The sequence below is a fragment of the Agelaius tricolor genome, unplaced genomic scaffold, assembly GCF_023055355.1.
Source record: "Agelaius tricolor isolate 1412-34295 unplaced genomic scaffold, bAgeTri1.0.p SCAF_44, whole genome shotgun sequence".
Lineage (NCBI taxonomy): Eukaryota > Metazoa > Chordata > Aves > Passeriformes > Icteridae > Agelaius > Agelaius tricolor.
The window spans coordinates 3,988,527-4,060,615 of record NW_027269304.1 but is presented as its reverse complement, the minus strand read 5'-3'; the positions used below and the strand labels follow the sequence as shown (position 1 = coordinate 4,060,615).

General features: G+C 44.4%; 1 protein-coding gene across 1 annotated transcript; it reads left to right on the top strand.

Moving 5' to 3' along the window:
• Nucleotides 1–28,469: 28,469 nt before the first annotated feature.
• On the top strand, nucleotides 28,470–53,256 carry MELK (maternal embryonic leucine zipper kinase). Its single transcript, XM_071455111.1, is given in 19 exon segments — nucleotides 28,470–28,651; nucleotides 30,613–31,121; nucleotides 31,375–31,398; nucleotides 31,401–31,475; nucleotides 31,761–31,846; nucleotides 32,275–32,391; nucleotides 32,909–33,052; nucleotides 34,564–34,632; nucleotides 35,726–35,818; nucleotides 36,863–36,961; nucleotides 39,859–39,927; nucleotides 40,511–40,609; nucleotides 41,639–41,725; nucleotides 43,081–43,209; nucleotides 46,553–46,778; nucleotides 48,514–48,607; nucleotides 49,042–49,210; nucleotides 51,728–51,831; nucleotides 52,937–53,256. Coding segments are annotated over 19 exon segments (2,553 nt in total). The 3' UTR covers nucleotides 53,115–53,256.
• Nucleotides 53,257–72,089: the final 18,833 nt, after the last annotated feature.

Here is a 72,089-nt window from a genome sequence, read left to right as displayed (position 1 = left end):
CCTAACCCTAACCCTAACCCTAACCCTAACCCTAACCCTAACCCTAACCCTAACCCTAACCCTAACCCTAACCCTAACCCTAACCCTAACCCTAACCCTAACCCTAACCCTAACCCTAACCCTAACCCTAACCCTAACCCTAACCCTAACCCTAACCCTAACCCTAACCCTAACCCTAACCCTAACCCTAACCCTAACCCTAACCCTAACCCTAACCCTAACCCTAACCCTAACCCTAACCCTAACCCTAACCCTAACCCTAACCCTAACCCTAACCCTAACCCTAACCCTAACCCTAACCCTAACCCTAACCCTAACCCTAACCCTAACCCTAACCCTAACCCTAACCCTAACCCTAACCCTAACCCTAACCCTAACCCTAACCCTAACCCTAACCCTAACCCTAACCCTAACCCTAACCCTAACCCTAACCCTAACCCTAACCCTAACCCTAACCCTAACCCTAACCCTAACCCTAACCCTAACCCTAACCCTAACCCTAACCCTAACCCTAACCCTAACCCTAACCCTAACCCTAACCCTAACCCTAACCCTAACCCTAACCCTAACCCTAACCCTAACCCTAACCCTAACCCTAACCCTAACCCTAACCCTAACCCTAACCCTAACCCTAACCCTAACCCTAACCCTAACCCTAACCCTAACCCTAACCCTAACCCTAACCCTAACCCTAACCCTAACCCTAACCCTAACCCTAACCCTAACCCTAACCCTAACCCTAACCCTAACCCTAACCCTAACCCTAACCCTAACCCTAACCCTAACCCTAACCCTAACCCTAACCCTAACCCTAACCCTAACCCTAACCCTAACCCTAACCCTAACCCTAACCCTAACCCTAACCCTAACCCTAACCCTAACCCTAACCCTAACCCTAACCCTAACCCTAACCCTAACCCTAACCCTAACCCTAACCCTAACCCTAACCCTAACCCTAACCCTAACCCTAACCCTAACCCTAACCCTAACCCTAACCCTAACCCTAACCCTAACCCTAACCCTAACCCTAACCCTAACCCTAACCCTAACCCTAACCCTAACCCTAACCCTAACCCTAACCCTAACCCTAACCCTAACCCTAACCCTAACCCTAACCCTAACCCTAACCCTAACCCTAACCCTAACCCTAACCCTAACCCTAACCCTAACCCTAACCCTAACCCTAACCCTAACCCTAACCCTAACCCTAACCCTAACCCTAACCCTAACCCTAACCCTAACCCTAACCCTAACCCTAACCCTAACCCTAACCCTAACCCTAACCCTAACCCTAACCCTAACCCTAACCCTAACCCTAACCCTAACCCTAACCCTAACCCTAACCCTAACCCTAACCCTAACCCTAACCCTAACCCTAACCCTAACCCTAACCCTAACCCTAACCCTAACCCTAACCCTAACCCTAACCCTAACCCTAACCCTAACCCTAACCCTAACCCTAACCCTAACCCTAACCCTAACCCTAACCCTAACCCTAACCCTAACCCTAACCCTAACCCTAACCCTAACCCTAACCCTAACCCTAACCCTAACCCTAACCCTAACCCTAACCCTAACCCTAACCCTAACCCTAACCCTAACCCTAACCCTAACCCTAACCCTAACCCTAACCCTAACCCTAACCCTAACCCTAACCCTAACCCTAACCCTAACCCTAACCCTAACCCTAACCCTAACCCTAACCCTAACCCTAACCCTAACCCTAACCCTAACCCTAACCCTAACCCTAACCCTAACCCTAACCCTAACCCTAACCCTAACCCTAACCCTAACCCTAACCCTAACCCTAACCCTAACCCTAACCCTAACCCTAACCCAACCCTAACCCTAACCCTAACCCTAACCCAACCCTAACCCTAACCCTAACCCTAACCCTAACCCTAACCCTAACCCTAACCCTAACCCTAACCCTAACCCTAACCCTAACCCTAACCCTAACCCTAACCCTAACCCTAACCCTAACCCTAACCCTAACCCTAACCCTAACCCTAACCCTAACCCTAACCCTAACCCTAACCCTAACCCTAACCCTAACCCTAACCCTAACCCTAACCCTAACCCTAACCCTAACCCTAACCCTAACCCTAACCCTAACCCTAACCCTAACCCTAACCCTAACCCTAACCCTAACCCTAACCCTAACCCTAACCCTAACCCTAACCCTAACCCTAACCCTAACCCTAACCCTAACCCTAACCCTAACCCTAACCCTAACCCTAACCCTAACCCTAACCCTAACCCTAACCCTAACCCTAACCCTAACCCTAACCCTAACCCTAACCCTAACCCTAACCCTAACCCTAACCCTAACCCTAACCCTAACCCTAACCCTAACCCTAACCCTAACCCTAACCCTAACCCTAACCCTAACCCTAACCCTAACCCTAACCCTAACCCTAACCCTAACCCTAACCCTAACCCTAACCCTAACCCTAACCCTAACCCTAACCCTAACCCTAACCCTAACCCTAACCCTAACCCTAACCCTAACCCTAACCCTAACCCTAACCCTAACCCTAACCCTAACCCTAACCCTAACCCTAACCCTAACCCTAACCCTAACCCTAACCCTAACCCTAACCCTAACCCTAACCCTAACCCTAACCCTAACCCTAACCCTAACCCTAACCCTAACCCTAACCCTAACCCTAACCCTAACCCTAACCCTAACCCTAACCCTAACCCTAACCCTAACCCTAACCCTAACCCTAACCCTAACCCTAACCCTAACCCTAACCCTAACCCTAACCCTAACCCTAACCCTAACCCTAACCCTAACCCTAACCCTAACCCTAACCCTAACCCTAACCCTAACCCTAACCCTAACCCTAACCCTAACCCTAACCCTAACCCTAACCCTAACCCTAACCCTAACCCTAACCCTAACCCTAACCCTAACCCTAACCCTAACCCTAACCCTAACCCTAACCCTAACCCTAACCCTAACCCTAACCCTAACCCTAACCCTAACCCTAACCCTAACCCTAACCCTAACCCTAACCCTAACCCTAACCCTAACCCTAACCCTAACCCTAACCCTAACCCTAACCCTAACCCTAACCCTAACCCTAACCCTAACCCTAACCCTAACCCTAACCCTAACCCTAACCCTAACCCTAACCCTAACCCTAACCCTAACCCTAACCCTAACCCTAACCCTAACCCTAACCCTAACCCTAACCCTAACCCTAACCCTAACCCTAACCCTAACCCTAACCCTAACCCTAACCCTAACCCTAACCCTAACCCTAACCCTAACCCTAACCCTAACCCTAACCCTAACCCTAACCCTAACCCTAACCCTAACCCTAACCCTAACCCTAACCCTAACCCTAACCCTAACCCTAACCCTAACCCTAACCCTAACCCTAACCCTAACCCTAACCCTAACCCTAACCCTAACCCTAACCCTAACCCTAACCCTAACCCTAACCCTAACCCTAACCCTAACCCTAACCCTAACCCTAACCCTAACCCTAACCCTAACCCTAACCCTAACCCTAACCCTAACCCTAACCCTAACCCTAACCCTAACCCTAACCCTAACCCTAACCCTAACCCTAACCCTAACCCTAACCCTAACCCTAACCCTAACCCTAACCCTAACCCTAACCCTAACCCTAACCCTAACCCTAACCCTAACCCTAACCCTAACCCTAACCCTAACCCTAACCCTAACCCTAACCCTAACCCTAACCCTAACCCTAACCCTAACCCTAACCCTAACCCTAACCCTAACCCTAACCCTAACCCTAACCCTAACCCTAACCCTAACCCTAACCCTAACCCTAACCCTAACCCTAACCCTAACCCTAACCCTAACCCTAACCCTAACCCTAACCCTAACCCTAACCCTAACCCTAACCCTAACCCTAACCCTAACCCTAACCCTAACCCTAACCCTAACCCTAACCCTAACCCTAACCCTAACCCTAACCCTAACCCTAACCCTAACCCTAACCCTAACCCTAACCCTAACCCTAACCCTAACCCTAACCCTAACCCTAACCCTAACCCTAACCCTAACCCTAACCCTAACCCTAACCCTAACCCTAACCCTAACCCTAACCCTAACCCTAACCCTAACCCTAACCCTAACCCTAACCCTAACCCTAACCCTAACCCTAACCCTAACCCTAACCCTAACCCTAACCCTAACCCTAACCCTAACCCTAACCCTAACCCTAACCCTAACCCTAACCCTAACCCTAACCCTAACCCTAACCCTAACCCTAACCCTAACCCTAACCCTAACCCTAACCCTAACCCTAACCCTAACCCTAACCCTAACCCTAACCCTAACCCTAACCCTAACCCTAACCCTAACCCTAACCCTAACCCTAACCCTAACCCTAACCCTAACCCTAACCCTAACCCTAACCCTAACCCTAACCCTAACCCTAACCCTAACCCTAACCCTAACCCTAACCCTAACCCTAACCCTAACCCTAACCCTAACCCTAACCCTAACCCTAACCCTAACCCTAACCCTAACCCTAACCCTAACCCTAACCCTAACCCTAACCCTAACCCTAACCCTAACCCTAACCCTAACCCTAACCCTAACCCTAACCCTAACCCTAACCCTAACCCTAACCCTAACCCTAACCCTAACCCTAACCCTAACCCTAACCCTAACCCTAACCCTAACCCTAACCCTAACCCTAACCCTAACCCTAACCCTAACCCTAACCCTAACCCTAACCCTAACCCTAACCCTAACCCTAACCCTAACCCTAACCCTAACCCTAACCCTAACCCTAACCCTAACCCTAACCCTAACCCTAACCCTAACCCTAACCCTAACCCTAACCCTAACCCTAACCCTAACCCTAACCCTAACCCTAACCCTAACCCTAACCCTAACCCTAACCCTAACCCTAACCCTAACCCTAACCCTAACCCTAACCCTAACCCTAACCCTAACCCTAACCCTAACCCTAACCCTAACCCTAACCCTAACCCTAACCCTAACCCTAACCCTAACCCTAACCCTAACCCTAACCCTAACCCTAACCCTAACCCTAACCCTAACCCTAACCCTAACCCTAACCCTAACCCTAACCCTAACCCTAACCCTAACCCTAACCCTAACCCTAACCCTAACCCTAACCCTAACCCTAACCCTAACCCTAACCCTAACCCTAACCCTAACCCTAACCCTAACCCTAACCCTAACCCTAACCCTAACCCTAACCCTAACCCTAACCCTAACCCTAACCCTAACCCTAACCCTAACCCTAACCCTAACCCTAACCCTAACCCTAACCCTAACCCTAACCCTAACCCTAACCCTAACCCTAACCCTAACCCTAACCCTAACCCTAACCCTAACCCTAACCCTAACCCTAACCCTAACCCTAACCCTAACCCTAACCCTAACCCTAACCCTAACCCTAACCCTAACCCTAACCCTAACCCTAACCCTAACCCTAACCCTAACCCTAACCCTAACCCTAACCCTAACCCTAACCCTAACCCTAACCCTAACCCTAACCCTAACCCTAACCCTAACCCTAACCCTAACCCTAACCCTAACCCTAACCCTAACCCTAACCCTAACCCTAACCCTAACCCTAACCCTAACCCTAACCCTAACCCTAACCCTAACCCTAACCCTAACCCTAACCCTAACCCTAACCCTAACCCTAACCCTAACCCTAACCCTAACCCTAACCCTAACCCTAACCCTAACCCTAACCCTAACCCTAACCCTAACCCTAACCCTAACCCTAACCCTAACCCTAACCCTAACCCTAACCCTAACCCTAACCCTAACCCTAACCCTAACCCTAACCCTAACCCTAACCCTAACCCTAACCCTAACCCTAACCCTAACCCTAACCCTAACCCTAACCCTAACCCTAACCCTAACCCTAACCCTAACCCTAACCCTAACCCTAACCCTAACCCTAACCCTAACCCTAACCCTAACCCTAACCCTAACCCTAACCCTAACCCTAACCCTAACCCTAACCCTAACCCTAACCCTAACCCTAACCCTAACCCTAACCCTAACCCTAACCCTAACCCTAACCCTAACCCTAACCCTAACCCTAACCCTAACCCTAACCCTAACCCTAACCCTAACCCTAACCCTAACCCTAACCCTAACCCTAACCCTAACCCTAACCCTAACCCTAACCCTAACCCTAACCCTAACCCTAACCCTAACCCTAACCCTAACCCTAACCCTAACCCTAACCCTAACCCTAACCCTAACCCTAACCCTAACCCTAACCCTAACCCTAACCCTAACCCTAACCCTAACCCTAACCCTAACCCTAACCCTAACCCTAACCCTAACCCTAACCCTAACCCTAACCCTAACCCTAACCCTAACCCTAACCCTAACCCTAACCCTAACCCTAACCCTAACCCTAACCCTAACCCTAACCCTAACCCTAACCCTAACCCTAACCCTAACCCTAACCCTAACCCTAACCCTAACCCTAACCCTAACCCTAACCCTAACCCTAACCCTAACCCTAACCCTAACCCTAACCCTAACCCTAACCCTAACCCTAACCCTAACCCTAACCCTAACCCTAACCCTAACCCTAACCCTAACCCTAACCCTAACCCTAACCCTAACCCTAACCCTAACCCTAACCCTAACCCTAACCCTAACCCTAACCCTAACCCTAACCCTAACCCTAACCCTAACCCTAACCCTAACCCTAACCCTAACCCTAACCCTAACCCTAACCCTAACCCTAACCCTAACCCTAACCCTAACCCTAACCCTAACCCTAACCCTAACCCTAACCCTAACCCTAACCCTAACCCTAACCCTAACCCTAACCCTAACCCTAACCCTAACCCTAACCCTAACCCTAACCCTAACCCTAACCCTAACCCTAACCCTAACCCTAACCCTAACCCTAACCCTAACCCTAACCCTAACCCTAACCCTAACCCTAACCCTAACCCTAACCCTAACCCTAACCCTAACCCTAACCCTAACCCTAACCCTAACCCTAACCCTAACCCTAACCCTAACCCTAACCCTAACCCTAACCCTAACCCTAACCCTAACCCTAACCCTAACCCTAACCCTAACCCTAACCCTAACCCTAACCCTAACCCTAACCCTAACCCTAACCCTAACCCTAACCCTAACCCTAACCCTAACCCTAACCCTAACCCTAACCCTAACCCTAACCCTAACCCTAACCCTAACCCTAACCCTAACCCTAACCCTAACCCTAACCCTAACCCTAACCCTAACCCTAACCCTAACCCTAACCCTAACCCTAACCCTAACCCTAACCCTAACCCTAACCCTAACCCTAACCCTAACCCTAACCCTAACCCTAACCCTAACCCTAACCCTAACCCTAACCCTAACCCTAACCCTAACCCTAACCCTAACCCTAACCCTAACCCTAACCCTAACCCTAACCCTAACCCTAACCCTAACCCTAACCCTAACCCTAACCCTAACCCTAACCCTAACCCTAACCCTAACCCTAACCCTAACCCTAACCCTAACCCTAACCCTAACCCTAACCCTAACCCTAACCCTAACCCTAACCCTAACCCTAACCCTAACCCTAACCCTAACCCTAACCCTAACCCTAACCCTAACCCTAACCCTAACCCTAACCCTAACCCTAACCCTAACCCTAACCCTAACCCTAACCCTAACCCTAACCCTAACCCTAACCCTAACCCTAACCCTAACCCTAACCCTAACCCTAACCCTAACCCTAACCCTAACCCTAACCCTAACCCTAACCCTAACCCTAACCCTAACCCTAACCCTAACCCTAACCCTAACCCTAACCCTAACCCTAACCCTAACCCTAACCCTAACCCTAACCCTAACCCTAACCCTAACCCTAACCCTAACCCTAACCCTAACCCTAACCCTAACCCTAACCCTAACCCTAACCCTAACCCTAACCCTAACCCTAACCCTAACCCTAACCCTAACCCTAACCCTAACCCTAACCCTAACCCTAACCCTAACCCTAACCCTAACCCTAACCCTAACCCTAACCCTAACCCTAACCCTAACCCTAACCCTAACCCTAACCCTAACCCTAACCCTAACCCTAACCCTAACCCTAACCCTAACCCTAACCCTAACCCTAACCCTAACCCTAACCCTAACCCTAACCCTAACCCTAACCCTAACCCTAACCCTAACCCTAACCCTAACCCTAACCCTAACCCTAACCCTAACCCTAACCCTAACCCTAACCCTAACCCTAACCCTAACCCTAACCCTAACCCTAACCCTAACCCTAACCCTAACCCTAACCCTAACCCTAACCCTAACCCTAACCCTAACCCTAACCCTAACCCTAACCCTAACCCTAACCCTAACCCTAACCCTAACCCTAACCCTAACCCTAACCCTAACCCTAACCCTAACCCTAACCCTAACCCTAACCCTAACCCTAACCCTAACCCTAACCCTAACCCTAACCCTAACCCTAACCCTAACCCTAACCCTAACCCTAACCCTAACCCTAACCCTAACCCTAACCCTAACCCTAACCCTAACCCTAACCCTAACCCTAACCCTAACCCTAACCCTAACCCTAACCCTAACCCTAACCCTAACCCTAACCCTAACCCTAACCCTAACCCTAACCCTAACCCTAACCCTAACCCTAACCCTAACCCTAACCCTAACCCTAACCCTAACCCTAACCCTAACCCTAACCCTAACCCTAACCCTAACCCTAACCCTAACCCTAACCCTAAACCCTAACCCTAACCCTAACCCTAACCCTAACCCTAACCCGTACCCTAACCCTAACCCTAACCCTAACCCTAACCCGTACCCTAACCCTAACCCTAACCCTAACCCTAACCCTAACCCTAACCCTAACCCTAACCCTAACCCTAACCCTAACCCTAAACCCTAACCCTAACCCGTACCCTAACCCGTACCCTAACCCTAACCCTAACCCGTACCCTAACCCTAACCCTAACCCTAACCCGTACCCTAACCCGTACCCTAACCCGTACCCTAACCCCTAACCCTAACCCGTACCCTAACCCGTACCCTAACCCTAACCCGTACCCTAACCCGTACCCTAACCCGTACCCTAACCCTAACCCGTACCCTAACCCGTACCCTAACCCTAACCCCTAACCCCTAACCCTAACCCTAACCCTAACCCGTACCCTAACCCGTACCCTAACCCCTAACCCTAACCCGTACCCTAACCCGTACCCTAACCCGTACCCTAACCCGTACCCTAACCCGTACCCTAACCCTAACCCGTACCCTAACCCGTACCCTAACCCGTACCCTAACCCGTACCCTAACCCTAACCCTAAACCCTAACCCTAACCCTAACCCTAACCCTAACCCGTACCCTAACCCTAACCCGTACCCTAACCCGTACCCTAACCCGTACCCTAACCCTAACCCGTACCCTAACCCGTACCCTAACCCTAAACCCTAACCCTAAACCCTAACCCTAACCCTAACCCTAAACCCTAACCCTAACCCTAACCCTAACCCGTACCCTAACCCGTACCCTAACCCTAACCCGTACCCTAACCCTAAACCCTAAACCCTAAACCCTAACCCTAACCCTAACCCTAACCCGTACCCTAACCCGTACCCTAACCCGTACCCTAACCCGTACCCTAACCCTAACCCGTACCCTAACCCCTAACCCTAACCCCTAACCCTAACCCGTACCCTAACCCTAACCCGTACCCTAACCCGTACCCTAACCCTAACCCGTACCCTAACCCGTACCCTAACCCGTACCCTAACCCGTACCCTAACCCTAACCCGTACCCTAACCCGTACCCTAACCCGTACCCTAACCCTAACCCCTAACCCGTACCCCTAACCCGTACCCTAACCCCTAACCCGTACCCTAACCCGTACCCTAACCCGTACCCTAACCCGTACCCGTACCCTAACCCGTACCCTAACCCGTACCCTAACCCGTACCCTAACCCGTACCCTAACCCTAACCCGTACCGTAACCCGTACCCTAACCCGTACCCATACCGTAACCCGTACCCTAACCCGTACCCTAACCCGTACCCTAACCCTCACCCGTACCCTAACCCTAACCCCTAACCCGTACCCTAACCCGTACCCTAACCCGTACCCTAACCCGTACCCTAACCCGTACCCTAACCCTAACCCTTGTAATTTTATAATTATTTATACTTTCAGGCCTAGAGGTTTGGTGTAAACCACTGGAGTTTTCCATGTTTTTAAAATACAATTGGAGTGTCTATCATCCTCGGCAGGTCCCTTGCAGACAAGTTGACAGACACAGCTTTGTGTAAAAACCTCAATGTAGGCCTTTAATAACGCCTTCAACTCAATTTAACAGGCTCAGGCCTCTTTTTATTTTTTGATGCATCCCATATATTCTTGAATTTTTTACACTCTCTCTAGGGAACTATCAGCTGGGACTACTCACAATACAAGTTATCAATATAAACCTGGCTTTCTCAAGGCTTATAGCTAAACTGTTACAAACTTACAACTTAACTCTAACAACAGGAAACAGCTCAAAAGTTACAAAATTACAACTTAGCTCTGAAAACAAGAAACAACTGAATGGTTACAAATTTACAACTTAACTCTAAAATAAGAAACAGCTTAATCTAGAAACAGGGAATATTTAAATTCTCAGAACAATGGGAAAAACAACCAACAAGAAAAACAATCTTAGCTCAGGCCTGTTATCTATAGTCTCAAATAAATAAATTCCTTAGTCTTCATTTCTTTAAATATATAAGATCCTTTTAATAGTGTCACCTGTTTTAGGGTATACACAGCACTAGGCATTCCCTTTTCTGTTTAAAAAGCATATTTTAAAGTGCTATGTAGAGGATATTAGTGGTGTAACACACCTTATGGCTGTAAGAATTCTATTTAGTGAGGTATACAACTGCTTCTGAAAGCACTATTTACAAGACAAATTCAAAATTATCAAAGGAAACATCTTTTGTCTTAGGTTTCATAGGCCACATCTTGGCACATAAGCAAAAAGGACACATTTTCCTGTTTGTAAAGTCTTTAAAATATTTGATTCTTGAAGTATTTGAGTAAGGTTACAAGAGAGTTGTCATTCTAAGGGTCCCATTGATGGCCCAAGGTATATTTTTCTTTGAAGGATTATGAATTATCATTACACTGAAAGTGACAAAGTTAATCATTATGTTGCCATTATTTAGAGTTATCACAAGGTATATCCAGTTAGATATAAGGTGATAAAGTCTAGGTAAATATTATCACGAATATTGTTCGAGAATAATGTATGGAGGGCTTTCTTTTACGAGTATATTGAGTAGGTTAACTTTTGGTGTTTTCTTAATAACCCTATAAGCTTTAGAATTTTCTTTGTACCTTTGGCTGGTTAGTTATAAATTTGTCTAACAGCTTTTTATCCTTAAATAATGTGTCTGCACAATTCTGGATAACTGAGAACAAAACTTAATTTTAAGCTTAGCACAGGGGGACCTGCCAGGGTGGAAAGGGAATGTTCTACACTGTCATGACTCAGAAGTGGCAGAGGCATCTTCTCTGGTGTACAGTATGTTCTTACCTGGTGTATAATCTAGAGCAGTTCTACTGCCTCTTACCACAGGGAAAACTGCTAATCTCCTGTCCTCTGGCTCTCAGCCCCCAAACATAGGCACATCAATGGGTTCTGCTCCTTCAAAGCCCCTATCTGCAATAGCAGCTTGTTTTACCTTCTGCCAAACAGACACAGGATCAAACAAGGTTTTTAGCAGTAAGGCAAGGGCAGTGTTACTGCAGTGCCCCACAGAGGAACAGCGGTTCTGTGTGTCTTTGCCAGTGTCCCTTGTTGGTACACATTCAAGGACCAGATCCAGCTCCAGTGAACTCTTGGCAGCAGCAGTGACAATTTGGGGATTCCCAGACTCTGCTGCTTCTGGGCATGATGTTTGGCTGGGACTTGGGTCGGGGAGGAAGTGTTTCTGGTGCACTCAGGGTCTTTGCAGGCATTGTTGGAACTGTGAAGTTCTCCATTGCCATGGGAACCATGCAATCAGCGCAACTAAACACTGTCTCAGAATACCTGCTGGTCTCAGCTGCAGAGCTTGGCTCAGCCACAGGTAGGGCTTGGTGGCAGTTGCACACGTGGCAGCAGGCTTGTGCAGCTCAATATCAGCCAGGAATAGTTCTGCAGCCAGGTACCCCCCAGCACAGGTGGGGCCCCATCGTGCCAGGGCTGGGCATGGTCTTGCTGCACCTAGGTACAGATGTAGGGGTGTTTTCAGGCATGGCAAAGCACAGAGAGGTAGAGTGCTTCCAGCAGAGACAGATACAGGGATTTCAACCAGTGCTTCATGGCACATAGGAGCTGGAATCTTTGAGGGGCTGGGCACTGCTTCTGTTAGCCAGGGTGGCAGGGCATGGTGGAGCGGTAGCAACCCCTACTTTAAGGCCATGCACCATCCCACAGGTGCAAGACATCTTGCAGCAGTGGCACTTAGGTGCCTTGCAGTGGCTACAGCAGCAACACACCTTCCTATCGCTACGAAGCACCACTTCTGGGGTCTCAGCAGGTTCAGCAGGGCATGGCGGAATCACAGAGCGCCTGTTTGATGCAGCTCTCCAGCATGGCATCTCTCTGCCCTCTGAATTGATGGCAGCACGCTCTGCTGGCAACGCACACTGCTCTTGGGCAGTTATGGAGGTTTCTGCCAGCATGACAGAACTAGGGGCATTAGCGTGTGGAGCAGGAAAGTGGTCAGTTGTTTCAGAGGTCTCAGCAGCCGTGGCAGAGCATGGATGTAGGGTGCCCATTTAACACAGCACAGCTGCTTGGGGTGGTTTCGCTGACAGCCTCAGGGATGGGGCGATCTGCTAACAGATCCTGGTCCTGGAAGGTGTCAGGGTGCTCCCCAGGTAGGTCACCCTTGCTTGGGGAGGCCCCATGACTCTACCCATAGGCCTCCTGGTGTGTTGTACTCTCTGTACCCATCCTTTTTCTTCTTGCACCCAGAAGAGCGTCTGGCCGCCCCCACTCGGTGCCCTCTTTCACTGTTTGCCTCGGCAGACAGTGCCAGTTGTGATCTCTCTGCTGTTCTCATCACCCGCTCACTTTGCAACATTTTTATCATGTTCATTATGAGTCTCCGTGGTTTGATAACATAAATGGCAGAATCATCTCCTGTGGAGGCAGCTGTAAGGATATGTCAGCCAGCCCACTCCTAAGTTTTTATATCAAGGGCAACCCCTTCTGATACATCCAGTCTGTGGCTCTCATACCACCCTATGAGAGCTAATAAACCCGTTCCTCATATTTTTCAAAACTTTTCTTTAAAATGGGATTCCATAACTTCAGGAGGGGGTCGTCTGATGTTGAAGCCATGCTGGTGGTGTCTTCCAGTTACAAAAAGAAAAAAAAGAAATAAAAAAAAAAATAAAGGGGGTCTGGACCAATCATGGCTTTATATGCCATTCTTTGCAGTTCAAAGACTCCAGACAACTCCTCCTGGTTGCCCCACGGCGGTGTGAATTCTGGTCTTTGCACCTCAAAGGCTGCAGGTAACTCTTCCTGGTTGCCACATCTGTCTCCCTGCTTGATTGGCGACAGCTATTGTGATCACATTGGGGTCCACCAATTGTCACAGTTTAGGAGACAGACCAATGACAAGACACACTGTGTTCATGCAGCAACAACTCACTTTATTCAGATATTACTTCCTTATATACCTTGGCAGCCTAAGAGGTTAATCCTCATTGGCTGAGCCAGTTACTTCCTGGTTAGTCAGCCAATAGAACCCTGAGTCTCCAATGGCCTGGACCTGCTCTTACTGGTCGAATTACATAAGTAAGGCAATTATGTAACTGATCACATATTTCTATTATAATTTTATAATTATTTATATTTTGAGGCCTACAGGTCAGCTGTAGGCCACCACAAATCTTCCCCAGTTTTTCCCTGTTAAATATGTTTATTGATGATTATGAGAGGTCTGAGTAACCCCGGTTTATTTTGTTCTTTAGAAGAAGAGCCATCCATGCCATGACATCTATCCTGCGGGTACGCTATGTCGCCGTCATTGTGTGGTCAGCCTCAGAGGCATGGATCGTCCCACAACCCCGAAAGAACATGTGGGTTGCCTTGGTAGAGACCCTTTAATAGAGTCACATCTGCCTGTTGACAGCAGCAGCAGAAGACCCAATGTCCACCTGCCTGGTGGGAATCCCTTTTAAATCATAAGTATATGCCCCAAATTTGGTACAAATTTGAGACAAGTCTGACCAAGGGATACCCCCCTCTCAGACTGCATGCCAGTCTCTCCTGGAATCCGACCCACTGCCACCAACCCATTACTCTTCTGGAGAGACCACACTATCCTGAGCTAACACTAAGAGTTACACCTTTTAGGTTCCTCCCCCGCTCCTTTTTGTGTTCATTTTGAATACTACCCCCATGATAGAAGTTTCTATACAGAAATTAAACAAGCCAGGAAAAGATTCCAGAGAAATCCGTGCTGCAGTATCATCAGCCATGTCTACATGGCCTCCATCACTGATGGACACCTACACAAATTGGATAGAGGCATTCTTAATTTGCCTCCTGGAGCCTGGGCTGAGATCCCCTCTCACCTGCTCGGAGGCCCACATACTCTTGGCCAATTAACACTGTTGACAACCAACAAAACCCAAATTAATAACTGAAGAATAATTTGGCTATCCAAAAGAGAAGTATCAAGGATTTAGATGAAAATTGCAATTCCAAAATTATCCATTGGTCTAAATCCAAAAGAACTGTGGTATCCATCTTTTTACCATGGGTATCTGCAGAGAAGTCTCTAGGTGAATTGGGCCACCTAGTGTTGGGTGGTGAAGCAAGCAAATTCAACATCGAATGCCATAAGTGACCTCTTAGCAGACAAGAAGATTACTAGGCAGGCCACCCTCCAAAATCAGGCAGCCATTGACTTCCTGCTGCTGCTACACAATCATGAGTGCAATGAATTAGAGGGTCTCGGCTGTTTAAAATTGACATCTAACAGCGTGGACATCCGTGTCACCCTGAAACAAATCAAAGGACATTCAACAAGAATCCAAGGAGTGGCTCAACAGCATTTTCCAAGGATTGGGACTCTCCAGATGGCTGTCTTCCATAATAAGGACTATTCTTCTGCTCATCTTAGCTATCACTATAGTTTTGGCCATGGTCTCCATTCTGAAAGATCTTTCCTTATCCTCAGTTATGAAGATCACCTCTCCTGAAATCAATGTGACTGAAACCCACGCCTCCCAACTCCCTCCATACTGGTTTCATGATGTTTACCCTGACTACAAGCACCACCCTGATCCCTGTTTTTGAAAAAAAAAGAGGAGATCTTGCAGTTCATATTTTGTTATGTTATTGTTAAATGGTTTGTTTGATAGTTTCCCTGTGTTCTCCCCAAAGTTGGTTTATCCCTAAGTTGTACCCTCCCTCAAAACTGTCCCTCAAGCCATTACCCTCCCTTTGTTCCAGCCCCTTCCCTGCCTGTCAAGGCAACTTTGCCCCTATTTCATGAACTTCCCTGCTACTCTCTCCCTGGGCCAGTCCCTGAATGAAACACCCACTTGCAAATCCCCTAATCTAAGATGTGCCACTGGCTCATGTGACCTTTCCCTCTCCTCCCCCTACCCTGACTGGTCCCACATTACTGATGTAATCCCTTTGCTCCATCTGTGAAGTTTCCCTATTGGTTGGTTTTTTGTATCCACCCCCTGGTTTATGACAGTATTTAATCCTGTGCACTGAGGTGCTTGGGGGTCTCTGCTTCTGAACCCTTCACCCGGAATAAACCTTTCCCTGTGGAACCTCACAACTGAACAGTCTCCTCCTTCTCCTTCGCCTAATCCCTGACATCGCTGATTCTGCACCATAGAGCAACTGGCTCTTTAGGTTCAGATGTGGGCAGAACCCAGTCCACGCCTGTTCCCCACTCCTGGCACAGCAACAGAGTGCCAACAGAGCTAGCCAGGGCTTCAGTAGGCTGTGTCACTACCCTTTTTGGCCGCATATGTCCTAGTTGTGGAAAGTTCCCAGTTCCCCGTTTGCCTATTGGCCCTTGTTCCTCTGCATTTCCACTCTGGCATTCCTTATTGGTTGTTGTCCTTTTCCCCATCTCTGTACCACTCCTGTGCCCTCATCCCATTGGCCTTGATGCTCTGTTCAGCCCTCGCTTGCCCTGTACTTACTCCTGGACCCTTCTATTCTGTAGCAGACAGAGCAGAGGTAAGGGTGCCACAAGCTTCCTGAAGAAGCGTCCTGAGAAGGAAGGCTGAGGGGCACAGGCATGTCCTTCACTCAGCCTGGCAAGTGAAGCCTGGTGAGTCCTTCAGCTCTTCTAGGCAACGTGGAGGAAGAAAGAAGAGCCTTGTATGGTGTTTCACAGTGGTCAAGCCTTTATTATGAGCAGGGGCACTCTGTGAAGGATGGACAAGGGCTCCAGAGAGTAAGAGGGAAAGCAGGGGTTTAGATAGGAATAGCAAGGGGTGGGGCAGAAAACTGGAATGAATAGGGTGAGGGCACAGGGGTGGAGCAAAGGAGACGGGCCAATGGGGTAAAAAGGATTAACATAATACAACAAAGGATTCTGGGGTGATTTTTTTTTTTACTCATTACAAACGAAGGGGTTGTGACTTAGGGGTTGGTCCTCCAAGGGAGAGCAACAAGCTCCTCCCCTGGTTCTCTGGCCCCCACACTCCTGTATCCCTTGTCTTTTATCCCTCGACCCCTTTGGCATGAGGATGAAATAAACCCTTTTAGAACTCCATATAGAAGACCCTTCCTGCCTCTTTTTAGCCAAGATATCCATGGTGGGTGTGTGTGTGTGTGGAATGTGTGACTGTTTGTATGCCTGCCCAAATGCCTTTTGGTGGAGATGCTTTCGGGAAGGTAGCAGCAATTCACCATCTACTCACGCCACTACAGCTTGTCACAGTTTCAGAGACAGACAAGTGACAAGATACACTGTGTTCATGCAGCAACAGCTCACTTTATTCAGATATTACTTCCTTATACGCCTAAGAAGCCCATGAGGTTAGTCCTCATTGGCTAAGCCACTTACCTCCTGGTCAACCAGCCAATAGAACCCTGAGTCCTTAACGGCCTGGACCTGCTCTTACCACTTGAATTATATAAGTAAAGTAATTATGTAATTGATGACATATTTCCATATGTGATCAATTTCCATAAATAATTTGTAATTATTTATACTTTGGTTGGCCTGTAGGCCACCACAACAGCTAGCTGATCAAAATACAGAGAAGGAGTAAAAGAGAAATCTTCTGTCCTTGGAGAACCAGTCAATCATACATCCAGGTCACAGGTCTGTTAATTTTCTTTCACTGCTTGGCCTGTCACGCAGGGGATCATCAAGCGTGGACTCTGAGTGTCAAAGTTGTGGATGACTTTGGTGTTGTTCATCTCATAAAAGAAGAGCTGACTCTCGGAATTGAAACCCTTTAAGGAGCAGTCAGAATAGTGTACAAATTAAACACCCGGTGTGTGGGCATCGATATGGTTTGCCTGAACATCAGGAATTATCAAGTGAGCATTGGTTTGCTGTTGTTAATAAGTTTTGTAGTGTTAGTTCTAATTTCTCATGTAGTAAAGGGGAGCCTTCTATCATCATTGCCTCAAAGTAATATTCAGCTTACACTAGCAAAGGCTTTTTTAGTATTAGTTCTTCCTATTGTTGCTTCTACTTGGCCTGTTAATCAGCCAAAAAAAAAGTATGTATAACTTTAGGCAATTTAAAAGGACAAGATACTTTATGCTTGGCTATGGCCTCTCCGGAAAACCCATTTTCTACTTGTCTCATTGGGTTACCTTTAGATACACACTCCTATGTATCTACATACTCCTTCAGCTCGTGTTCTTCATTTTAAAAATCATGCCAATGTTTGGGATCAATGGGTTCCATATCTCCCTCATGCAACCCCTGAGCCCCAAGAATCAGAATTTTTGGGATCTGTAAAAATGGACTTCTCTATTAAATTTAATTATTCAGGAGCCAACCAATCTAAAGCATGGGATGTTTCTTTGAGCCAAGCCCTATTCAGAAATGAAACTAACTGGTGTAATTACACTTCCACCAATATCTCTCGCTCTACGAATGCTCCATTATCATTACCAGCAGCAGTGGTTTTTACTTGCAGAGATAGAGCTTGGTCTGCTATTCTGTTGCATATTAAGGGAGGCCCCTGCAGTCTAGGATGACTCTTACTGTTAGTACCCAACACATCTGCAGTCTCGCTTCTGCGGCCACTGGAGCTGACGGGTCTGGTTAGCCACTCCCAGAGTGACCGGTGGAGACTACGAATTCTGCCACTCCCAGGTTCTCGGCGAGAACCACTGAGTAGTGGCTCCGTCTGCTGTGTGGCGATGCAGGTGAGAGCAGGACTGCCAAGTGCTGAGGCAAAGGAAGGAAGGAATGGACACGTGTTTGGATGCCAAGGTGCTTTATTTGACCCAGGTGGGCCCAGTGACGGTGTTGGGTAAAAACCACTAGGTAGGCACTTATAAAGGGGAAAGGTGTAATGGACGGGGACACGAGGGACCAACTGAACCAATAGGAAGGGCCCAGGGGAGGGAAAAGGCTCAGGGGACAAATCATACGTTAGGTGAGGGATGATTGACATAGAAGATTCTCGACCTGAGAGGGGACGGTTACAATGGTTGACAGGTAACAGGTGGAAGGAATGAACCATTACAAGGGAGAACATGGGGGGAACCAAGGGTCAAACCAAATTCTTAAGTTATAAAATTAACCAACTTTACAATAAACCTATATATAAAACATACAATGCTACACACATCCATGATTTCACAACATAGATTTCCACAGAGAGGGAAACACAGTATTCATGTGTTTATCCCTGATTTCAAAAATAACCTCTGACTTTTGTCAGTGACTTCTGGTCTCTAACATGGTGTTGGGCTGCCTCCTTCTTTGTTCCAGTAGTGTCCAGAAAGCCACTGGGATTGTTAAACAGACTAGGCTGCTGGTTAGCATGCCAATCTAATGCTACTTCGCTTGCTTTAACAGGATTGTTAACTGATGTTAATTCAACTAGACATGCTACACTGCAAAATCGAGCTGCTGTTGTGGTTTGTTTTTATCCCCAATGGTTTGTTTCTTTCCCCCTGCACTGTTGGTTGAGTCTGAGTTGCACCCTCTTACCTAGTTGTCAATCTTACCCTAAGGCTTGCCCCTTGTTTTGGAATGTTCCATGTCCCTCCTCCTACTCAGTTGTCAATCTCTCCTTGTACCTGCCCCCAGCTCTGGAAATCCCCTTGGAATACACCTAATATTCGAATCCCTACTGGTTTGTTTAAACTGTTCCCCTCCCCCTGTGTTACTCTATTGATTTGAGTGTTAAACCTTGCCTGCTGCTCCTCCCCGATCCTTTCCCTATTGGTTGAAAATTTGTACCCTCCCCTGGGTCCTCCCCTGTATAAAAGTCCCTGCAAACCAGAGCTCATGGTCTTTTGTCCCTGGATCCTCCATAGAATAAGCCTCTTTGGAACCTATAAAAAAGACCTCTCCCTCATTCTTCCCCCTGCCTTTGACGCTGAACCATCAATGCCATAGAGCTTAAGCCCTACAGCTGTATCCTAGACTGCACTGTTTTCTGGGAACAGCCCACTCTTGGCTCGGTGCCAGGAGCTGGATGGGGAAAATCTGGCACTGCGTCAAGCCGCTATTGATTTTTTGCTTTTAGCATGTGGACATGGATGTGAAGATTTTGATGGAATGTGTTGTATGAATCTTTCAAATAATTCACAATCTATTCATGCAAGTAATAAAGCTTCACAAGACAATGTAGCCAAATTAGAAATAGAAGACAGAACTGAATGGTGTAACAGCCTTTTTAGAAACTGGGGGATAACTGGATAGGTCAAGAATTTAAGATGGGAATGTTTGGGTTAAGGATGTTGTAAGTTATAGTGATATGCCTGCCTTGCTTGATTCAATGTATTCAGAGATTGATTAATAATTCAATAAAGAAAATAATGATTGTGGAACAGAAAGGGGGAGATGTGGAAGATTAGACAGATACAGAAGATGAGCTGGGTAGCACCACCAACCTCTTGGCCCTGGTACAGTGGAAGCCGTGGGAAAGATAAACTCAAGACAAGAACAAAGGTGAAGACATCATGTCTGGTCACTCTGACCGGTCTGACAAGAGAAGATGTAATAAGGACATTGCTAGCGCAAAAGAATGTAACAGGGACTTGATAACCAAAAAGATTGCTTTACCGAGGGAACAGGGGCAAAGGGGTCTGAATGACTAATGTAATAAACTGGCTTTGCTTGCATAGCATGGTTGGTGTTTCTCAATCCTTGCAGGTACCTGGGTGACCAGAACTGGTCAGGTCCAGGTCTAGTTACGGGCACGGGTGACGTGGAGGTGGGTGATGGATGCAGGGGTGTCTGGGACTAGGTGACAAGAGTTGATTGGCTCCAGGTCAAGCAACTGAAGGACGGTGTCACTTCATGTTTCCTGCCCTTTTTTCCTGCGTTTCCAACACTTCTCCCTTAATCATCCTCAGATTAACAGCCTGGTACTGCCCCATTTGTACCAGGAAGAGCCAGCCCATATGCCAGCAATACAGGCAGCAGCACTCCTGGACACACAAGGGGCCAATGTACCTGCAAGCTGCCTCCTCTGACAGGAGTAGCCAGAAGCTGACTGCTTCTGCCAGGGCCAAGAGAATGGCCATCACCGCAGCAGCAACAGCCACCTATTGCTTGTTCCCACTGCTCAGGGCATCCACAGTGAGCAGGGTACAGCCACAAATGTTCAGAGCTTGAGGACTGCACCACACCACCACGAAGCCTGTGTTGCAGGTACAAAGGACAAGAACCAGATCCCTATGCATGACATCCCTCACAAGAACTACATATGGAGCCAGAGACATGGCCAGCAGCCAGCAGAACGGTGGGACTGGGCACACAGCATGGCTTCATCAGCTTCCCTGGGCAGAGATGCAGGAACATGGCACCGGACAGAGCAACATTGTTAAATGCAACCTCAGCAGCAGGTCTCTGCTGGCACACCAAAAGACTGCAAAGGATCTGAGCATTGTGTCTAAGACAGAGCCTTCACAGGACATTTTTCACACTTTCCCCTTCACATTTTCCCCTTAGTGTTTCTCATGCCTTCCCTTTACTTTTTTCACACCTTCCCTCTCACATTTCTTGCATGTCCCCCATCAGATTTCGTTGCCCTTTTCTCTCCTCAGCCTGCCACTCTTCCCTCTCTCACATTTCCAACACTTTTCTCTCACATTTGTCTCACTTTGCCCCTCACATCAGCAGCCCTTTTTCTCCCTTCACATTTCCTACACTTTCTCCTTACATTTCTCACACCTTTTCTTTCCCTCATCTTTCTTTCCTGTGACACTTTCCATGTCACATTTCTTGCCCTTTTCTCTCCTAAGGTTTCCTGCCCTTCCCCCACTCCCCACATTGTCCACTCTTTCCCTTCACCCTTCTCCCACTCTGCCCCTCGCACTTCTCTTTTTCCCTTATGTTTCCTGGCCTCTTGCCCTCACACTTCCCACCCTTCCCCCATGTTTCCCACTTTTGTCCCCTCACACTTCTCAAAATTTTCCCCTCAAGTTTCTCACACTTTTTTCATCATGTTTCATGTCCTTTCCCTCTCCCATTTCCTGGCCTTCTACTCACACATTTCTTACTCTTTCCTCCTCATGTTTCTTGCCCTTTTCCCCCCTCATGCTTTCTTCCCTTTTTTCACTCCTGTGTCCTGCCCTGTCCCCCTCCCATTTCCTGCTTTTTAAATAACTGGCAGATGAGGTTACAAATTGCCTTGTGTTTCGCTGCATATACAGAAAAAAGCTGCAATACTGCATTAATGAACCTGTTGCAGTGTGTCGCCATTTCCTGTCTCACCTATCCCATCCCCCTCAAGGATGCCAACCTTTCCCCCTCCCCCTTTTGCCCTCCTGCCTGGCACCTTCCAGCAAGGTGTCGAGTGATTGGCAGATCCCCCCCAGGTCTGGGCTCATTGGTTTGTCCTAGCGTCCACATCCCCTGACCCTTCCCCTGCTCACACCTGGTTGGCCCTCACCTGTCCGTCCCCTCCCCCTGTCCCCGGGGCTTAAAAAGGACACGAGACCATGCGGTCAGGGTCTCTGCCGTGGTCTCTGCCGTGGTTCGCTCTCTGCCTGTCTGGCTGGAGCTGATACCACATTCAGAGGTCTACCATGCTACAATAAACTCTGGATCTAAGCTACACGGCAGAACCCGCTCCTTTTCTCTTCACCGTCTGAACCTTTTCCACCAAAGGTAAACTGAGCTCCTATTTTGCCTGGACTTGTTCTGAGTGCCCAGCTGCAGCACCTAGCCAGCCAAAGGCATCTCTGGGGTGAAAAACGCCACAGCTGCCACCTTTGGTCCAGCAGCGAAGCCAGACGAAGCCAGGCAGGACACACCCCCGAAACATTCGGGGCTTAATATTTAATATGAACCTATTGTCTATTCGTCATCTAAACATATACCCACACTGCTCCAGGGCAGAGAGACACAGGGTCTAGAGCAGGATGGCCCCATGGAGCCCTAGGGTAGTTCTGGGGACAGCAACCCCAGGAGAGGAGCAGCTGCGGGGAGTGCTGGGAGGCACCTCCTCCTTTAGACAGCATCCAAGCCACTATCTTGTGTACAGCACCTGCATGACAGGTCTCACACTGGTCCCAGTGGCTGCAGGTGGGAATGCCCTTCCTGGGTGGGGCTGACATAAATACTCCAAAGTCATACTGCTTACAGTATCTCAACTGGATCAAGAAAAACTGAGTTGGGTTGTTTAAAGTTTTAAAAACCATAAAAAAGTTACCTAACCAAGGCAAGAAGTTGCTCAACCAAGCCAGCAGGGCAGGAGACAATGCTTGAGTCCTGTTCTCAGGTGACATGTGATGATGAATGGAGAAAGTAAGGCAGAGACAATTCCCCAAACCAGACCATTTCCCAAACTGCATGTGCACGCTCCACTTCAAGGTGTACACCTCTGCGTATGTAAATGTAGCAGCAGCTCTCTGGCCACAGAGAGCAGGTACAGGCCTTCCTAGGCATTTTTACCCGGGGAAGGCTGCAAGAAGCTGTGAGAAAGCTCAGAGAAAGAATTAAAACAATGCTTATCTCCACTTGCTGCACCTGTTCCTAAGCAAATGTGGAATGTGTTATGGAGATTTGTTTACCAAAGGGTGGTGGTGTTTTGGTTGGTTGACCAATGAGGTCAAAGCTGTATTGGACAGGCTAGAAGGGGTTATGAGTTTCTTAAGAATACTGTATGAATAAAGTATTCAAGAATAAAACAATGGTTCAGCCTTCTGCATCATGTGCATCACTGCTAATTACACCTGCGTCAGGGGGACCTCTGCTCTGACATGTAAATTGCATCTGAGAAGCAGAGGAGAATTCTGGGAATTTAGATATTATGTATGCTTTTGTGGTGGTTTGACAGGAAATGTGTTTTTTGGGATGCTGTGTTTTGGGCCAATGGATATTCAGGCTTTAATATTGGCATTTAGGACATGGGTCCGCCTCTGAGAACATGGGGTTAAAAGCAGAGCTCTCCCCTGGGAGGGTCCTTTTTGGGTTTCCGGCTGGAAAGAGTTCGGGTCTCTCCCCCGGCCCAGCTGCTGGCTGGGCAGGGAGAGGGGAAAAGCCATGTGGCCGGGAGAGGTAGGCCTGACCCCAGGGGTGGAAGGGTGGAAGAGAGAGAGAGAGACACCGGGAGCCATCGGTCAGCCCCCCGGGAGACAGAGAGAGAGAGAAAGCTGGTGCCTGGGACTGTGACCTTGAACCTTGATAAACATGGGCCTGTGCCGGCAGCACGGCTGGGAAGGAGAAGAAGGGGGGGGTGCAGCCGGCTGCTTGTAGGAGCTTTTAACCCCTTTTTGGAGAATGAGAACTTTATAGATCATTGACCTCTCCTGGAAGATAGAGTGGAAGATGAGGAAGGAAATGTGCAAGTGTGAGAGAGGTCTGGGCGAGTGAGAAATAGTGGAAGAATAGAGAAGAATCCTAGTGGGAAGAGATGATGGAGTGGCTTTTGCTGGACTCTTTTTGTACAGCCATGGACAGAACCATGTTCCTTGTGACACAGAAACTGCATTGTAGGGGGAGGCAATGGCCACAGAACCAAGAGGGTTCAGTGTTGGTGCCCCTCGGCCCCAGGGGGTGAAAAAATATGGGGGGGACAGGTGTCCCAAAGGAGAGACTGTGCCTTTTTTTGGATCAGGACAGAGCATCCTTAAAAAGACAACCCTAGAAGCAGCTCTGGTCCATGTTCAGTGGTGAGAGCACTGGACATGAAAGGAAGAGGTCACGACAGCAGATGCACTCCAGGCAGTGCCACGAGTGACATGGAAACACACGAGGCTTCAGCTGTGTTTCCAGGGGAAGCCCATGGTACAAGAAGGACTCCTCTCCTCTTGATGAACTGAGGATTGATTGTCTGAAGTGATTCTGGACTAAGAGTTGGTGATTTGAAGAATAGATATATTGTGTTGGGAATTTGGTGGGGGGAGGAGGAAATGTATTTGTAAGGTTTTCATTTTCCCTGTGTGTGTGTTCCTTTTTATTTGTAGTTGTAGTGTAGTTAATAAAGTTTTGTTTTTTTCTTTCCTAAGTAGGAGCCTGCTTTGCTTATTCCTGGTCACATCTCACAGCAGAAACCAGGGAGAAGGTATCTTCATGGGGGCACTGGCATTGTCCCAGTGTCAAACCATGACAGTTTTGTATACAAGTGATAACTTTGGAACTTCGCATGTGTTGCATACATCAGGAGGAGCAGTGTCCCCCACAACTGACACCAAAATAATGTCTGCTTCCTAATACTGAAATTACAGTGTTAGAATTATATTCTTCCTGACATTTCAGTGACATGACAGTCACTGTTTCTCATGTTTCACTTTCCCAGACTAGGATTTGGAAATGTTTCTTCTTTGCTGTGTTACACTGCTTCTTCCTTGTACATAACATGACTTGCCATCTCACTCATTTTATTCTAAGAAATGGGAATAAGAGGATTCGGATGAACACTCAAATGTTCTCTTGGTATCATCCTGCAGAGATTCCAAGCCTCAGGCAGCAGACACACTGAAGTGGGGAAGGCCTGTTTGTTGGGGGGCTCCAAGGTGAGAAGCTGACACTATGGCAGGACCTGGCTCCTGAATGGTTGCCATGACCTTTGGCAGCCTGTCCACCTGATCCAGCCTGGGGATGCCTGAAGAAAACTGGCCAGTCAGGGCTGCCACTGCATCTGGCACAGACCGGGCATCTCCTGGACAAGGTCACAAGGGTTGTGGAGCTATGGGGCCACCATGGGCAGCCCCTCAGGAGCTTCCCAACCAGAGCCTGTACTGTGGTAAAGTAAGATGGAAAACACCTCATGGGTCAAGACGGTGGCAGTTTTGTAAAAGAAATGCAAAGGTCACATGTACAAAAGAGAAGAAAAGCACTGCAAAAAGGGCTGAGAGGCCACATGTGTGACTGGGAGGAATGACCGATGTCCCTGTGGGTCGCAATACTCCCTCCAATGCCACAAGGGATACTGGAGGCATGGGAGACAAGGAGGATGTCTGGAACATGGGGATTGGTAGTCCTGGTGGGTCCCCTATGAGGACACAGGGACAAAGGGAGCTGGTGGATCCCCTTGGAGACATAGAACATGGGGGGCTGGTGGGTCCCTCATGAGGATGGCTGGGACAAGGATGGCTGGTAGATCCCCATGGGGACAGGAACTGGGGGCAGAAGGGCAGGATGCCTGGGTAAGGAACAGTGCCCCTAGCCATTGGGAGGCCTCACCACAGAGATTCTTCTGTAATGTCACATTCATGGCTACATCCCTGTTCTGAGGCATGAAGAAACAGAAGAGCAGGATGCCTGGGTGATGGGCACATGTATCTTGGTCTTTGAGCTGAATAGGGGTGTTTCTGAGCTCAGGAACACCTGAGCATCAGCTCCAAGACTCATCAGGACTTGGCAGCCTTTAGCAGGCACCAGATGAGATGCAAGGAGCATCTGAGGGCGATTTAAACAGCTCTAGACAGTCTGAGTGACCTCGAGTGAGGCAAACAGGAGTGCATAACCCAGGGCATGGCATGGACTAGCAGTGAGGGCCTGTCACGGCGGCTTGCACAGTGGTTCATCCAGACAGGGCAGGCAGTGGGGCAAGTAGGAAGGAGTCCTCTCTGATCATCTGAGAGCAGCCAATAGAGTCAGCAAACAGACTCAGTACCTGGTAAGAAAGAGCATGAAGAGATCCTTTCATCCCCAATCTTACTAGCATACCAGTTATGGTACTGACAGACCAATCCTCTGTAGATTCCTTCCAACTCAGAATATTTTGATTCTGCATGTCATAGGCACCACAAGGGGATGGATGGCATCAGGGGCTGCAACAGGCCGGGGGAAGAACTGATGGTGTACAAAGGGGACCCTACGGGGCTGACAGTGGCTATAAGAGGCTTGAAAGTCAGTATGTGGCTGAAATGTGGGGTGCCAGCTGAGTTTGGGGGGACTTAGGGGACCAGGGGAGCCATATAATAGGAAGGGCACATATGGGCGAGCTAGCACTGACCTTCAGGTTCAATGTGTCCCCTGGTGTCACCATGTCTTCCATGTATCTGACCCCATCAAGGCCATTCCCTTGTTTACCTTCATTTTCAGGACTGTGACTCCACAGCAATCCATCATCAACTGATGGGAGCTTAGCCACCAGTCTAGGTATCCCCCCAGTGCCCCCCTCCCCCCAGTAGCTGTCACCCCAAATCTGTTTAGGTGCTATGGAGAAGGATTAAAGTTCAGAAGGAACAGGCAGGGAAGAGCACAGGGAGTGTCCCAAAATGGGCATTGTGGAGATCCTAGGGTAGGTACGACTCAATGGGTGACAGGAGCGCTGGACTGGGGGTGTACCCAGGTTGAGCAGCAGGTGTGTTTGTAGATTCCTTCCAACTTCCAGCATGTGTGTCTGTGTTTCTCCCTCAATGCATGCAGTGTGGGGTGCATAAAATGCCACTCCATGGACTGTGGAGTGGGGCATCATTCTGCCCATGAAGACTGAGGCATGATTCAGAACACTGCATGTGTGAGATTTCTGGCGCTGAGGATGCTGGGACATTTGGAGTGCCTGGGAGCCAAGGGCTGGGGTCTGCGGACTTGCAGGGTCCAGAGCTGGGAGATGGAACCTGACTGGGTCCTGATGAGAGCTGAAGGGAGCTGAAAGAAGCACCAGGGTCCAGGGCTGGGTGACAGAAGCTGGGCAGGTCCAGGACTGTTGGTAGATGCTGGCAATATCCAAGGCTGAGTGATAGCTGGAGGGTCTGGGGCTGCAGTGGGGTCCAGAGCTGATGTGACCTGGAGGTTCACATTTCATGCCCCTTCTTCAGTCATATTTTCACTTTTCTCTTCATATTCCCCACAATTTTCCCCTATGTTTCTCACAGTTTTCCTCTCACATGTCCCAAACTTTTCCCCCTACATTTGCTAGGCCTTTTTCTTTCTTCATGTTTCTCACAATTTACTCCTCCTGTTTCCCACCCTTTTCCTCCTTCACATTTCCCTCCCTTTTTTACCTCATGTTTCCTGTCCTTTTCCTCTCACATTTCCTACCTTTTAAATACCTTGACAGATGGTAGAAGCAGTGGCCTGCTTGGGCCATCCTGACCTTGATTAACAGCTCTTCTCCCATGGGACACAGAACACCGAGGGATCAAATACAGCTATAAATACCTGTGCTTTGATGTACAGCCCTGAAATCTGGTCTGTGAATGTCTGTGGGATGAATTTTAAGAGCTAGAAACATCAGCTCTACTCTCCTTTATTTTGTATGGTTACTTTCTCTCTCCTACTGGCTATATAATTGATCCTAAATTTGGACACGGAAGAAACATACAAACACTCAAGTGTGTTTAATAAAGACAATCCTACTTGACAAAGTGGCGGTCTGTTATTTTCAGTTGCTACACAGACAAGGTTAAAAACTGGCTTCTATGTCTTTGTACAGACTGGGCATCATGAAGCTGTCTCAGGGCTCTGCCTCTAGCCAAAGAAGCCACCTCCATCCCATGCTTCCACTTTCCCACAGGTGGACCTGAAGCAGATGCAGGTGAATGGCAGGCAGATATATGCAGCACTGCAAGGCAGCCAGTCAGGTTTTAACATCTTCCCACCCCAAGGAACTGCTGACAGGCAGGCAGGAGGAACAGACAGGGGGCAGGAGCAAGGGCCACAGTCAGGCAGCCTCTCTCCTCAGCTTCTCTCGCAGATGAACAGCCTGGTGCAGTGTGTCACTGCCTCGTCCACACCAGAGTGACACCAAAGAGAGAGCCCATCTGACAACAATACAGGTGGCAGCATTCCTACACACATAAGCTGCCTCCTCTGACAGCAGAATCCAGCAGCTGACTGTTTCGGCCAGGGGCAGGAGAATGGCCATCACCACAGCCAACAACAGGCCCATTGCTCAGGGCACCCACAGTGAGCAGGGTACAGATGTTCAGAGCATGAGGGCTGCACCACACCATCACGAAGCCTATGTTGCAGGTGCAAAGGACAAGAACCAGATCCCTATGCATGACATTCCTCACAAGAACTACATGTGGAGCCAGAGGCACAGCAGAGTGCTGAGACTGGGCACACAGCATGGCTACATCAGCTTCCCTGGGCAAAGATGCAGGGACATGGCACTGGACAGAGCAGCATCATTAAATGCAACCTCAGCAGCAGGTCTCTGCTGGTGCACCACAAGACTGCAAAGGATCTGAGCATTGTGTCCAAGACAGAGCCTTCACAGGAAGTGAAGATGAAAAGTCCAGCCTGTGCAGAGCATAGACTGCCCCTGCTCAAGAAAGCCAGACAAATTTTCCAGGATTTTGAAAAAATCATGAGTCATCAGAGGGTGCTAGAGCTTCTGGAACCAAATTTTCCAATCATGCCACATTATCTGAGGAAGAGAAAGAGTGGGAAGACGATGGATAGCAAAAGCTCTGCCAAGGGAAGACAAAGAGCTGTCCCAAAATGAAGGCAAGAGACCAAGAACTGGCTGAAAGCCAAGACAACAATGAGAAAGATCTGTCTCAAGGTGAATGCAGGAGATGAAGAGTTGGCACAGTGAGAAAAATACAGTGATAAAGAGTTGTCATAATGGGAATACAACAATGTCATGTTGTACAACAAAGACATGTCCCAAGAGGAACATGGGAATGACAGAGAGATGTCCCAAGGCAAATACAGGAGAGACAAAGACCTCTCCAAAGGGGAAGAGGACAATGACAAAAAATTTGCCCAGCAGGAAGACAACAAAGACATGTCCCAAGATGAATATCATTTTGACAAAGGCATGTCCTACTAGGAAAATGACAAATACAAAGAGGTCTCCCATGGGAAAGACAATGTCCCAACAGGAACAGGAGAAAGACCAAGACCTGTCCCAAGGGGAAGGCAGCAACAACAAAGAGCTCTCTCAAAGGGAAGATGACAATGAAAAAAAAAACTGTCTCATTGACAAGACAAAAAAGACCAAGGTCTGTCCCCCACCAGAAGATGATGTCAGCTACAGCACCTGGGACAATTCCTTGGGCCCAGTGAACAATGAGGACCCTCACACTGCTACCCAGCTAACCCTAGCTGTCTCAGCAGCATGGTCACAGAGGTAGCAGAAGAGGCAGCTAGTGACCTGAGCACTTCTTGCCCCAGTGGGTGCCACAGCCTCTGAGCCAGCTTTGGCCAGAGCTCCTGAAGAAGGGAAGCACCAGGCATCTCTTGCTTCTGAGGAACAAGAGGCAGCAAAAACAGCTTCTCTGGCCTTCAGTTGGCAGGTGACAGGTGCAGGGGCAGAGAGCCAGGCAGCTGCACTGCACAGCCCCTGCTGCTCACCCAGTCCTTCACCTCGCTTGTTAGAAGCCCATGCCCACAGCAGGCAGTGGGCAGGAACAGGTGGAGGTTTCAGTCCTGTTAGTGCCAAAGTCCAAGGATAGAGCCTTTGCCAAGGAGGAGGAAGAGTGGAAAGACTACATCAACTAAGATCTGTCCCTAGAGGAAATCTGCAGTGTCTAGGGCCTGTCCCAAGTGACAAAAAGCTATCCCAAGAGAACAAGATCATGTACATCTACAGAAAAGGGACTCTCTAATCCTGCCCGCCCCCGCATTTTGCCTGCACAGCCACATACCAGTCCAAGCCTTGCCTTGCCAGATGGAAGCCTATGCCCTCAGCAAGCAGTGGGCTCTTTGCTGGCAACAGCCATCCTGCTTCAGGAGGGCATTCCAGACTCTGCACAGACTGTTTGGTGGCTCTGCATGGTAGCACAAGGATGGGACAGAGGACTAGCACCTTGCTGCCAAGGCCAGGCTAATCTCTGGAGGTATGGCTGGCCCTGAGCCTGTGCAGCATCCTGAGGGAGCCACACAGTCTAGTTCTGCTGTGGACATTTTGATAAAAGATGATTTTGCAACCTTATTTTCCCCCATGTTTCCTGCCCATTTCCCCTCACATTTGCCATACTTCTTGTGTTTCTTCGCGTGCACAGAGCAAAGCTGCAATTCTGCATTAATGAGCCTATTGTCTATTAATAGTCATCTAAACATATACCTCACAACGGAGACTCCCACCTGCCCCGCGCTGCTCTGGCCCGGAGAGACTCGGACCGTGGCTCGGATACGCCAGCCCCAGGATGCCCAGGAGCGGTGCTGGGAACGGCAGCCACGGCCGGCCGGGGCTTTGGCGGAAAAGTCCGCGGGGAGCGGCGGGAGACACCACCTCCTCGGAGCAACGGCCTCGGCCGCCATCTTGTGCCTGGCGCCAGTCCCTGCGGCGTGGACCCCGCTCCAGTCCCGACCGCTGCTCCGGGGTACGCGCTTTCTTGGGAGAAGCAGACGTTTCTATCTCCGTAGGGATTGGTCTCGGCTGAAGCTGCGCCCGTTAGCAGCCAGCGGGCCGGCAGCACGCACCTTCCCACGCTGGCAGCCCCCACTCCCGGTCTCCCTCCCACCCTGTATACCGTGCCTTCCACGCCCGTTCCGGTTTGGCGGCGCGCGGAGATTGGCTTTTCGATCCCGGAGGCCGGAAGCGGGACATTTGAACGGTAACGGACTCTCTAGGCTGCTCCGCTGTGGGGTCGCTGCCTCGGGACGGAATAACACTCGGGACGGCTCCTGCCGGCAGCGCCCCAAGAAACGGGGGAGGACTCGAGGGTCTTCTGGCCGCTGCGACTCGGGTCGTTGGGGAGCCGTGACAGGTCTGTGGGAACAGCAGCCGCTCCGCCTTCCCCGGGGGCTGCTGGTGAGTCGGTTCCTCTGCCCGAAAGCATGAGCGCAATCTGCGGTCTCCCCTTGCAGGTGCTGAGAAGAGCTGCCCGCGTCCTGCGGTCGCAGAATGGCCGGAGATGACTATGAGGAAATTCTCAAGTACTATGAATTACACGGAACAATCGGCACAGGTGGGCTCAGTCTGTGAATGCTAGCAAGTGTGTGTGATGTGTCCACTCACCTCGATGTTTATCTGAGAGATTAACTGTTACTTCAGAGTCTGTGGGTCATGTTTCTCGGTGTATTTTGCGGGTCACAACTGTGGAAGTGTAACTGGAAGGTAGTGGCAGCAATTGCTTCCTCCTCTAGCAATGGTGCCACATGCTGTGCATCATATTTGCTTCAGGGCAACTGAGATCAGGATGAGAAAGCTTGTCACCATGTAGAGCTTTATACATTTCTTTTTTAAATTCCAGGTGGGTTTGCAAAAGTAAAACTTGCACGACATCGTCTCACTGGTGAAAAAGTTGCAATAAAAATCATGGACAAGCTCGCTTTACAGGTAATCCAAAAGATACTTCAGAGGTGGTAATGTGCTGTTCCTGTGGACCTCTCAGGAGCACGGATGCAACCTGTCACTGTGGGATAGTGGTAGATGCTGTAAACTTGAAAGGATTTTAATGATACCACAAATCCTGTGCCCTCATGTGGAGAGGGCAATATTCCCTGGCTGTAAAACTGAGGCAGTTACAGCTTTAAATATTAAGTAACTAAATAAACTACTGTAAGTCAAACAGAGTGCTGATGAGAATAGTAGCATTGTATATCTGCCCCTTTGGGTTTTACTGACCAGTGTGTGAGGAGGGCAGGTAAGCAGTGACAGAACTGGTGCTGGTTTGAGTTTGAGCAGTTCTGATGTGCAGGCTTACTTTGAGGTACAGGCTGTCAAACTACTTGGCAATTTCATACCTTGCTGTTGTGATCTTTTAGGATGACTTGCCTCGTGTTAAATTAGAAATCGATGCCATGAAGGACTTGAGTCACCAGCACATTTGCCGGTTGTATCATGTGATTGAGACACCCAAGAAAATATTCATGGTTTTAGAGGTAAGGAATTGTGTTTCTGCTATGGCAAAAATCTCTGGGTTTAGCCGTAGCAGTAGATGGTAGTAGAGTCCAAATGAAACAAGTCTTAGAAAATCATCTCAATGATGAGTGCGTCCAAGGTGTTCTAGTTTAAAAATGAAGCTGATAATGTGTTCTGTCTCATTGTAAAAGCCACTTTTCACTGTTTGCAATAAACAAACTGACTTTAATTCCCACCTCACACTCCAAAAAACAGCGCCAGCAGGATATGTGGGACCTGAGAAGTGCCACCAAATTGTCATGTCTTAGGCAGTTTCTGTCACCTGTGCTGGTTGTGTGATATGGCTGTGGGAAGCATCAGGCAAGAGTTGGGCTCTTGGTCTTGTTGGATCTCTTGCACACTGGCTGGGTCCTGCTGGGATTAAGTAGAGGGAGAGAAAGAGAAGAGTGCCTTCCTGCTGTCCAGTGCCCTTGTTCATGTTTACATTTCATGACTGTATCCCAAATGTATTCTTTTTTTTTCTTTGCTTTCATGCAGTACTGTCCTGGAGGAGAGCTGTTTGATTACATAATTTCTAAGGACCACCTTTCTGAGGAGGAAGCTCGCATATTTTTTCGTCAGATTGTTTCAGCAATTGCTTATGTGCACAGTCAGGGATATGCCCACAGGGATCTCAAACCAGTAAGTCTGAACAGTAGTCAAATTTGCACAAATAATAATGAACACCCACTTTTATTTCTCTGAGTGGAGCTGGTGTGAGTTGTCTTCTCTGTTCTCCTGTGCTTAGAGCTGTTTAGTTAACATTTGCTGAAAAGCATTATTTCTACTTATTGCTTTGTTCCTCAACTGAGCTGGATGTAGCTGTATCTGAGGAAGGCTCTTCCTCTGGAAGAGGAACAAAATAGTGCACTTCAGCTGAGAGTGGAGCAGGCACAGATTTGATTTTGACTGTTAGGTGTTTTTGCTATCCCCTTTATTCCAGCACGTACCCAGGGAGAGTTGTTATGGTTCCTCTCTATTGTGCAAACTGTTCTGTTCTGACATTCAAAGGAAAATGTGACTCCCACACTGTAAACAAGTAAGGACAGAGGAGGGATGAGCCACAAGACTGATCCTGTGGCTTTGCTGTGACCACAAGATTTAAGCGTGGGTTTAGGGAATGGAAGCCTTGAGACTATTTCTCCTAGAAGGGGTTAGAAGTTTGCATGTTCAGAGACACTGATAACTGAGAAAAGCAAATTCTTTGGGTACAAGCATTTTACTTGACAGCTCAGGAAATCCTTGTCTCCAAAGAGCTTTTCTCCAAGCAAAGCCTTCTGTGTCCCTCTTGGAAAGATTTGGTTTGTAGCTGGAGACCTGAGTATTCATAGGATTGTGAGATAACTTGGTTGGGAATTGACTTCTAGTGGCTTCTGCTTTTATCTCCTGTTTAAAACAATGTCAGACCAAACTTCTTCATCCAGGCACATCTTGGGCCTTTCCCTAGGACGAGGCACCATAATTTGCTGGGAAACCTGTTAGGCTCTTAACTTCTTTCTCATAAAAAAGGAACTGTTTTTAGCACCAGTCTGAATGTCTCTTGAAGCTTGTTGACTGTCATCATCCCACCTTCTGCTTCTCTGGAGGGGCTGGTGCTGTCTTTATGCCCCCTTTGTAGGAATGAAAAGGCTGCCAAGTAGTCTCCACTGAAACTTTGTCACCTACAGGCTGAAAAACCATCTCTCCCTCAGTGTCCTCATGGAAAAAGTGCTCCAGCACCTTAGACAGGCTGGTTTCCATCCACAGAGTTGACCTTGGTTTGCTGTCTTTCCTGTGCTAGAGGGTGGGCAGAAACTGAATGTGCTGTTCTCAGTGTGGTGAACAGAGGGCAAGTGGCTTTCCCCATTTTGCCAGCTCTGCTTCTTTTCACACCATCCGTGATATCACTGGCTGCATTTTCTGCTAGGGCAGGCTGCTGCATCACAGTTTTTGCTTTCTGTGTAGCAGCTCCCTAGGCCTCTCTGAGCAGGTAGGAGCTTGTATTCCCTGTCTGAAATGTAGGATATATTCATCAGCAACAGACCAAAATCTCCAGAGGAGAGCTTCAAGTAATTATGGCTGGTAATGGCAAGAAGAAATAGGGTGAACGAAAATGTGGTTTCTTGGATACCTGGCATTATGTAAGAATTCATTACCACTTTCTCTTTTACTAGGAAAATTTGCTGATTGACGAAGAACATAACCTGAAGCTGATAGACTTTGGACTTTGTGCAAAACCAAAGGTAAGGATGTCAGTTGCTATCATAGCAGAGCTTAATTAGCTACAGCGCGCATATAAAAATTGCAGGCGTGCCTTCAGGGTGCAGTGCAGAGCCTTGCCCTGAATTTGAGCGGTTGGTGTAGTTGTCCCACTGCTAATTGCTTAGTAGGGCCATACCAGAATGAAACAGTTTTTGTGCACAGAATATCAGTTTTTCTCCTCCTGCACTTCATCTTTCATCCCAATATAAGGCACATATTGCCTTGTGTGTAGAGTATCTACTACCACAAAGACTTGCACTGTAAAGCTTATGTTGGTGTCCATTTGCCTCCAATAATTTTCAATAGCATGTGTCATTTTCATAGGATTTCTCTATGTGTGGAGATTGTGGATCAAATCAAATAGATTCCCCTTACCTTTACAAAGTCTCTGCATCCACATGGTGGTACTGAGTTGTTTATCAAGTTTAAAGTTTGTTTCTATGTTGCTGCTCTGTTTGTCATCTTCACATATGAGATGGGTGCTGGGAAGAAGAAATTTAATGGAAATAAGATCTTACAGATCCAAAGTCCACAGATTGCTTTAGCTGAGTCAAGTTAAAGCACCTTGCAGGAAATCAGGAGTATTATACCACAGTCTTGGTGATACAATGTCATCTCAATCTTACCTGCTTAAAACAAAGCCCAGGCTAAGAAATAACACGTTTTTAATAAGGAAGTATTTTAGTGGCTCTTCATGAAGTTATTGCCTTAAATATTGATATAAATATCCAACCAGCCTCCTGCCCGGTAGCTCCTGGATTACTAATGCCCAAATTCATCTGTTTTCTTTCTGGTCGTAAAGGGAAGTATTCCTATCACAGGAGGAGCTGCAGAAAAGGCTGCTGGGAGAACATGTGAAGGAGCAGCTTGGGATCTGAACATTTATATGAGTCTCCTGGTCTTGGACAGTTTTTGCCTGGTGAAGCCATATATTATACCAAAGCAAAATGTTAGGTGACTATATATAGACAGCATTAGAAAATGAAGCTTCTGAGGCCTTTAATATGTTGTTGCTAGAAGACACCATTTGTGCTATAGAAATGTTTCTTTGTCATCAGTTTTATCTTATTCTAGGGTGGCCTTGATTACCATCTGAACACCTGCTGTGGAAGCCCAGCTTATGCGGCACCAGAGCTGATTCAGGGCAAAGCATACATTGGCTCAGAGGTAGGTGATAAAATTGTAGGTTTTTCCATGCGCACCATGTATTTAAAGCTGGTGAGATTCAGATAAACTCCCCTGGTGTCTTTCTTCACTGTCATGTTGCCTCAGTGGCCCTCAAAAGCTGTGTGACTGAGAGTAGTGACAGCCTGGAATGGCTCCTGACCAAAGATTATGCACCTGGCTGCTTCATCTCTGACTAATCCTTCACTGTTCCCAGGTGTTGCTCTACAAAAAATAACTGTCATCTACCACATTATTCCAAAGAGCAATTTGTTCTGTTAATTTTCCAAGTCTTGTTGCAAATTTCTATGCCATCTCAGTATCTTGTGTACTTTGCCTTTGAAATCTTCTATGAAAACTTGCTCTTTTTACTGTGCAGTGTACTAAAATTAAAGAGAACAAAAACTGTAGCATTTATTCAGCTTTGATTCCATGTCTAGAACATTGGGGTCTGCTACATGCCCTTGTCAATCCATTCAAAATGCTGCAATTTCAATCTCCTCAAACTTCCTTACTGTCTGTGCTGTTGGATGGAGTCAGTCTTTTTTCCTTTATCTCCTTTGTACTACTGTCCCTGACCTCTAAGTCTTGCTTTCTTTTAGTTTTTCACAAAATTGGTGCTTCTCAAACCTCCTTTGTGACTGAAGTGAGAGTTGAAGTATGAGGCACGTAGACCTTGTCATGTTCATACAGAAAAGAAACAGTGTGACTTTAAAGCTGATTGTTACTGTACTGACAGCTGTCATAATCACAAGCACTTTCGAGTACAAAATCCCTTCAGATGAGTTTGATTTCCTTTTTGTCACTGAATTCCTTGTAGTTTGAAGGTAATGCAGCAATTTGGTGACCTAAGAAAAAGGGTGATGGTTTTACTAGTGCTCTAGTTTCAGTGGATTGAAAATTGTGTGCTTTCACGAGTTCTGTCCAGAGTTAAGGAACCTACTTTCCACAGGTTTCATGTGGGCTTTGCCAAAAGGACACAATGTGATCAATCTCTAAGCTATTTTAAGCAGAGGAGGTTTGTGAACTCTCACTTTTATTTTTTAGGCAGATATTTGGAGTATGGGAGTACTGCTGTATGCTCTGCTGTGTGGCTTTCTTCCCTTTGATGATGATAATGTCATGGCTGTCTACAGGAAGATCATGGTAGGTATTGATGATACTAGAATACATGAGGAATAGGAATCACTAAGCATTATGGGAAATTTTTACTTTCTGATTTGAGCAAAAAAATTTTATCTGCTGAATTTTGTTATATTTTGCTTCTCTTTGGATCAGTACTTTGTGGATTTGTTTCTGTTTTCCCTCAGCCTGTGCAGTACTCTAGCTTGGTTCTATGATACAGTAGAAAAGTGAGTTTCCGGAAAAGCATTTTCTTGCTAGTGAGCTGGACTTTTATATCTAAGTGTTTATCTGTCTTCTCCCTAAAAATTACTAAAAAATACTCTTCTTGAATGTCAGCCACTCTCATGTGTAGGAAAAGCAGGATTCTGCATCTGCTATTATACTTTCCTCTTCCAAAAGGAGTTGAATAAATAGTAAATAATACGATTAAGTCATTGATTCTTTCCCTCTAAACTCCTCTTGATGTGGCTAAACAGCTGTTGTTCCTCATCACATATGCATCTCTGCCAGCCACTTCTGAGCTGCCATAAAAATCTGTGTTAATGAAGCTTGGTCTGAGTTGGATGATGAAGAGCAGTGTAGAGTAATGGCTTTGTATTCCTCTACCTCATTCTCCTCTCACCAAGAGTCTGATCTGTCTTTAAAAAGACAAAAAACCCTTCTTGAGAGTATTCAAGGACTACTTTGGCAGGGGACAACTGATGCTGGTTTGCACAGGAAATGTTTTCAGGGGGCAGAAGAGTCTGAGCTCTATGAAGCACCTGATTATTTCAAGAGAGTGGATTTTTAATCTGGAATTGGAGTACACTTGAGTACCTTGACAGAAGGAAGTACCTTGACTAGGAAGCTTTGTTTGAGTTATTGAAGAGAACTTTAAAAAGTAAAAAAAAAGGAAAAAAAGCAAAGACTATCTAATACAAAGAGATTGTGTAAAGGTGCTAATGTTCAGATGAGATGCCAGTATTTTACATGACTTCCCAACTCATATAGTACTAGAATATCTTGAGTTGGAAGACAGCAAAAAGGATCGTTAAGTCCAGCTCCCTGCTCTTTGCTAGACTACCTAAACCACGTGATTAGGACTCTTGTCCAAATAATGCTAGCAAGCACTTAGTTTCTCAGTGAAATTGCCATTAAGTAACAGGGTTGTTGAGCTGCTTTTCCCTCTCTGCTTGTGGTGTGAACTGTGTTGTCTACCCAGAAGGTCGGAGCACATTGAGAACGTGTCCACTTGTAAGCATGCTGTCATAGGATGACAAAACCCTTTTTGGTGCTCATTACACCATAATGCAGAACCTGGTAAATGAACCAACTGCTTAAGGCATTCATTGAGCTGAGAACTCAGATGTGAAATGGAGATCTTAATTAAGAGTATCAAAAATTATTCTGTGTAGTTACCATAGTCCAGACTGGACAGGAACTATGAACTGAGTTGTTTGTAGCAACACAGTGTCTGGCAGTGGAATGAGTTGAAATGAGCTGAAACAACAAATGAGGTTTTAAAGCTTGGTCTGGGAGCAGTCAAAAACTAATCATGTTAAGATGCATACTTGCTATTTCCACTCTGAAATTGTTTTCATTAAATGTGGTTGGGAATTGAAAATTGTTTCAAATGAGGACACCCACTATTATGGAATTAGTTTCACACATTTTAAATCCTGAAATTTATTGTAATCTCATCTCAAACCTGTTGCTCCAAGTCAAATCTGCTGCTTGAATTTAAATAAAATCATATGCCTTACATGCAGTGTTAATTCCCTGGAATTAACTCTTCATTTGTGAATCAGTGGCTTGACTTTTTGACTGAAAAATTAAGCTGTGGTACAACTACTGTAAAAAAAGATTTACTTCTGGTATGACCTTAGGTGCTTGGCAGATATCATAACCTATTTACTATTCAGTATTGTCCACAATACAATAGATGAGAATTGCTCTTTGTTATGTTGGTGTTCTGTAGCATTATACTAAACCCAAAATGTAGATTACCTGTGTTACTTAGTTTCATAGTAAAGCTATGTTCTAAAACAGCCTACAGAACTATTAGTAAATAACTTACTAGTAGTGTCTGTAAAGATGTAACTGAAAGTTGTTAATCTGTGATGTCAACACAATGCATACTGTACTTAGAAATGTGGCTGCATATGGTACCAACTGTTTTGTTTTTAAGGCATTTCTCTGTAGAAAGAAAAATGCCATTACAAAGTTATGTTACTTGACAATGACTTTGTATTGATTTTTTCTTTTTATCTCAGTTTTCATTCAGAAATAAGTGATTCTTGGTGGTGAATTTGGTTTCGTTTCAAGCTACTGTTATGCCTCACTTCTGGGAGTCATTTCTTTCAATTTTCTTCTAATCAAAAATTAAAGAAAAACAACTGTAAATTATTATCTTGAAAAAATCTCACTTGCTAGATCTGTAACCCTTCTCCTGTCTGCTATATGAGATTGAAAGTTTAGCATTAGATGTAACCTATTCAAAAAAGAGTATCTTAATACCGAGGATGGTGTAATTTTAGTGTCTGAAAAGTAGTGAATTCAGGGAATCTTCACATTGCAAAGTGCTAATATCAGTCATTCAGAATCCAGTATGTTTGCACTTCTAGAACTTCAGTATGAAGTTGATAGCATGAACCAAGGCAATGGAGAAAGGAGCAGGTTAACTGCAAAAGTGAGTGGAAATGGAAGTATCACACAAGCAGAGTGGACAAAAACCACAGCTGGTGATTCAAGCATTTTCCTTACTAATGCTGCTGGGTTTTAGTACTGCCATGACATCTATGCAAGTCATTCTTTAAGCAAAGTTCACATCTTCCTACTGTTCTATTTTTTACAAAGTACAGATGTCACTATTGTCCAAGTAACTTAGTAGTTCCTTTTGAGGTTCAGCGTTAGTTCTAAATCCTCTTCTTTCCTTGCAGAGAGGAAAATACAGTACTCCAAAGTGGCTCTCTCCTAGCAGTACACTCCTCCTTGACCAAATGCTGCAGGTAAAGGTTATTGTTTCTGTTCAATAGATGTATAAAGTACTGTGTAATTTGTTCAAAACGTTACATCAATGAAATATTTAAAAATATTCTGTGTTTAAATAAGAAGTTTAATTCTTGCAATTTTTAAAGAAAATATTACCATTGCCTTCAGCAAAAAAATTCACCCACGCATAATTCTTTGGGAAATATGTTTGATTTCAAAAATAATTACCAAAGTTTACATGATTTAACAAAGTCTTCAAACAGCATGCATTTGGTTTTTCATCATGTGCTATAAAAACAAGAGTTGTTTTGTAGTCCAAATGTATGTTTGGACTATATACGTATACATATATATGGACATATACACCTAAGGAATAAAGCCAATGCTGCATATCCCTGGGAGATCTGCTGTAGCTGTAGGTTCCATAACTGCTCTTCACAGCTAAGATCTTTGGGTGTGAGCTTCCTTTTGTGAAGCTCTGAAAAAGTACTCGTTTCTGGTTTTGTCCCTAACCACCCTAACATTCTGGGTGGAAGATAAATTGTTTCTTCACTTTTTCTCCACAATTTAAGTATCACTTTGATTTTTATGGCACACCAGGTCGATCCAAAGAAGCGGATTACAGTCCAACACCTGTTAAGTCATCCTTGGCTCATGCAAGGTTTTTCTGATGCTGTTCAGTGGCAAAGTAAATACCCAGTAAGTACTTTGGTCAGATAGATACTAAAGCATTTCATGTAATATTTGCTGGCTTACTACCATCCTCATAGTGCGTGGTATGAAATTGTTAGAAGCTGAACTTTGAGATGGTTGTGGTTCTTTTCTGATTCTTTTAGCTGTCAAAATATTTTTACTTGGTCTTGATTTCTCTTGAGGAGAAATTTCAAAAGTATTCCTTATATTCTTTAGCTGAATATGCAGAATAACTGAATTCTCATCAAAAAGTGAAGTCCTTCCACATATGAATGACCAGCTCCTTCCCTAGGCTGCTTGATCAGTACTTTCTTTAATTTGTAAAACACAAATATTCAGAAGGTCATGCTAGATATGGTTATAGTTTATCTTGTATGTAGTCCTCAATGAAAATTGGAATTTTCAAAAATTCCAATGAAAATAAAAGAAATTTAAAATTTTCCAATTTTTAATTGGAAAATTTAAAATTTCATTGAAAGAATATTCATCCTGTCTCTCTGTCACTTGTTTTACTTATGTGAGAGATGAACGCAATATGGAGAGGAAAAAAAACAATAATAAAATAATCTGGCTGTCAGCAGAATGTGCCAAGTTCCTGCATGTTGACAGTCAATGCTTCCTATTGCCACTAGATGCCACTGTTACCCCAAATAAAGACAGTTTGACTGCGCTCACACCATCAGCGCAACCTGGCTCTGGTAAAGATGGGCATGGCTCATAGCTTTGGATATTTATAGGCAGATGAAAGCATACCTTCCATTCTAGTAAAAATCTTACTGGCTTTTGGGTAGCTTATTTGAATTTATAAGCTCTCACCTGTGAGGATTGTGGCTGTGAAGTTGTTGAAGTTGTATGACTTTTTCAGTGTGTTTTCTACAATGTTTAGCTGTGATACTAAACATTTGAAATACAAGGTCTAAAGTCATCATTGACTATTAACTCAGCCCACTGGGTTTCACAACAGTGTCACTGTCAGATATGGATTAGGGGGTAAATTGAAAACCTCACATTTCAATATCCATTGTGTTGTTGCAGCTGGGGCATCTTGATGAGGACTGTGTAACAGAGCTTTCTGTGTTTCATGAGCAGAGCAGGGAGACTATATTGCAATTAATAAATGAGGTAAGAAGTTTGTCAGTGATTTACAGTAATTAAATACAATAATAGAGTAAATAAATTTACTGTGTTACCAGATCAATACTAACATATTCCAAAGTATGATATTTTACATACATTTCAGATTTAAGGAGGCCCTGCAGAACTCTAGAATCCGGCTGTAGCTTATAACTACAAGCCACTATTTCAGAAGATCAAATTTATTTATTTCTTTTTCTCTTTTAATTGTGATCTTCATGTTCTCTGAATCTTACTATTTGCTCTATCCTACCACAATGGTAGAATCCTTCTGAATCTCTGAAAGTCAGAATAGACTTGTATAAATTTATAGTTGAACAACAGATACCATTTGCTGGGTTAACTCTTTTTGCTTTGAAATTGTTCAATAAAGAGTAGGAAAAGAAAAAAAAAATAGAAATATCAACAACACCCACGCAGTCTAAAAAATATGGGGCTTTTTCAGTTGCTATTCACAGATTTCTAAAAACAGTGAGTATATTTAATCATTTTTGATGACAAATTACAAAAGTTGAACTGAATACTTCTGGAAGAATTGTGCAAATGTTAGCACTAACATGGCAGGCTGTTGAAAAGACTTAAAACATGATGTGTACTCCAGCTTTTACCTGAATCTGAAAATTCTTCATTAAAACTCAATTATCTGCTTCTTTGTACTTCTTAGCAGTGACAATAATTTTGGGTTTCTGAAAATACTTGGGTTTTCCACATAACTGTAGCAGAAACAGACTTTTTAAATGTGTGTGATACTTAAAACAGACTTGTGGAGTTAATGCTTTTTGTTCTTTAGTTATAGCAAATAATCAGAATAACCTGTTTACAGAGGCAAAAGTCCTTCCAAATAAGTTTATGATGTTTACATAGTCCTTTCCTGGAAGACTTCTAATCCCTTATAACTTATTCGAACTAACTACATTTGATGGGCTGCAAACCCATCAAAAGTGGTGTGTTCCTCACACAGAGTTGCTGAAAATCATGCAAAAAGTTGGCAGTTATGAAAGAATGAGCAGGAGTTACTTCCAAAAAATTTATACTTTTCCTGAAGTCAACTGAATTACTAGCTTTGCATTCACTTCAGTAGATCTTCACTCCAGCATTTCCATGCTACTTCATGAACTACAAACTTGCAAACAACCAACATAGTGCCTTTTTCTTGATTTCAGGCACGTAATGCAAATCACTTGAAGTCTGAAATTACAGTTATGTGTAATTAGGGTTGCATATCAGGTAGAAAAACTTGTAGAGACATAGAAATACTCAGAAGGCTGTGCTTGACTTGTACTTGCAATGTTTCCAAATAGGAGATTAAAATACTTTTTCTTTCCTTCTCCCTGACCCCACAGTGGAAATATGACCACATGTCAGCAACATACCTCTTGCTTCTATCCAAGAAGGCTCGTGGCAAGCGTGTTCGTTTAAGGTTTCCATGTCCAACAGAGCATGCCAGTACCGTGATGTCGACAGTCCTTGAGGTAAATATGAGTTCAGTAGGACAGCGTCTTGCTTAAAATCCTGCTCTGCATTGGCAAAGCTCTGCCTGGAGAGACATTCTGGTGCTCTAAACATCAGGAAGAGAGCATGAGCCTGAGTTTAGCTCAACTGGTTAGAGCATGGTGGTAATAACACCACAGGGATTTTGATTTTGTACAGCCCATTCACTTAAGAGTTGGATTTGATGATCTTTGAGGGTCCCTTCTAACTCAGAATATTCTGTTAAGTACACAGCCAAAGTCTTGGGCATTAAAGAGTTCAGTGGTCTCATTAACATGATTTAGCAAGCTAGGCTGCTTCTCTGGATTGACTTCACTGGAATAGCCATCTATGAGGATTTGATGCATCAGGTGTTGCACAGAATCCCTCCTTGTTAATGGGCTCAAATCCCCTCTTTTGTGGCCTGGATAATTCCAGATCTTGTTCTGTGATGACTAACTGCACTCTGTTTGCCTCTGTTTTTTTCTGCCTTGATGGTTGCATTTGGTAAGGAAAATCTTTTGATACCTCATGATATGTCACCTGGGGAGTGTTCTCTGAGATGACATAAGCACTATGGGAACTGGTGATCAAATCAGAGGGAGTCATCCCTTTCTCATCTGTTTCACTTGAGAACATAATCCTAGAGAGGAAGCTGTTTACTTTGAGTAAAGGAAATGTGTTGCTGCTGTTTTTCTAATGATTGGGTTTCTGAAGTAGGGGGGGAATTTAGGGGAATTTCTATTCCTGTAGTTTGGCAGTGATAGGGCCTTTCAGAACATGGCTAGAGTTGCTAAACTCCTTGTAACATTGTATATAATATGCAAATGGATGTGACGTCAGCAATATTAGTCTATTTGACAAATTCCAAAGCATTCAGTAGAGTTGCAGACTTGTATAAGCTGTTTCCCCTTGAGACAAAGTATCTGTGAAATGGTCTGAGTGTGCTGCTTTCTGTGTTAGAGGTAAGCACTCAGAATAAGTACCTTATGTATCTGATTCAGTTGCGTGTAAATCATTTCAGTTCACCCATACAGCTTTTTTGGTATGAGAATTCTAGGACTACTAGAGCTGCATAATAGATCATGAATCGTAAGTGTTCCTGATTATACATAATGTGATTTCTGTGATCATGGTGGGTTAGCCTTCTACACTCTTGATGATTAAGGTGGAGTTTCACTAGGTTCAGTTTTTCTCAACTGTTAAGCTACTTCATCTCTAGTGATGTCCAAGGTAAACTGGCAAATGCTGCTAATTTACATATGCATTATGCCTTCCCAGATGATGGTGAAATTCATGCCTACACAATACAGCAATCTGTTAGTCCTCTAGCAGTGCTCAGAGCACATTTAACTTGCCTGTGTGTAGCATCTGGGTGAATATCAACTGAATTTGCTGGAACACCCAGCTAGCAAAGCTCTCTAGCTGGACCCGCTCTAATGTGAAAACAACAAGGCAAACAGAAGCTGTTACTTAGCCATTTCTGAATTTGGTGGCACAAGCTTGTACATAACACTGCTTGACTTCAAGATGTTTGATATAGAAGCATATTGCAAAAATAGTCACCGTGCCATGAATTACATTTAGAACACAGCAGCTGACGTATCCTAATCATGCATTCATGTTTAATGGAATGTGATTTCAACTACAGTATCAGCTTCTTGTAGTTAGCAACCTTCTGGTAAGGGCTTTTGAGTAAGGTATCATACAAGCTCTAGAGCTTATCAGACAGCTCTCTATTCCAGTAGTAATGAGAGATCTGCTCATTGTGATATCCTTGATCATGGGACAACAGAAAGTTACCTACCAGCAGAACATAAGTTACTAAAATGTCATCCATTCCAGCTTTTTATAATGGTGTCCATTTCAGCCAAACACTGACAATTTTAAATTACTCTGTAGAGTTTTGCTGTAAGGGTATGAAGTAAATCCTTGGGGAGAGTTTCCTGTAAGTAGCAAAAAGGTCTTAGAGACTAAGGATGCTTTGATATATACCTGCTTGTATGTGGTGTGAACCATGAAGGTTTGCAACCTTGGCTGAAGTTACAAATCCCTTGATTTAATAACTGACAATTTTTTGGGGAGAGCAGAGCTAGCCATCAGATGAAGGGCTCCAAATGCTAGTTCCAATTAGTGTTGTGGATTCAGCAGTCATATGTTTTGGATATATGTGTTTACCTTTATCCAGCCCCTTTGAAATGTTACTTCATTCTTCTCTTGGATTCTTTCCAAATTATTACTAGGACTTTTGGTAAAAGGAGGTTGTGGTCCAAGCCTTGAATTCAAAGGTGGCTATTTTTGTGAGCTGCTTCTCTTCATGACACTGGTCAAGAAAGATGATTTGGCAATAGTTGTTTGAGACGAGTTTCACATCTGCTTTTGATACAAATGACAAATCTATAACACAACATTAAAGTCATGTTATAACACCTAGGTCACCATCATGGGAACTTTCATTATTAGGAACTTAGAAATTAGATTTATACTTTAATGGCAGTCTTTTCTGATGAAATCTTACTTTTAAGTGTACAGTGGAATCTCAACTGAATTTTTCTTTCCAGTCTGAAAAAACTGTGAAGATATACCAGAGTGCAGGGAAGTGCCATGGGCATTTATATTCATGGAATTTACAGATAGAGCCTCACTGTTTGAAGAATCTCCATCTGAAAAATTTGATATAAATACTCATGGAATGCAGCAGGTGTTTGATATGGTGTTCTTAATCCAAAAGTTCTTTTCATTATACATAAAAATTACTGGATATGCAAGTGTTTGGTAGAATCTAGCCTAGTGGAGTTACAAGTGGAGTAAAGTGTTCTAAATATATAGCTGAACATACATTGTGCCTTCTTCTAGCTCTAGGTAATTTGACTAAAACCTAAACTTTGATCATCTAGAAAATGAGTAAATAAGGATTTTAAAACCAACAGGAAAAAAATAAGGTGCAACAAACAAGGTCTCAGACCTAGGCTAGAGCTGGAGAAGTCTCTGAAAAAGTGCAGCCTCTCTATATTGGACAAGAAAATCAAATGAAGCAATTAAAATTTTACAATTAAGCCAAAGGGAAATTCCTACCTGTGCGTAGATGAGCTGGTGAGGAATAGCCTTAAATGTGCAAGCTAAAGAATTTAGAAGAGCTGGTAAAAAAGCAGCAAATTACTTGCAAACCTTATAAGCGAGTTGTTGAAGGAATCAGAAGTATTGAGGAGTATTTAACTATTGCTCTATAGTCAAGCATTGTATGATATTTTTACCCTGCTTCAGAATTTTCATGTCTGTAATGTTCCTGAATGTGATCAGAATATAGCAAGGATGGCTTTTTTCTTTTTGTTACATCTCTTGTAGCATTCGAGGCCTCATGCCCAACTGGAGGATACGGAATTCACACTGTCAACTCCAGTGACAAGAAAAGTGGCATCAAAGAAGCATAAAAATAAAGAGAATGTTGAGACAGTGTCAGCTTTAAGAAATGAAATGCCCTTTGCGCTTCCTACTCCTAAGACTCCTCTTGCAAAGAGTCAGATTGAGACACAGGTACAAGCTGTTCCCCTTAAGGCAGCTGCTTTCAAAGGTATGTAGAATGTAACTAATGAAAGGTTAGAACATATATGTTGCTTGGGAATTACTGAAACTCAAATATAAGCACAATGTTTCTTCATCCAATACATCTATTCTGGAGCACTTAAATTTTTTTTCTCTGTGTACCACCCAGTTTCTTCTAGTACATCTGGTAGGGTGCTGCAATAGTTTTAACCATCCATCAGGGCATGTTACTTGTATTGCTGCTCACAATTATCATGTGTGAGCCCCTTTTGGTATACCCAAACAAGGAGCCAAGCATTCTGTTGTTAAAGCTTGCACCTGGTTCCACTTTTCTATGAAAGTTGAGATTGCAGTTTCCTCAACACTGTTTTTCCTTTGTGATTACCTTGAATGAAAATAAAAGCATACTTTTAAAAATTAAAGCATACTGCTTTAATTGCTGGTTCTAAGAGAAATATAGCTTTTGGATTTCTTATGGTTGCATATCAGTATTTTCATAGGGGCCATCCAGTATAGCAGTGAAAATGCTTCTGTTAACAATGTGTAGGTCTTGCAGCTATGCAATAGACCACAGAAATCTGTATAAATTATGTCAGCTTTTCTGAGTTACCAGAATTTTCTGTCATCAGCCTTTCTCGTTATGTACATATCCCATATGTTCATTACCATTTAGTTCAATGATTATCATTAAAGTTTTGGTGTTGATTCTGTAAATGCTAACTCTGTCCTTCAAATGCCAAAGGCTCCTTGCAATAGGAGACTCTTTCATTTCAGATGCTAAGAAGCATTGTTCAGGAACAGTAAGTTTTTGCAGGATTTGAGTAATAAGGGATTTTGAACATACTGCTATTTAATGAGATCATTCATAAAGAATAGCAAGAAACTAGTTTATGAGTTTGCCTTAAGATTGTACATAACTTGAAATGTCTGACATTTGTGTATATCTAAAAACAAGAGATACTACCCAAAATGGCAAATGTAAAAACACTTTTAGCTCATTTATTTAGTGACATTTCTGAGGATTAAACAAAGAAAGCTAATTCTTTGCCACATTTAAAGATCTTTGATTCAGGAAATAGAAAAGGAAAAGAATCCACTGGAAATTTTGAGGTTGTTTGTCTGGAGCTGAGTGCAATTCTGTAGAGAGCTGAAAATTTGAACATTGAAGTTGGCTTTAGTTGTGACAACTTATTTGCTGACTGTTTCACTTAGTGTTTTCTCCTGCACCTTTAAAACCATGCTCTGCAGACACTGACTTTTAGATCATTGTGTAGCATGTACATTGTATATTAAACAATGTATTTTATACTATTTTTATATTATTTTTATACTACATAATATACTATTGTATATTATGACTATATAAACTTACACCCCTCATATAAGGCAAACAGATTACTGAAGAACACAACTAGTCAATGCAGCAGATTGCTCCATATTTATTCATGGACCAGCAGCAGAGCAAGAAAGCAATTCTAGTCCTCAAATCTCTAATACTGAACTGCAATAGTTACTCCTAAGGTTTGACTTGTAGAGCCCTGGGGAAATCAGTGATAGTTTTAATTTGTAGAGTAGAGGTAGTATTAAAAACATATTTTATAATTCCCAAAATATAGACCTGAGATAGAAAAGGGGGTCTGCTGTTAGAACTACAGAATTGTAGAGAACTGTTAGAATTATTAATAATGAGAAATCATCAGTGAAGAAGAGAAGATCCTTTTACACAAAGACATATCTGGTTTGGCTTGGACATTTTCTTTCAGAGAGTCAGTTCACTGCAGTCACCCCAATTAAGAAACCTGCTAACCCAACAAATGCAGATGAATTGGCAGCAGATGAGATTCTTCCTGAAAGAAGGTAAGTGTCCAGTTGTTTGTGTACATTCATAATTTGGAGCAGGACTACCTTAATCCATTTGCTGCCTGGGAAGCCCTGTTACAACAGCAAGCTGCTGTTCCTATTCTTTCAGTAAAAACCTTTCTAAAACCTCTTTTTACAGTCACCAGAAAATAATGAAGGTAGAGAAAAATTTTAAAACTATGTAACTCAATATAATCTATTTCCTATAACGTAGGTGCCTTCTTCTTCCAGGTCTCCAAAGAACTGCAATTTCTAGATACATCTCTGGGTTTAAACTTCAACAGGCTTTCAAACAGAAACTCCTATAATACATTGTACTTGATTTCATTTTCTTTGTTCTGTCATGTCTGGTAATATTTTAGTGACATCTTTGAAATAATAGGTTTTTAAGACTGAGGGAAAAATAACAGATTAATTTTTTCATGTAACAGGTGTCAGTCAGTGGATTTAGATCTCAACCTTGCACATGTGGATAGCAGCCAAAAGAAGAGAAAAGCTAAAATATTTGGAAGTCTTGAAAGAGGCCTAGATAAAGTGATCACGATGCTTACACCAAGCAAGAAGAAACGATGCACTAGAGATTGTCCAAGGAAACTTAAGGTATGGTTGCTGCAAAGGTTTTAACTTACATAAAGCAAGTATTATTATAATAGTAAGTAATTATGTTAGTTATGTATTTGTTGTCTTACAATAATTATGATTGAAAACATCCAGTAGCTTCAGAAATGGTTTTGTGAAAGCTTCTGTGACCTGTCTTGCCTGACTTCTACAGTAAACTGCTCGTACAGTATTGCTGATAACAAGACAGTGCCCCAGTTACCACGTTCAGTTCGTCTGGGGTTCAGGCAACAGATCCGGGGAGGAGTTTGGCCCTTGCTGCTTATAGCCCATCTAAACCAAATGTGAAGGAAGCAGCATGGTTTGAAAGGAGAACTACTGGCTAGTTTTTAATCATGTTATTTGTATAGACATTTGTCTCTGTCTCTCTGGGAGCCTCTCAGGAGCCCTGGGCCAGTCCCAAGTCAGCAGACACCGGGGGGCAGCCCCAACACAGCCGAGAGCGGGGAGACACTGTCTGTACCCCGAGGGTTACTGAGGGTACCTGGGCTGGGGGGAGACACTCTCTGTGTGTGCCCCAAGGGTACTGAGGGCACCTGGGCTGGGGGCAGACACTCTCTGTGCCCCCAGGGTACTGAGGGCACCTGGGCTGGGGGGAGACACTCTCTGTGCCCTGAGGGTGCTGAGGGCACCTGGGCTGGGGGCAGACACTCTCTGTGCCCCAGGGTTACTGAGGGCACCTGGGCTGGGGGCAGACACTCTCTGTGCCCCGAGGGTGCTGAGGGCACCTGGGCTGGTCGCCTTTGCAGCAGAAGAGACACCAGAGACAGCGGTAGAAGAGAAAGGGCCGACTCTTAGCAGGGGTTAATCCAAGGTTTTATTCTAGGAGTCCCAAAGGAGCTCCTGCACCTCGGGGCCTCCTGCTGAGAGCCCCAGGGAGATGTGCCAAGGTCACATTTAAAGGGAGGTGGAAACCAAAAGTAGATAACATCCTACCAACCATTAAGTGACCCTAAGGGATGGATGCTGGGGGATAGACATTTAGGACAGCGTATGGGGCAAGGCTTGGGGAGCTGACCCCTGGCCTCTGGTTGATCACTCGACGACTTGGACCAAAAGTTCTGGATGGAGGGGATGGGAGGCTGAGTGATTGACAGAGAGCCAGGGTGGGGGTTTGGGGATGATCTCATCCAGGGAGAGGGATAACACAGGTAAAGGGAGGGGAGTACAGTCTGGGATAAAGCATTTGGGAAAAATATGGGAATACAAAACTACTTCAAAGTATTACAAAGTATAAAAACACACTACAACAGACATTGCTCACTAAAATGTGAGACATTGCTCACTAAAAGCCTTTTCTCCTTCTACTGGAGAAAAGGCGCAAAGCGTGCACAGGTTGATGGCCAGTTGTGACAGAGGGGTAAATAACAAGAGACAGTTAACAGGCTGTACTGAACTGAGGGGCATAAAATAACCTCATGTTCAACCTCAACATGAGGAAGAGCTTCTTTACATTGAGGGTGGCAGTGCACTGAAACAAGCTGCCCAAGGTGGTAATGGAATCTCCCTCTCTGGAGACATTCTAAGCCCACCAGGATACATTCCTGTGAAACCTGCTTTAGGGGACCCTGACTTGACAAGGGGATTGGATTGCATGATCTACAGAGGTCCCTTCCAACTCTAGTGATTCTGTATACATTGTTCAAATGCAACTTAAATACTTCAGAAGCTATACGAGAAAATATTTGTACTTGAATCTTTAGGCAACATGTTTGAAAAACATAATTACCCTGAAAGAGGGCAGGTTGTTTATCAAGGCATAAGCAGTTGTGTCAAAGCAAATGATGTGTCCCTTCAACTAACTGGCTGCTGGGATACCTACTACACACTGAGAACTGTCTGTCAATGATGCATGTTCAGGACAAGATATTGGGCTACAAACCTGACCAGCCAGTCAGACAGGAGTCTAGACTGTGCAAATAATCCAGGAAGCTGAGCAACTGGAAGCTGTATTCTTTCTCTAAATGCCTTTAGTCTCCTGCCTCAGTTTCTCTTGTCTATAGTCTATGCAAAATTCCTGAGGCATGTTGAGAGATGCTGGGCTACAGTACCGCAAGACAGTGTTATGTCAGAGGGTTGTGTACATTTAAATCCAAATAAAGACCACAAGAAGCACTTTTCAACTGACTTTGCATCCTCATCCTATGTTAGTTTTTCAAGCTTTTTTTTCAGTCTCATCTTCTCTGGACTGCTTCTGTGACTTCAGAAGCCAGATATAGGACATGTTGTAACGTCTTTTCTTTATACATGAAAAGTTGCCTGGCGCATTGCCTGCTCCTTGTTATCAGAAGCACTATGTCTCAGCTTTTGGCCATTTCCCAGCTCTGGACCATACAGCAAGGTGATAGTTTTGGGATGTTGAAGCGTTTGTCACCATGGTTAGCTGATCTGAAACTTCCTTAATGAAAATTTTTTGCAATGTCTTCAGTTTTAGGAGAGATTTTTATTTTTTTATTCCTTGTTTCAACAAGCCAACGTTACTCCTAATTTTACTTTTAGGCACATTGTAACATTACCACCACTCATCTGCTGAATCCAGACGAACTGTTGAATGAAATAATCATTGTTCTTTCAAAGAAGCATGTGGAATATGTTCAGAAGGGGTAAGTGTAAAATATGATTAGTTCAAATTGTATCTATCTAAATGGTTACTAGTCTAGTCCTTAAAAAACAAAGTATTTAAACTTAGTTTCTTGACCTTATTGTAAAATAATCTTTATAGAAAGTGTACAAAGCACTAAATAAATATGTGCAATAAAACATGCCCAAACAGTGCAAAACTATATTAAGTGTCTTCTAGCAGAGTTCTTTTACCAACAGGTATAAACCAATAGTAGCAGGGTAATGCTTAGGAAAAAAATCACATCAGCCATCTCATGTGAAATTTTAAATACCAAAAGCTGGTTTAGGTACAGTCACATGAACAAATGGGACAATTTTGGAAAATAGTGTAGATTCCTTTTAACTCTCATTCTTGGCAGTTAAAAGACATTAGCCTTTAGGCAAGAGGTCAGTACATTTTAAAATGTGTGCAGAAGCCACACAGCTTTTTGTGGATTATTTGAAATTGTACTGTTTACTAGCTACACTAAGCTACTGATTGCTTAGATTGGTTCTTACTTTTGATCAAACGGAAAGACTATTTCCTGAGTTCCCAATGCATGAAATAACCAATGTGCCCGCTTTTCAATATGTATTTTCTCAAGTTCTTGAGTATTTCAGTGTTGGGTACTGGTAGAACATCAGAGTATACATGAATCCTCTGATGCATTTCCAAACTCATATTATGGAAGGATGCTGGATTGCACAGCAGCACCTGCTTCCATTGTAATCATTCAAACTCTGCATTCAGCTTTTCCTACTTTCACACCAGCTGAGCTGCAGCCAACAGAGTGTTCTTGTCTAGGAAAAACATGGGAACTTTCCATTGCTCCAGCTCTGAGGAGAGGGGCCATTGGCTAGCAGGGGTTCTTATGGCAGTGTGGGACATTGATGCTCCATATTGGTCCTAGGGCATAATAATAAATATGGTGCCCTGAAACTACAGTATTTACAAAGCTCTCAGGTGACTAAATTGTGGACTGTTTCACAATATTCTGAACAGCAATGGGGTATTTTATTTAAAGTGCTTCTACTGATTTAAAATAGCATTGCAAAACAAATATGAAATGGGTCAACAATTATTCTGTTTTTTCTTCTGTTTTGCAGTTATACCCTGAAATGTCAAACACGGTCAGATTTTGGTAAAGTAACTATGGAGTTTGAGTTAGAAGTATGTCAGCTCACTAAGCCGGAAGCAGTGGGTATCCGGCGACAACGGCTTAAAGGTGATGCCTGGGTCTACAAGAGGCTGATAGAAGACATCTTATCTAGCTGCCAAGTGTGAGTGGCAGAGTCTTTTATCACGATGTTTTAGAAAGGTCTTTTCAGACAAGTAATTCTTTCTCACACTTACAGCTATATGTGAAAAATCTGTCATCTTGGGTTTTTAACCATTCCTCCTTGTACATATTCCTTCTGTATGCTTCCTTTACTATTAGGTTTATAATAAATGTTCTGCAACTGCAACTTTTCAGAAGCAAAATTCTGTAAGCCGTTCCTTTGCTTACATACTTTTCACATATCTGGGTTTAAAAAGTACTCATTTTATGTGCTGAAGCTTATTGTGGGATGTCTTCAGTTATCAAGCTCATGGTGCACAGTAATAGTCATTTGCATAATTCTCTTCCTGTCTCTGCTTAAGTAGGATTTATTGAGATCATTAACTAAGTCACAGCTGTGGTTCCCAGAGTTACACTATATGCTCAGTGTTGTACAAAATAGGACTGGCTTCAGTAAATGTGAAGTCAAGAGTGCTAGGATTTAAACTGATCCCATATAAAGCGTTGCGCTATCTTGTTATGAAGCCTCAGTGATGCTTAACAAGCCTGTGCACTTTCTGATGCTCTTGTGTTAACGTGATGATAGGAGGATCTCTGAAGAACACCACCACCTTTGAACTGTTCTGAATGGAGAAGGTATTTGTCAGCCAACTGTCTACAAGGAATTGAGTGACACCTTTAAGAGAACTTAAGCACCAGAAATAAAACTAGAAATATGCAGAACAAAGCAAGAACATCTAAGAGTTGGCTAGGGGGTTGCTATCATATCTTAAAAACAGATGCATATCTCCCTATGCTTTTGCTGGGTATTGTGTGGAGTGTTTAATTCTGCCTTTAGTTGTGCTACAGCAGAAACCACACCAGGCCAATCCCAAGTAGCAGCAGTGGGAAGACACATGCTGAAGTCTTTCTCTATGCGATGACATTTAGTATTACCTAGACAAATTGACAGTGTGCTGAAGCTTTTTCTTAAACAGGAGTTAACTGCCATTTACTGCATATAAACCCCACGTTATTGCCCCTTAGCTAAATCCTGAGGCACATCCACCAAAGGGTTGGGTGGGTGAGAGGGCTGAGCATTGCTGGAAGCTTGTATTGACAGACATGAGATCTGGCTGCTAATTAAAGCTGTCTGCTTGTTCTCTGTGACCATTACCTCAGGGAGTGGAGGGTTATTTTGTCTGTATCAAGATAGAAATATCCATCTATTTTGTTTCCAATGCCAGGTTGTCCAGTTGCTGCTTTATAGACAGGTAAAGGAACAGGAACATTTTTAGTGAATTTCAAGATAAAGAAATGCTGGGAAGGAAGGAGAGCAAAGAGAGAACTGTTGTTCCTCGAAGTGTTTCTGGTCAAGAACATTTGAAGTGCAGAAGGGACTAGTAGGAAAAGTGGGACAACATGAACAATGACACAAACCCACCAGAGAGATGGTAAGAGAGGTCGTAATGAGAGCCAGGGGTGGCTGGTCACATTAATTGATAAGAAGGTGTGGAACATGATCATGTTCACTTTGGAAAGGTTATCTAATCAAGGACCTTGTCAAATGGGATACTAAGGAAAAGTCAGGGAAGGGAAAGTCAGAAATTAAAATTGAGGGATGCAAATCTGACAGGCAGTCCTGCAAGAGGAGTAGGACTTGATGGTTATGATTCCCTTCAACTTGACACCTTTTATGTCTAGTCTGTGACAGAAAGACAACAAAACAACCCTGTCAATCACAGCAAGTGCAGGGGCTCTGGGAAACTGCATCAAAACAGAACTTTGCACTTAATGAGGCTGGAATCTTGAGGGTTTGGGGTGTTGAGTGCTGGTGCAATGGTGCCAGCTGATGGGGCAATGCACAGAGGTCTCAGCCTGGTGCTGGCTATGCCCTCCCCTACCCAGGTCTGTACATGTATTCCCCAGCAAACAAGAAAGTGGGAGGCTTCAGGTCTGGGCAGGGGTGTCACATGGGCAGAGGGTGGGTGCTGGTTTTCAGGGGGACACAGAAGCCTGGAGTGTGCCCATGGGCCAGTCTGCAAGTGCTGCATGCTTGCAGTGAGCACCACACTGAACCAGATGGTGAGCAGAGGACCCGTATGCAGTCAGTGTGTCAGGGTCCAGAATAGGTTCTGGGGTACCCTTGACTATGCCTGTGGTGTAGTAGGGAGCTATGCTCTTGACATTCATTAACTGCTAGTACTGAAGTTTGAATGGTGATGCCATTCCCCCTGCCAGTGCAGGAGATCTCATATGTAGTGAGTGACTGGCACATGAATTAAAGATTTGTGTTGGTAAAAGCAGAGCTAGCCTATTTTTCTAATAAATTGGTACTTAAAGATTCACATCAGCACTCAAATACTTTCAGTATTCCCAGCTTCAACGTGACACTTCTGTTTGGTTTCTGCATGCTGAAATTTGAATCTGCTAAATATCAGATATCAGTTGGAAATCAGCTAAAACTGTCAGTGGAGCAGCTTGAGGGTTCTAGCTCATGTGTATCTGGAGTGCTGCAGTATCATGCAGTCTCTGATTTTCCTTGCTTTCTTTTTCCAATACAAACTTCTCCCAAAGAATCTGGCTTCTGCCTGGAATTTGGTCAAAATGAAGAAAGGATAGAAGATGGAAGGGCCATGAGAAGGAGGCATATCGATAGCAGTTTCGCTAATGAATAGCATGACATGTTTTGAATCACCAGTCGCAGTCATAAAGTGCAAGGGCTGAAGAATTGAAACATTTACTTGCCTTTGCATTCCTTGAGTTTTAAAATCAGGAATGACTACAGAAGTATCCTGTAATACCCCAGCTGCCACTGCTCAAAAGCACATTCTCTGTAACTGTCTTCTCCCCATGGTGACAAAACTGATGTTGTGAACAGATAAGAAGTACTTAGGATGTCTTGTTTCTTCTTTTTAAGCTAAAGATCGCTGATTTGATTCACATTATCTTACAAGCTTTGATGTGTGAAATAAGGTTCTTCTTCATAGGCTACCATCCTGACTCTTTTTACTAATATTCCTTGCTGGGAGTGCATAACATTTAGTGATAGGAATTAGAAAGCAGGCAAGAAAGAGGAATCATGTATACCCTTTTTTTTTAAACCAAACTTCTGCTACTATATCACTATTTTTTTTTTACTAACATTGCTGGAAATCTATTTCCACCTGATCTCAGTATTGCTGGCAGGGGGTCTATGTACAAATCACGAATGGGACAGGACTGCTGGGGAAGGTGTCTCAAGCTGCTATATTTTCCATTTCATTACATGTTTATGACACTGGGGAGATACCAGCAGCTCTCATCCCTGGCAGCAGACAAAGAACTCAATGTTACAACTTACTTTAAAAGTTTTTTGACTAATCATGCAAATCAAAACCATACTGACAGTAGTTCTAGCCAACAACTACAAGCACACATACCTTTTCTTAAAACAATGCTTGCTTATTTTGAACATACTTGTTTATAAGTCTTAAAATATAATGCACAGAACTCCATTATCAAGCTTAGAACTTCCTAATATCTTGTTAAATATACTTTTCTGTAGCTTAGGGAGTTATTCTAGCCAAGCATTAATACACAGACCATTATTCTATTTGTTCTTACTTTCTACTTCTTATATCATTTTTCTGCTGACAAATCTTATGGCTATTGCTTAGCTCTAATCGCAGTATTGCTGTCTCTGAGGCCTATCTTTTGCAGCTTTCCCAAAACCCTCTGATTTTAAGGATTACCACAATTCCTCCTCTTGAAGATAAAAACAAAGATTTAGAGATAAAGGAGCTATGTAGATAAGCAGAAGCATGGCTTGTGTGCCTTTGCATAGACAAACACAGGGCCAGAAGGTTTGTCTTGCAAGGTTTGTCTTGCTTGCCTGCATTCACTCAGCCAGGTGGTATAATATCATGGGTCTTTAAAGCATGCTTGCTTTGCTATTCTTAGGGATGTGTACTAATGTCAGTCCCTTGGAATTTGTTTTGGAATCTAAACTCAATTTACATTCATTACTGTCCTGGTTTGGGCTGGGATCAAGTTTATTTCTTCCAAGGAGACAATGGCATGTTTTGGTTTTAGGAGGAGGATAACATTAGTAATACACAGACATTTTAGCTGTTGCTGGATAGTGCTTAACCTAAGTCAAGGGCTTTTCAGCTTCTCATGCTCTGATAGTGAGCAGTCCAGGGGGCACAAGGATTTGGGAGGGGGCACAGCCAGGATAGCCAAACCCAACTGACCCAAGGGATATCTCCAACCATAGGGTGTCATCATCAGCATTTCACTCTGGCGGGGTGTTGTGGTTTTACACTGGCCAAATGCCAGGCATCCATGAAAGCCACTCACTCACCCTCCCCTGCTGCAGCTGGGCAGAGGAGAGGAAATTTAATGAAGGGTTCATGACCTAAGAGCCAAGAAAAAACACTCTGAGGGCAAAACAGGCTGAATTTAGAAATATCAAGTGAACTTATTACTAACAAAACCAGAGCAGGAAAATGAGAAATAAAATAAACCCTTAAAAATACCATTTTCCCCCTAACACTTCCTTCCTTCCAACCAACGGGGGGGGGGGAAATCAGTTCATCACACAAGGTTTTCTTCTGCTTGGCTTAGGGAGAGAAGTCATTCCCTCGTGAGACCATAGTCTCCCTTCCCATGGGAGGCAGTTATCAGAGAATTTCTCCAGTGTGGTTCCCATCTCACAAGCAACAGTCCTCCCAAAACAGCTGTGGTGGGGGGGGGGGGCACTCTTCCATGAGGTGTAGTCCTCCAAGGACAGGCTGCTCCAGTTTGAAAGCAAGGGTCCCTTCTCTCCACCAGGTCTCCCACTGGATCACAGCGTCTTCTGGGCATCTGCCCACTCTGGCGTGGGCACCTCCTCCAAGGGCTGCAGGTGGATCTCTGCATCCCCTGTGGATCCCCATGGGCTGCGGGCACACAGCTGCTTCACCATGGTCATCTCCACAGCCTACAAAGGAATATCAGCTCCAGCGCCTGAAGCACCTCCTCCCCTTCCTTCTGCATTGACCTTGGTGTCTCCGTGTTGTTTCTCTCTCAGGTTCTCACCTCCTCTTCTATAGCTAGAATTAAAACAGCACCACCACCTTTGTTTTCAATTTCTTCTTAAATATCTTATCACAGAAGCATTACCATCATCTCTAATTGGCCCAGCCTTGGCCAGCAGCATATCTATCCTCAGAGCCATCAGGGATTGTTTCTGCCAGACATTGTGGAAGCTTCTAGCAGCTTCTCACAGAAGCTCTAGACCTCTAGACCTCTATGGCCCACATGCTACCAAAAATCAGGCCATGCAAAACCAACACAGACAAGAAAGAAGAAGGGAGGGACAGCATTTGTATTCTTGAGTTCTGGTTAGGCATGAAGGAGTCTTGTTGTCATGGGTTTGTCTGAGCACCTTCCTGCCCATGGAAAGTGGGGATTTAATTCCCTGATTCACTTTGCTTGTGTACTTTTTCTTTGCCTATTAAACTGTCTTGATCTAAAGCCAAGGGTTTTAACTTTTACCCTTCCATTTCTTTCCCCCATCTCACTGAGAGGAAGTTAGCAAGTGGCTGTGTGGGTCTGAGTTGTCAGCTGTGATGAAATCAAGACAATTGTACATGAACGTTGTCTTGACATTACCATTATGCTTAAGTCTTATCTCTTGATGATGCTACCATTTGTCCAAGTATATAAGTCATTACTCCTTACCAATGTATGATTTGTAAGACTGAATTCACCAAACTTTGGGGTCATATCTTGACTCTCCATTTCATCATCCCAGTGTTGAGGTGATCTTGGTTCATCTTCTTTTAAAAGCAGATGGTCCCTATTCTTCTAAGTTCCTGTATGGATTTCATGCAATAGTCACAGTCTTTGTTCTTTTTCTACTAAAACTACTGCTTCTAGTACTTTGTGCTGTGGATATTCATGCTCTTTCCAGTGTGCATGTTCTCTGTTTCTCCTTTCTGTTCCTATCCAATCATCTTCAGTTTTGGGTCCATCATGACAAGAAAGATACTTGTCTGTTGATGAGGCAGCATCAGTGGCAACTGAGATAGGTCTAAGAGTGAGAGTTAGATTCAGCTGTACAGGGGGGTACCTGATCTCGAGGCTACTCAAACAGCAGCCACCAGCCCCATCCAGACCTGGAAGCCCTTGGCAGCCAACCAGCAAAGAGGGGACAGTGCCAGAAGCAGCAAGGGAGATTTAAATGGTTCTAGGGAGTGCAAATGATCCAGAACGAGGAGAACAGGAGTGAGCAAATGGAAATGTGCCATATCAGTTTCTACGGACAGGATGAGCAGGAAGGGCTGCTCTTCAGCTCTCTGTGACCAGCCAATAGAGGCAGATAACAGACCAAATAGTTGGTGAAGGACACAAAGAGATCTTTTCAGCACCAGTCTTAATAGTGTATCCTCTCTCAGGTATAGTTCTGGCATGCCACAGAGCTGCTCTGGTTTTGGCATGGCCCTGTAGCTGCTGAAGTCACTTCACCAGCCATGTCAGAGGCCTCCAGATAGCCAGAGCCACTGATGCTACATACAGCTCTCCAAGTCTCAGGTTATCAGGAGCGCTGGATGCCTTTCTGTGAGGCTCAATGATTCCTTTTTCAGGTGTTGTCAATATGCTGCATCACCAGATGAAGAAACAACGAAGGGAAGTGAATACACAGTATTCAAGAGAATGAGAACTTGAATTCTCAGAGGTGCTACAGCCTAAGAAGTCCTGAACTTCTGTTTTAGTAAAGAGCCAGATGGGTTCAGAACACTGTCATGTATCTAGTCAGTGGCCTATTGAACAGGAGAGCTGGAAGCTGGTCTCTGGCAGTTCTAGGAGAAAAGCTCTTCCTCCTGAAAACATGATGATGACCAATAGGACGGGCACTTTTTAGAACAGGTAGGAAGGCCTGGAACCCGAAAGACAGTCAATGGATGAGGTGTATGAAGGTACTTCTGGGATGGAGTGGGACCAACAAGGGCAACACAATCTACTTCTGCATCACACCCTGATTTGTTAAGAGGAGAAGAATAGTTCTCATGATTACCTTCTAAGGGCTCTCTGATTATCTGTTACTGGTTCTTCAAGTCAGCAGTGATGAGACAACAAAGAGAAGTCTGAGAGTAAAAGGAATTTCAGGACCTAGGGATGATTTGTTGAAGGATCACAGATAATGTTTTCTATGGTCCTTTCAGTACCAAGGAATAGTATTCAAAGAAACAATATTCAAAGGAACAGGCAGATCCATCAGATCAACACTGCGCTTTGGGGCTGGTGTCATTAGAATAATGTTGGGTTTTGGACCATGGGATGGTCTATACAACACCTGATCTGCTGACACCTGATGGGATGCACCTCTCAGAGGGGAAAAGAGTTTCTAGCATAGGAACTCGGAGGATTCATCAATAGAGCTTTAAACTAGTTTGAAGGGGGAAGGGACAAAACCAGATAGTGAGAGGCAGTGGGGTGATGCACTTGAGGAACTGAGTGCTGGTGGGAGGTGTTGGCTACAACAGACCAGAGCTGAAGTGTTTCTGTTCCAACACACACAGCATGAAGACCAAATGAGAGGAGCATGGATCCTTGGCCCAGTCCCAGTGATTTGACATCACTAGCATAAGTGAAACTTTACCAGGATGAGTCCTGTGATTGAAGTGCCCTACTGAACATTTACAGACTCTTTAGGAAGAATAGGCAGGGCAGATGAGGCAGAGGGAGGCACTGTATGTAACAGAAGGGTTAGAATTTAGGGAGGTCACAGTTGAGAGCCTTTGGGTAGGAATCAAGGGGCAGTGAAAGGATGCAGATGTCTCTGTGGGAGTCTACTAGAGATCTCCTGGCCTGGGCAATAACACCAATGGAACTACAGGATGCAGAACTAAGGAACTAAGAGTTTCTTTGAGGAACTAAGGGCTGCATCCCAGTTAACTGCCCTTGTCCTTCTGGGATACTTCAGCTGGTCAGAAAACAACTGGGAGCATCACACAGTTGGTACAATCCAGGACTGAAGATTACTAAAACACCTGGATGCCAACTTCATGTACAAGTACTAGGAGAGCTGACTAGGAAAGGTGCCCTTCTTGATTTGTTGCTTGTTAATGGAGAGGGTTGTATGAATGACATGATTGGTGGCTATCTTGCTACAGCAGCCACAAAGTGATTTAGTTTAAAATCTCTGTTGCTAGGAGGAAAAGTGTCAGAAAATTTTCACCCTTGGACATGAATAGAGCAGACTTTAGGCTGCTCAGGGAAATAGTGATCAAGATCCCTGGGAAAATTCTTCTGAAGGTGCTGGGGTCCATTAGTGTGGGTCACATTTTAGGTGTCACCTATGGGCACAGGAAGCGGCAATTCCAAAATGTTGAAAGTCAAACAGATGTGACAGAAGGCTGGCTTGGCTGAACAGGGATCTTCTTTGGAGGTAAAGCAGAGAAGGAAGGTGTATGTCCAGCAGGAGAAGGTTGGGTGACATGGCAGGACCACAGAGATGGTGCTCTGCAGGAAGAAAATTTTTGCAGCCAAAGTGTAACTGGAGTCAAAACTTGCCAGAACTGTGGGCGATGATAAAGAGAGGATTTTAAAATACATTGGCAGAAAACAGTGCAGAAGTCACATTGGCCTATTCCAGAATGAGGGTGGTCAACTCACAAATAGAGAATTTGACAAGACAGGGATATGTATTGTTTTTCTTACCTGTCTTCAGCATGGGCTAAGGGAATCCCAGTGCCCTGAGCTGAATGACCATGGTTTGAGAATGATAAACTCACAGTTGATCCTGAAGTTGTAAGGATCTGCTGCAGCAGCTGCATTCCTATAAATCTATGGAGCCTGATGGGATTAATCTGAAACTACTCAAAGAGCCGGCTGATGTAATTGTGAGGCTTCTCTCAATATCTGAACAGTCTTGGATGTCTGGAGAGGTCCCAGTTGAGTGGAAGCTGTCATGAAGCGCAAGAAGGATGACCATGCAGTGCCTGATAAAGTTATGGAGATTATTCTGAGAAGTATTGAAAAAACATCTGAAGGACTACATAGGCACAGGTCACAGCCAGCATGGTTTAATGAGTTAAGTCTTGCTTATCAAATCAGATTCCTTTCCTTGACAAGGTAACCCACCTAGATGATCAAGGGAAGCCAGTAGAAAATAATCTTTTTGGATTTCAGTAAATCTTTTGATACTGTGTAAAGAGACTTAAAGATCACAATTTCCTCAAACACTAAAATTGCTGAAGACTCTACTGTAGCAAACTGTGCAACTGCTCATCTGTCACCACCAAAACCCACTCCCCCATTTCCCTCCCCACCATTCCCCCTCCTCCTTTCTACCCCATCCCAAATATGCCTCCTGGATTCCTGGAATTTGGACTGTGAGTTAAGCCACCTAATGGGAACTTGAGATAACAGAAAGGTGATACTATCATCCATTTATCTCAGGCCTGAGAAAAGGTAAGCAAATGTTTAGGAGACTGTATCCACAAGGAAAGTGCAGTCAGCAGCTAGGGTGAAAATCAGCTCTGACAGGTCTTGCAGGGGGATACCATAACCACTGATAAAAGCAAGAAACCCACTGAAATAAAAGAAGAGAAAGACTGAGCATGGGACTATAGCATTAGAAGAGAAAGAATCATTTAACCAATGGAATACGAGAACTGTGTAGTCAATGAGCATTAATTTCTTTGTTGCTAAATTGTATTAAAGGTGAGAAGTTTTGAGCAACCTCAGGACCCCTACCACTAAGAAGCCCACGATGAAGAGGGATATTGTCTGGATTCACAGGGATAGTGACTATCTTTCTACTTCCCCTGTCTCTTTCTCTGCCCCCTGCTCTCCTTTCTATTTTTTTTAATCTCTCTCTACCTCACATTTATTGTTAAATAAAATCCATGCTATTGATGGGTGTTGCTTGCACCTTAATTCGGGTCGAGGCATCTCCCTCTGATAATCAGACGGCAATATATTGCCTCTCACAGGGTCCTTCTAGACCACTCAGTCCACAGCTGGATAAGCACACCATGCAATGGGTGAGCAGCTGGCTTGTGGGTCACAGTGTAACTGGTGCAACATCAGGCTGGCAATAGGCCACTAATGCGGTTCTGCAGGGTTCCATTCTTGGTCCAGTTCTCTTCAACATCTTCATAAACCTCTTGGATGCAGGACTCAAAGGGATGGAAAATAAGTTTGAAGATGATTCAGTTACAGGCTCTCCAGGAAAGTAGTCATAGCACCAAGCTTGACAGAGTTCAAGAAGCATTTGGACAACACTCAGGCACATGGTGAGATTCTTGGGACTGTCCTGTGCAGGGCTAGGAGTTGGACTTTGATCATCCTAGTGGGTTCCTTCCAACTTAGAATGTTCTATAAATCTGCGGGATTGTGTCCAGAAAAGGGCAATGGAGCTGGGGCGAAGTCTGGAGTAGAAATCTAATAAGGAGCAGCTGAGGGAGCTGGAGGGGTTTTCTCCCCTGGAGAAAAAGAGGTTTGACCTTTTTGTTTTCTACAACCCCCAGACAGAAGGTTATAGCAAGATGAGGATTGGACTCTTCTCCAAGTCAACTAACTGCAGGATCAGAGGAAATGGCCTCAAGTGGCAACAGGGGAGTTTTGGACAGGTATTAGAGAAATTTTCTTCATCGAAGTGGTGTTAGGTCACACAGGGGTGGGGGAGGGGAAGGAGACAGAGGCCGCTCACCCCAGAGATTCGTATGGCACCGAGAGCTTTATTTCCCAAGCCCTCCTTTACATAAGGCATTTGAAAGACCCAGTCTGGATGTTCTCATTGGTTTAATCCCACGCCCCTTCAGGTACTGGCCAGTGAGGTGGCTGCAGCATTGGGAGATATTTGATTGGCCAACACCCTTGTCAATCTCTGTAACAAAGTCAAGCCTTGGCACAGGCTGTCCAGGACAGTCATGAAGTCGCCATCCCTGTAAGTGTTCCAAAGTGTGTGGATATGGCACTTGGGGACATGGGTTAGTGGTGGTGCTGCATTAACCCTGTTATGTATTTGATCTTAGAGGTCTTTTCCAACCTTAATGATTGTGTAATTCTGTGATCTCTTACTTACTATGCAAATTTATGTAGTGCCTCCTACAGTTTGTGTCTAGGCCACTAATAAATATACTTAGAAAGAGTAGTTCCAGACCAATTATTGAAGAGCTACCAGAAGTTCTACCCTCTTCAGCAGATGACCTTTAATCTTTTTTACTCCCTTATCTCAGTAATTCATGGAGTAACCTCTGTCCTTCTGGCAATCACTTTTACTATCTGTTGCAGTATGAAGTGCCTTTTGCCTTTTTGTAAGAGATTACTAAGAAAACCAGTTCTCAAAGCAGGACTGGAGTAATTTTGATATCTTAAACTGTGATATGTTGATTTTATTTTGAGGAACAGACAACAGGGAACCCTTCCTGTTTTACCCCTACAGCTCACCAATTCACATGTGTAAATTTTTTTCCCATTCAAAGCTTGACATGCAGATCCTTTTTAAAAACTGTGCTTTAAAATTATAACAAGGAAGATATTTCATAGAGATTGTCACTCTTGTTGCACTCTTGGTCAGAGGAACTCAAATGAGAAATTGCAGCTGGTTCTCTTTAAGATAGAAACATCTGCGTAATCTGAGTAGACAAAGAATTAAATTCTGAGAAGGGAGAATCAAAATATGTTTGCATATTGAAGTCAAGGTAATTATTGAGCTCATAGAGTGAGTTTTGGTGTAGATGCAATGCAAAGGAAAACCACACAGACTAGGCTATCCAGGCTTGGTCAGGGTTGAGGCTATTAGTCTGATGGTTTGCCTTTTGTTTAAAGTCAATATACTAACTAAGGGAATTACAATACTATATATGAAATTTATGAAAACAGCAAGTTGAAAAAACAACTGGGAATGCCATATGGAAAGTTCTTCCAATGTCTAAATGCAGCCAATTTTTTGTTGGGAGAGATGGATAATAAAATTTTAGTTGTTTCATTATAATGTATTTGGTAGTAGCTGCTGGTCCCTAAAGCTTTAAGTTCCGGGTGTTTGAGAGCTATAATAGCAAACAGGCTTCAAAAAAGTTTTGCATTAAACTCTTCTGTTCCTAAAGTCTGCTGAGTGTTTTGGAGATGTTTCCCATGACCTCAGAACACATCTTTACATTCACATCTTACAGTTGCCATCCATCCCACATGGCACATCCTGCCCTTCTGCAGGTGCAGGCATTGCATGGAACTGCACAGCACACTGATCTGTTAATGATGGTGCAAGAAAAAACACCCCACTGACAAGTCTCTAGCTGGGCCTGAGAGGTATGAAGGCACTTACAGACAGGATGTGTTCCTTTTCATTTCTGAGCACAGGAGCAGGAAGGAGATTCTTCCCTTTAGGCGTGAAGGTAGCTGCACTGCTCAGAGCATCAGATCAAGGGACAGTATTTCCCCCACAGCTGACATCCTACCTGCAGCACTGGGAGTCAGAATGGGTGAGCTGCAAGTTCTTAGTGTTTCTCTTGAATCCAGGTACAGAGGTGGTGAGCGAAACAGGCAAAACAGATTGTCCTGTTCTTTATGAAAACTGTCTAGTACACCCAGCACAGCAGCTGGTGCTCCCAGATGCCAAGGACCCTCTGAATTGTAAAAGCCATCCAGGCTCATCTGAAGGCTGTCTTTGGCTTAGTGAATGAGTACATTTTGATCAGTCAAGTCTTAAAATAGACTTGAATAAAGTAACTCAGTAAAAACCTCAATTTCTGAAAACATGTTTTGCAGTGGTTAAAACTTAAAGCTCAATCACTAAGCTAAAATCTGAAAATATAAAAAGTAAGCCAACTTTCCCTACATCAGGGATATTGGAGAGACCACAGTGAATTCTTTTGCATATTCTAGGTGAATGAGGGATAGCTGTACATTTTGATAGCACTGTTGTATTTTGTTAACAAAGTATGCAGCATCATTCACGCAGGCACCTGTAAGGTTAGAACAATATATCTGGCAGACTTTTATTTATTTTTATCAGTCAACTCTGGCTAAACCCTGTAGACTTGGACACCTTATGAGCTGTTTCTTTGGTTTAATATAGGTGCTGCACTTCACTAGAGAAAATAAACTCATCTACTGCCATTTTTTGGTTTTATCATATTAGTGTTTTGGCAAAGAATTTATTCAGTTTCCAATACTTAGTTATTTATGTGCTACTAACTAGCTTTGCTAGGTTCCCTAGAGAAAGGTCCATTAAAACTCTTAATGTGACACCGCATATTTTTAGTAGACTAGGAAATAGTTGCAATTTTAATTTAAATTGAAATGACTGTGTAATGGCTGGACAAATCACTCTCCAATCCCTAGAGCTCTTAATTGTAATTCTCCATTGTTTCTATGCATAAATTTTCTTTTTAAGTGCTCATTCTGAAATACTAATTTTTTTGAATGTACTATATTCATTTAATAGTTTTTTATGGTTAACAACTTCATGATTAAACTTAAATGTTAAATATAAAAGGTGGAAATAATATGCCTAATCAAGTGTTGTGAAAATAAACTGTGTTTGAATCTTGAGATGGCAATAATTTAAGGACCTTCTCTTCAAGGAAGGAAAGGGAAGGGGGAAAATTTTCTACTGGGAGTAATGGGCAGAATTCATTGTGTTTCTGCAGCAGAGAAGCTATAATCATAATGAGCAGTTCTTCTTCAGCCCTTCCTACTGCCTTGAGTCATCATCACAAGAAAACAATCCCTTACCCAACATCTCCTCAAAAATAAATTGAGTAGTTTATATGTTGCATCAACAACATTCTGATTTGTTTTGGGCTGGGCAGAACCTCTTACTTCCTGGGAGCTGGCAGCTGTCCCAGTCCAAGGCCTTCACAGAAAATTGTCACCAAGTCTTACCTCATCTTCCAAAGTCCATCTAAGACATACAGCTGCCAAGCGCTGTCCTTGGCATTAGCTCTTGGGGTGTTCACTATCATCATTGATCACAAACCTAGAGATGCAGACTGTGGCCTCTCTCTACTCTCAGTACTACTCTTTTACTATAGCAAATTTTCCTTCCACTCAACCTGCCTCACAGCCTTGTTCTTATCTATATCTCCTCCCTGCCGATTTCACCAGTTCCTCTTTTCTTCCAGAACTCTCATGCCTTCTCAGTTCATGACAGCTCTTAAATCCTTTGTCTCCCACTCAAAGCCTTCCCATGAAAGATGCTCTTACCCTGCCTTCCTCAAGGGCTCATTACATCCCAAAATCTCTCCAGATCCTTGGCTGCTTCTCACGGATTACAGTTTTCTCAGTCTCTCCTTCCTGTCCACTCCCCTCATCCAGGCTTGAGTTTTCTGAAATGATTGCCACTTTTCTTGAAGACAGTACAAAAAAAGTGAGTTAATCATCATCCTTTCTAGGACAAAATTCTCTGTTTTATCTGCTGGTAAAAGGAGAAAAATCTGTCTTGGACAAACTGTTGGCTTCAACAGCAAGACGAGGTTTAAACCTTCAGAATACATCACAATCCCAAGGAAGAACTATGAGTCATAAAAACTCTATAAAGAAAACAAAATACCCCAAGATATCCTATAGGAGACAATTCCCATGTCACATTGCTGATGCCAAGCAATATTAATAGAATTAAAAAAACACTCAGGTTGGAAGGGACCTTTAATGGCCATCTAGTCCAACCCCCCTGCAATGAGCAAGACCATATTCTAAAGCTTTATTTTTTGATATGTACCACCATGCTCATAAAGTCATGTGTGAACACCTGTCTATCCCACATCAGGAGGCAGCTTACTCATATATGTGGAAGAGGAGGTGTTAATTTCAGAAGTTTTGGACAAAATGGCCTTTGATATTCCTTCAGCTCAAACTGTTCCTGTGATTCTATGATTTTGTGAATGCCAGTGGTATTTGCAAGCTGAGATACAGTAGCAGGTTTAGGACCTCCAGTGCTGGAACTACTCTTGATCTCAACCAGGCCTTCTCCTGGAGTGCAGTTAGGATGTCCTCATAAAGGTCTGGCCAGAGAAAGGATTCCCCATGTTTGAACTCAGAGAAGGTCCCTATCAGCACCAGACAGTACACTCATGGTGCTCAGGAAACATCAGGGAAGTTTTAAGGGGTTTCATGAGGCTGAGGAGCAGTATAGGAAATGGACATGATTCAGTAAAGTTGGCCCTAGGAAGAAAAAGCAATAAACATTTTTCCAAGAAGATAAATTATTCAGATTTACCTTATAAAATGGTGCTAGCGATTGGCGAAAATCCAGTTTTTGTTTGCAATTTGAAATTCCCCATTAGACCCAGTTGTCTTGAAAACCCATAGCTATCTGGGAAAGGAGGAAGCAGAGGAAAATATTTAGCCTTGCTCCCAGCTGGCTTCACAAGCCAGCTGGGAAAATGTAACTGAGTTGCTGGATGTACTGACCTCGAATGCTGGCAAAGAGAAATTTAGCTAGGATAAAGCAGAGTTCCCAAATGGGAAACAGTAAAGTGGCTTCCTGCTGTTGGTAGCAACATCTTCATTTTGAAACATGGTGATCTGCACTCAAATTTTCTAAACTCTTTCTATATCACTGTGCAGCAATACTTTACAGCCTCCTCATGCAAATGATCAGGATAATACAGGTTTTCTTTTAATTAAAAGCTCAGCCTCTAGGAACTCATTCATTTTTAATTAATTGCATAGTAATAGTTTTTCTATTTTGTTTAACTTGTGGGATAAAAGAGAGTTTTAACAATGGGATCTCGGCTGCTTAGATAAAATCCTGTTCAGTACACATTTACAGAAAAAAAAAAAAGCAAAAACCAACCTGTGACATGTGAATTCTGAAAGGCCAACTGTAAATCTGTATGTTTCTAGTTGAACCTGCTTGTATCATAATCCTTTAGACACAAACTGTGACCAGATCTGAGACTAAGTAGACCTAGACTTCTCTGGAAAGCTCAAACAGGGGGTCTCGCCAAGGCTTGTGACTCAATAGGAGAGACTGTGACTCAATGATACTGTAATCCATTGCAATAGATGAGTTACAATTCTTATGAGTAATTATTTAGATACTTTTTTTAGATAGTTTTATGTAGATATCAGCAATACTTAGATACTTTGCTGCAATAAATTTAATCATAATCATCCCCAAATTGTGTCCCACTTCTCATTCATGGCTGAGAGCCTCCCCTCAGCTGCTCAGCCACAGCACCACTAAATACTCAGTTTTATAGAAATAGTTCTATGACAGGAGATTTTGGCTGTGTGTGGATAGGAAGGAAAGGACATTGCACTAAGAGGGGACCTGACAGGATGCTGGGGAATCCCAGCCTACTGCAGCACAGGAGTCAGATGAACAATGTCAGATGCAGAACCCCAAAGGGCAGCAGTGAGGCACAGATCCAGAGTAGGATGCTAGACCCAGGGGCACTAGTAGGGACATTCCTCCTGGGAGCTCATGGTATAGAGGGGGTGTTGGGGACTTTCTCCTCCCTCAGGGTCTGGCAAGTGTTTTGGGAAAGAGAGGAGAAGAAGTCAGTGTGCTGAGAGCAAGCTCCTGTTTTTCTGTTCATGCACGATCCTCTGCTCTCTCTCCCTTGGCTGGCACCAGCACAAGGAAAAGCCTTGTGCTAGGAAGAGCCTTGGTGGGGAAAGTACCTGAGACTATGGAGAAGCAGCAGAGGTAACGGACCCTGAAGCAGAGCACTGCAAAGGGGCCAGCAGCCCCTCTGGCAACGACCGTGCTTTGAGCCAACCTGATCACAAAGCCACACGTCCAAGTTGCAAGGGCTTTATTGGATATATGAATTTTAAGTCTGGAGAAGAGAACTACTATTGGAATATTATCCCAATATTACTGGATGGAACATGCCCGGGCTCGTCCGGCCCTTGCTGCTTGACCAAAGGTGGCAGCAGTGGTGTTTCACCTCAGAGACACCTTTGGCTGGCTGGATGTTGCAGCTGGCACTTGGAACAAGTCCAGGCAAGCAGGAACTCAGGTTTACCTCTGGTGGAAAGGCTTTATGTGAGGTGAAGAGGAAAAGGTGATGGATTCTGCCGTAGGGTTTAATCCAGAGTTTTATTCCAGTGTCATAGATCTCTGAATCTTGTAACAGCTACAACAGAATACTGACTGCATGGTCCCGTGTCTTTTCAAGCCTGGGGAAAGGGGGAGGAGAAGAGGTAGGTGTGCCACCAACCAGGTGGGAGGGGGGGAGTCTCAGGGGACAATGACACCTAGATGGGCCAATGACCCCAGGGCTGAGAAGCATCTTTTGAACTTCACCAACTAGAGAACACCCTTGCTAGAATGTTAAGATTGATGGACAGCACTTAGCAAGGGGGCAAGGGGGAGGGGAAGGGAGAGGTTGGCACACCTGAGGGACTGGGAAAGGCGAAACAGGATATTGCTTCACACCGCAACAAACTACAAATGCACTTAAGGTGCAGAGTGGGTGATTTCTGTACCCCAAACCCTGGAATCCTTGTTTCCTAATACTGTGAGTCCACAGCCACCCGGCTACACTAATGGCATGGGCTGCAACCAACTGAGTTTCCATAAGGCTTTGGGAACAGGGCTCAGGTTCATGGATAACCCATCCCTGGAAGTGGTCAAGACCAGGTTGCATGGAGATAGGAGCAAGCTGATTTAATAGAAGTTGTCCCTGCCCATGAGGGGAACATTGGAATAAAATGATCTTTAATGTTCCTTTCAACACAAACCATACTGTGATTCTTTGATTAACCTTGGTTTACCTTTGATTACCTTGGTTTTGATGAGTCAGGGAATGGTGAGCATTACCTGCATGCTCATTGCTGGGCCTTCAGTGGGAGGGGAAGTGACCAAGCAACATGGCAAGCTGTGATAAAGGGCTGTACAGGTCACTATATTCCTCTGGTGTGAAGCACTCGCTCCTCGGCAGGGGTTTTCCCTGTGACCTCTTAGGGACCAAGCCTATCTTGCCCATGTAATGAGCTTCTCCGAACACCTGGTCTGGGTGCTCAGTTTGCTGATCTCCTTTCCCCATGAAAATTCAGCCAAGAGTCACCACAAATCATTCTCCTTGACTGTTTTCAGGGTCAGGGCAGATGTTTTGTTCAACCTGAAGCAAAACACCTATCTTGACTTCCAGAGATCTCCCTTAGAAAGGAGCTTTTGCATTAGCAGGAGGAGAGAGGTCATTTCAATATAACTACAGGGGGTGATTAAAAAAAAGTAATAACGCCATAACATTTAAAGGAAGGCCGGTCTGCAGCCTTGTGGCCTATGTCAGCTCTGGAGATGGCTTTGATGAGGGTGTAGTGGGCAGCAGTTCACCCTCTTTGAGGTGCTGCTGTGACAGGCACCAACATATCACAACCTGCTGGGGATGGTGTCTCAGTCACTTGGCTTGCTTCCAAGTTGTGTGTCACTCTTTGTGTAGCTTTTTTCAATATGCTGTGGCTTTGCAATTTTGACCAGTTTATAAACTGCACAGTCAACTCTTCCTTTTTCATCTTTTTTCCTGTGATTTTTTTTGCAACTACTTTATAAACTGAAGGAGTGGTATGGTACTTCTGCCCCTCTTTCATGTTTCTGAGTTGGAAATCTTACTAAAAATGAGATGCTGACACTCATGAACAGTAAATCATTGATTAGTGGGAGATTATTAATTAAAACCTTAGTAAAGTAATAGCTATCTTACTATACTCATCTATGGACATTCCATACTGGGATGATCACAGTCAGATGGACTGAATAGACTTGTACGGCTGCTCTTACTGTTTTCCTTTTCTTTGAGAGAAGTTAATCTATTCTTCATGTGTATGGTTTCACTTAGCAGAGGTCATAGAGAAAAAGCTAATGTCTTCTTAAAAAGACAAAACAAAGAACTTTTACAACTGTCTTGGTTTAGGGCAAATTTTGGAGAAAAATTCTGAATTGGGGTCTCTTTAGAAAGCAAATTGAAGTGGCTCCTCCCCCAAAAAGAGGTTTGGGGGAAAAAAGATTTGGCAAAAGATTTCTTTGCAGAAAAGTGGAAAAAAACTGTTTATTTAACAGGCAAAATAAA